Here is a 51,945-nt window from a genome sequence, read left to right as displayed (position 1 = left end):
ATGACTGGGAGGAGTGGCTTCATTTACACTAACATATTCTTCATGTCCCAGCCATGTTTCAGTAAGACAGAATAGATCAATTTGATTATCTGATATCAAATCATTTACCAATATTGCTTTAGAAGACAGAGATCTAATATTTAATAGTCTACATTTGATTCTCCTATTCTGTTCTATCGTTGCAGTGGTTGTTTTAATTCCAATTAGGTTGTTATGTATGGCACCTCGCTGGTTTACGTTTGATTTTACCGATCTCAGTCGGGGGACAGACACCGTAGTTATGGGATTAAGGATGGGAGGCTGCTCCAAAGAAGGCACAGAGGAGCGTGTAGTGCTGTACCTGTGATTACTGATTTTACTGATTCTTACTGGAATGATATAGCTGGTCTGTGGGTTAGCAGAGTTATTTGAAAAGGAGTGAGAGTTTATGGGAGTGTGAGACTGGGAAGTGCGCTTGTACATGTGTTTACGGGGTGCAGACAGTCAATCTAAGGTCTGGGTCTGCACCCAGGTCTTGGTCTGCACGGCCTGCCGTAGATTCTCACATAGCATCTGGCTGCCGCGTCTATTGGGATGAATCCCGTCCCTACTGAACAGGGAGCCACGTTCCCAAATGGATGCTGCATGTATGCTGGAGCCAGGTGTTGAGGGTGAGTAGTCTGCTAAAAAGGCATACTCCGCGACCTCGAGATGGAAGTGGGCCCGAAATAAAAATCTTCTTCCCAGTGCTTTTTAAAGCTTCAATGAGAGTACCAAAGTCTTTCTTTGTGCGCTCACTCTGCTGATAGGACATGTCGTTATGTCCACAATGGACCACGATGCGTTCAATAGAGGTCGGGAGTGAGGGCATCAGGTCCACAGCTTTAGCCAGGATGTCTGCAACTTTGGCTCCAGGAAAGCAGTGTGTGACAGCATTAAAAAACCGTATATCCCAAGTGATGGAGTCACCAATAATTATTGTGGTTGGGGGGAAGAGCGGACGAGGAGTGCGGGGGCGTGAATGGCCGGTGGCAGGAACAAAACAGGCATTATCGGTTTCAGATGGACAAGGAAAAGAAGAGGAATATTGCTTACCATTCGGAGGGGGAGTTTGTTTTAGAGAAACGTTGCCATTTTGCCGGTTCAGGCAAGGGATGCCATCGGACCGACTGATTACCGCATCCCTCAGAAGTTTTCGGCGCGAGGCAGCGGTCCTCTCTCGTGACGACAGCTGGTCATTCGGCTTTGAAGTGGGGCTCGCCCGGGTAACCGCGTCGGCCGTTACCGGGGAAAGATTCGGCTTCGACAGGGCATCGAAGCGACTGGAGAGGCTGAGGACAGGAGGCGATGGAGCCCTACCCGAGGCTCTCTTTCGGCCGCAAACCACTTTAGTCCAGGATGGCCTGATGGTCGGTGTCGAGCAAGAGGATGGATGTGGGCAGGCGGATGGGTCCCAAAGCGCAGTATCCTGGAAATCCGCCGAGAGAGTTGTGATTTGGAGTGATTGATTTTGAGCAACGTCCAGGTAGGCTGTTAACAAGGCATCTTTGGTTTTTAAGTCCTCTGAGAGCCGACGAACTTTTTCCCTAAGGTCAGAAATTTCTTTGTTTGCATTTTCAAGCAACGAGGAAAACCTGTGGAGAAATGGGGACTCGCCAGGTGTGGAGGTAGCCATGGAGCTGGCGTTAGCCTGAAGCTAATGTTTACTACTCGTAGAAAATGTGCGGTCCTCCACGCACAGGTACGTAGATTTGCGTCGATTCTGGCTCTTTATAGAGACTAAAGGCTACCAGGGGGCTAATAAGAAACAAAAAAAACTAAGCAACTAGTACAACATTTTCTCGAAATAATACTGTTTTTCCTCCGTCTGTCTTCTCTCCCTCTACACTCTCACACGGCGTTACCTTCCGGTCACAATCCAAATTGTGCTCTCGCGAGAATCACGCATTCACTGAATGCACACATAAGGATCAATAAACAACTCAAGGTAGTTGGTGGCATACTTACCAGGTAACTGCGAGTGTGGCATGTTCCCTGATATTAATAAATTAAGTTATGTTTTCATTTATATTGCAATGTAAATAATACACTTAACACTTACAGTACACTTAACAGTCCGGTCGCGCCACCATGCCCCCGCACAAATCTCCCGGATTTTGAAAACCAAATGTTGGCAGGTATGAGTTACCCCAGAAAAGGTGACTATGCGCTGGGTACAGAGCACCATGAGCTGCCGGTCCCAGTGAGTGCTGTTGGCCATGTTGCGTCTTTGCTCCTTAGCTTCGCTCGTTGTAAACCAACCAATCAGCGCGCACCTCATAAATATTCATGAGCATACCATAAAAGGGAGAAAACCTCTCGTTTCATTCTAGGGCTATTTCAAAGGGTTGCATTAGGGTGCATAGAACAGCACCCGGGCCATTTTCAGCCCAACCAATGTTACATACCCTATTCGGAGACCTTAAAGAACAGTGTGAAATACCCTACATAATAATTCTATCACCCCTTTAATCAAAGGCCAAATGTAGACTGAAAGAGTAATCAGTTGCTGTAATCATTCTTACTGGCAATACCAAATTAGGCTGTTTTAGCGAAAACACCCCCATCCCCCTTGTGATTTAGTATGGATAAATGCTAGCACCGTGGGAAACCAAGGAACATTAATAGGCCATTTCCCACATTGCCACACAACCCTGCAGTTGAAGAAATGGATGACAAAATACATAGTCCTCTTTTAATGAAAAATGCTGAGTTCAGCTGAAGTTAGTATAAGGCTTTAGCAGTCTGTGTTGTTCAAATCATGTGGGTATTTTACAGAGGTACTTTTTAGTATAAATCTTTTCTTTTTTTTTGCTTCCCCTGATTGTGTTTCCTTGCTGACCTCTGGCAGGGGATTACGAAAGGAAACATTATGAACTTAAAAGACTATAACTTTCGAAGATAACTATTTGTTTTGTCTGACGGCTGAAGCATTTCAGCTGAACATTTTGGCACAGAATGTGGACTCTGGATTCAGGAAGGAGGATCTCTTTAGGATGATAGATATACTGTTTGAATGTATGTTATTCCAAAATGCTACATACAAACATACAAACATATAATGCTTGTTGTGCTGTACACAAAACTACATGATAACAACCCTTTCTGGCTACAACAACAGTTTATTGCCATAAAAAAATGCTTTATTAATTGTCATTTTGCATGCTTGCTGATTCAATACCAAACTTGCCCAAACTTCTGGCTACATTGCTTTTGAAGGTAACGTAACATTTTATAGACTCTATATTGCCCGTAGGTAAGGAAAGCTTCAGGGTCACACACCGCTAGGATCTGCAACCCTGAATAGGGTAAGTGGTTACAGATAATGGATGGACAGCATTTTTAGTAAGACTGCACTCACACCCCAGAAGGTCAGTCACCTCACTGTACAAGATCTTCCTCTTTAAAGGAAAGCTTTCACATGAAAGCTGGGTTGACATTTGAAAAGCACAACTTGAAAGTTGAGATTTTGGGATAGGTCTTAGTTCAAGACTTGTGAAGTGTGCTGACATTTTTAAGGCTGAGCCTGTAGAGTTTCTGAGTGTTCCTCATCTTCTCTTTTTTCATTCCTAATCATTACGTTTTCATGTAGAAAATGAATCGTCTTCACCAGTAATAAAAACATTCCACTGTGAGAGAAAAGTAATAATGAACAGAACACAGCTGAATTTTAAAATAGCAAATTTTCAATGCAAATACAATTTTACAAATGCATTTATTAATAAAGAAAATCATTACCTGCTTGGTCTATTTTTTGGTTTTGTAAATTTGTAGGGAATTGTTATTTGTATAATCGATCCACCAAACGATTTTGTTAATATGATACTATTAACTTCTTAATTTTGGGATTAAGTATTTAATACCTTCCACTGATTTTTCACAAAGTTCTAATTTAGTTTTTGCAAAGAAAGACTTGTGTGATGTATAAGAGTTCTTATCTACCTTTTGACTTTGCATCTGTCTAACAACCGGAAATGCTCTGCAATTTTCTGGAATTTTGCTAATTGTTTTACCCTGTTGAGTTATTTCCTATTTGAAATGGATTAAGCGTTAGTGCAAGGGCAACCTCAGCAGCTGGCATAGCCTTTTAGTGTACTTCCAGAAAACTGCAGGTCATTTGTTTTGCAGTCATACCAGCTGATGAGGAAAGTGCAATCAGAATTTGCGATCGTGTTACACGATTACAGAAAAACATTTTCCAGACCTAAAAAGGTCTTGTTTTGTATGTTTACTGATCGTGTTTGATGTTATCTAAGGAAGCAGGATTACTGAGCTGAGCTGACTTGATAATGGCAACAAGTAAAAACCCTGAAAAACATTTTTTATTTTACATTCCACATTCCAAATTTAGCAGGGTTTTCAACACGCTCTTTTAATTTCATGTAATTTCCACTGAAACAAAACAATATATTTCACAAAACAGAGACATTTAGTGAGTAGTATAGATTGATGGTTTGAATTATTTAATTTTAAGATTTTAGCCTATTACGTAATGATAAAACATTTCCTCAGAGTAGGATGACAAAACACTGGTTGTGGAAATAAAGTCATTATTAGCCATTTCTGTCTGGTAGGCAAATTAAATAAAATATAAATACTGTTTTAATTTAAATGTTTTTATTTGTCTTAAAAGTTCATTGTGGTGTTATTCTATAAAACCAACAATGAATTGATCATACTCTGCATAGCCAAAGCCTGAAATATCTTATTCCTCTGTTGCATTGGGTCCAAAAACTATTCAAAACACACCAATGAGTGCTAGATGACAAGTTCCTTCATTAAACCAATCCAAATTAGACCAAATTTAAGGATAATTAGGATGTGGGAACCTGGGGAAGCCCAGATGTTCCAGGTTACATTAACGATCCCCCTGCAGAGTCAGCAAAGGCGAATCAGAGCAAACACAGGACACTGCAGGGGTGGTCACACCCACATACAACTCTCTGCTGCTAGAAATATTCACTAAAGCACCACGTGCGACTCAGTCCACTGCTGAAAATAGTCCCCATCAAATGTGCTCTTTACTCCTGTTTGAGTAGCACGTAGTAATACAGTAGTAGTAAAAAATGTTTTTTAAAATGTCAGTCTTCATGATGGGAACCAATGGGCTCATATTGTACTAGAGAGACAGACTAACACGTTGTTGATTATGGTCTTTTCATGGGATTTTTTTAGACAATAACAGAAACATCTAATTTGTTGAGCGTACACTTTTTGATGAGTAAAACATTCTTTATGTTTACATATATTACAAATGCTGCCATCTATGGTGAAAATTCAATTAAAATCCTGAAGCCATTCACGAAATCTGTTGCGACGGCAGCTGAGAGCATATGTATACTTTCAATTTAAAAAGCACATTATTTCATCTCTCAAATGTTCCACTCTGACCAGACTTTCAGAGAGAATCTTTCATTTATTGACTTCTCTTTCTCTTCTAACAAATTAGAAGATTTTTGCTTTTCGCAGAATTAGATTAAGCTAATTAGAGACTTCATTGCTGGTGCCAGGTTACTCTCTCTGAGGTTCGGATCTCTTTTGCTCACTAAGTGCAGGGTCTCCACTGCCACTTGCCAGTGCAAAGAGAGTAGTCTGGAGAAGTGTAGCTGATGGGATAGTGACAACCCTGCCACTTGACAGAAATAAAAAGAAACGGACAGAGAGAAAGTGTGTATAATTTGGTGTTATTTAGCAATGATGATAGATGCAATGTAGGAGGAAAGAAGGCTGTACTTTCACCAGAGTAGCTGACTAAAGTGCACTCATCACAGAATGGAAGACAATTCACTACCTTTGCCTTTATACCACATGGCACTCTTGAATGCCTCTCAGTCTGTGAGATGTAATATGTGTAAAACAATCAGGTCTTTGTTCTCTGAAAGCTGTAATCTGTGTGTGTGTGTGTGTGTGTGTGTGTGTGTGTGTGTGTGTGTGTGTGTGTGTGTCAAATGCATACATAAATCCTTCATATGTTAAGGGAATGTTGCAAGCATCCTTGACATTTGCATTGGCCCATGTCAGTACATTTAAACTTAAAGAAATTAGCATCGGGATATCTGTTATAGTCACTTCTTCAGAAAGGGACAAAATAACAATGCTTTTCTACTGCTTACCAAGTGGTCCTTATTGTTTGTCTCGTGTTATCCAATCTTGAGTTGTCTTTCGCCATAGAAAACCTGAGTGACAGTTTTGCTTCTTAAACATCTTAGTAGTGAGTCATTATCTCATGTCCATGACTGCCCTGTTTTGGTTGTTTTCTCTCTCGAAAAGCTGAAATTTACAATTTCTAGATGACAGTTATGCACGGATGAATAAAGAAAACATCCAAGACAAAAAAGAATATTGTTTAAGGTTTGTATTATCTGTTACCAAGGCTAGGATTATCCTTCAAACATGTTATACACAGTCTATGCATATTTGACAAATATATAAACTTCAGGTTACACGTGTATAATAGACCATCATAACTACAGCATGTTTTATATTGTACTTTTATATTCTACTACTTCACAGAAACATGCAACATATTGGCATGACAGGTAGTCAATAATCAAACTACATGCACTCTCCAAAACCTAGTTTAGTAACCCAAGCTGTCTGTCTATGCACTTACATCATATGGAGAGGTCTGCTCTTCTTAACAACAGTAAACAAAGAACTGTGTTGTTTAAAAGAGGTGTCCATTAACCTGCTCAGGTGTAAAAATTCTGCTTTCATTGGCAGAACCAGGTTTGTGAATCTTGTACACATGTACACGCAACTGTAAGGACATTATTCACCATTTAAATACACAACTGTTTGACTTCAGAGATGAGCGAGATTTGGTAACTCTGGTAAGGAACAGCCCCATGCTAGAGATCATTTAAACCCACAAAGACATCTTTAATCACATATTTTCTAAGAGCATATTGGGGTTCAAAACTAGTGGTAATTAACGGAGGATTTGCTGTCAGCAGATCAATACCTCCAGCTTTCACTACAGGACATGCATTAATGGGAATGCATTTGTGAATGTAGATGGGTTTGACTCCATGCCTGCACATTAGTAATTACCAGCACAGAGGAAGTCCTTTGTCACTGTAAAGCACCGAAAAGAGATTGAACCGGTCTTTACCGAAGACATACATGTAAAAAGGGACTGTAATTCCTGTCAGTCCAATTAAATGACACCAAAAACAAACGTTACTTCTCTTTTATTGGGAGGCAGTTTCATTTTCAATCTTCACTCAGACAAACCTATTTGTTTAGAAATACACCTCAATAAAAAAATTAAAAAAAACACACCTGCACCAAATTCATATGTTTATCGCTTGTGGAGAAGTGGCATTTCCTTCATCACTTCGATGCATCTTGCAGTGGGAGGGAACCACCATGCTGCTCTTCATTCGTCTTATTTAAAGTTTGATTTCATCTGTAAAGACTCCCCCCATGTGAACTGCACAGAGGATGTGAAATAGAGTCGAGCAGTCTTCATCATTAAAAGGGTGCAACGAGTCAAAAGATAAAAGAGGACCAATAACAGCCGAGGTGAATGATCAGAATTAAGTTTTGATGACCTCAAGTGAGAGGACAGAAACTAGATTTATTGCTGTAAAATGATGTGCAAGCACACAAATGTGCTGTGCAAGTCTAAACAGCTGAAAGCAATTTCTTCATGTCTCTTTCAGGCTCTAGGTCAACCATGCCAATCCTCCCTCCCTCTCCTTACTTTTTTTCCTCCTTCCTAAATGCGCTTGAGTCCTCTGTCTCTCTCTGGTCAGAGGATGCTGACCCTCTCAGTGAGGCCTTGCACATCTGCATCCTCCCCGCCCTCCTCATCGTCGTCAGAGGCCGGCGCAGGAGGAGGAGGAACAAGGTGAGCGGGGTAAGGCAGAGTATGTTCACGGGCAAACATTTGCCAGCGGCTGTCATCACTCTCATGGGTTATGTAACGGCCACCGAGTTTAGTCTCCAGCTCCCGCAGGTCCAACCATGTCTGATAGTCCTGAGAAACGGAATTTAAGCACAGGGATACAATTTCAGTTTCAGGAACCTTGAAATTAGATTCAAATTAAATGAGCTTTTATGTGTTTATAGCACATCATCCGGTAATCACTTTAGACCTGTGTGTGTGTGTGTGTGTGTGTGTGTGTGTGTGTGTGTGTGTGTGTGTGTGTGTGTATGTGTGTGTGTACTGTGTGTTGTGTGTACTGTGTGTGTGTGTGTGAGTAAGAACTTGAATGACCCTAGACTGGTGTGATTACTTCTGAATAGGGTTGGGCATCGAGAACCAATTAATTTCAAAAATTACGATTCCATCAGAATCGTTTCTTTATTGGAATCGTTTAGAATCGTTTGGAGGATTTGGTTTCAAATTTGATCATAGGTTTCAAATTTAACATGCGCAAGTTTTGGTTTCCATCGTGGCCAGGCGCTTGTTGCGTTGCAGCCGTGGAGCCCAGTAAGCGGCACTCTACTGTGGCTTTGTTTTACGCTGAGAAGCCCAGTAAAACTGCAACCCACCATTGAATCAAAATAAAACTTTCCTCTTATTTGTGAAATAAGCATGTGACCCGTTTCAACTCCACCCCTCAAAGAATCGGAATCGAGAATCGATAAGAACCGGAATCGAGAGGAAGAATCGGAATTGGAATCAGAATCGTTAAAATCCAAACGATGCCCAACCCTACTTCTGAGAAAATGATATAAGACACTTTCATCAGTATTTGTTCCTGCAAACCATCATTGCAGTAAATTCTCAGCCATCATCATTATTAAATGTCGGAAGGATGATTATTGATTCATTCATAGTGTTCATGTTGAAACAAATACAAAGTGCTTCACAATTCAGGATGAAATTAAACAATTGTAACAGGGAGAATGCAAATAAAAAGAATGATGGAATTCATCACTCATAAATAATTTAAAATAAATGTGCCTTTAAATGAGTTTTGAATGAATTTTACAATAATAACACAAGCAGTGAATTTGGCAAACAATGTTACTCGTCTCTCAACTTATATTCAATCTCCTCCTCATCAAATCACCCGCAGCTATCTCATCTGAAACAATGTGTACGCCTGGTCAGAAGCATGCGTGAGGTGCGCACATTGTCATGGCACATTCTTTGTTTATAATACCAGTTTATGTGTGGGGAAACAGCATACGCATGGTTTTTATTCATTGTGCATTTATACATCGGGCCCCTGGTGTTGTATTTGCCATTTTCTGTAAAGGCTACAGATTTTATTGAGAGGTTTGCAAAAGTAAAAAAAAAAAAGGTGAAATTATTCTGCCACTGAATGTTTGGCTCGATGCTGTTTTAAGCCCCCCAACGTCTCCTTCCAGGCAGCGCTGCGACAGTTGACTTCAAGGCACCTAACTGTAACCGTAACCCTAACCATAACCATAACCATTGCCTAATCCTAGTGCCTTCCAGGCAGCGCTGCCTGGAAGGAGACGTTGGGGGGCTTAAAACACAGATAAACGAATTTATGGGCAGTCACCATATCTGGAAAAAGTGCTGCTTTCTGTACTTTGAATTGGGGATTAATAGTTGTTCTGTAAGTGTGATTAAAAAAAAAGTGTCAGACAGACTTTAAACCATGTATTACACAGTGTGCGTGTTAGTGTGTGCATGAAAGTAGTTTCTATATGCTACCTGTAAGTAAACGTGGCTGAGACTCTTGTCCACGCTGTAGCGTTTCCTCATCTTCACTTGCAGCAGATTGTTGATCAAGTCGGTTGCTGGAAACAAAAGAATACAGATCTGTCTATAAAACTAAACTGACTATTTGGAGTAAAAAGAAGTCTCTAAAATATTATGCCTTGGTATTTGAGCTTCATCTGAACAATTTTATCTCTGCATTGTTCTGCTTTGACAGTTCATGCAAACCTTCCTTATATACACTCAGAGAGATGTTGATTCAACTGTATATGGTCATTCTGGAGGATGTAGTTTGTGGTGCTGTTGATCTGTATTGCGTTATACAGAGAGCTGGTTCTGTTACTTAGCCTACCCTCATTAATATAAACTGGGTGGACAAAATTTTAGGAACACCTCTCTATATAACTCGATACAATTCAACAGCACCACAAACTACACCCTCCAAAATGATGACACAGTTGTATCAACATCTCACTAAAACAGCATCAAAAAATACTGAACATTATAACCTTCATGGAGACAAGATGTATTAGACTGTATTAGCTTTAGCTAGGTGTACCTAGTTAAACTGGAAACTCTGTGCAATACTAGATTCGGCAAACAATTCCTCTCGTCTCTCCCCCCCTTAGTGTTTACCATCACTGGAGATCTGTTTCCAGGGGTTGGGAGGGTACATGAAGGCAGCGTTGTGGATCTGGTCGTTGATATCTTCGTCCTCATTAAAGGGGAATGTCCCACTCAGGCTGACATACATAATGACGCCGACTGACCACATGTCCAGTGAGCGGTTGTAGCCCTGGTTCAGCAGAACCTCCGGGGCCAGGTAGGCCGGGGTGCCGACCACCGAGCGACGGAAAGACTTCTCGCCGATGATACGGGCAAAACCAAAGTCACACAACTTCACCTGAGAGAAGGAAACAGTGAGGAACAGTAGGCAGGGAGTCAGGTTGCCATTTGATGAATAAATAGAGAATTGGTGAAATGGCAGAGAGGCATTGCTTTGGCAAGTGCTTTGTAGTACTCATAACAGTGTGAAAACCATAACTGCCGCACAATGAGAATGGGTTTTAGTGTGTGTACTGTGTGTGTATTTGTGTGTTTGTGTATACCTGGGGAAAGGGATCCGCAGAGGCAAGCAGCACATTCTCTGGTTTCAGATCACAGTGAACTATGTTCTTAAAGTGTAGATGTCTCAGAGCTGCAAGAATCTGCATATACGTACAAAAACCACAAAAACAGGATATGAATTTGTATGAAGTTACCACACAGCCCAATACAAATACTTAAAAGACAAGATGACGCATTAATGTCCATATATGTATATAAGACATTGTCAGTAAGTGACACACACACACATACGCAACAACACTCGCATCATTGCATATATCTACTGATACACACCACAAATGCATCTTTGCTGGGGCGCATACACACCTGTGTGATGAGGAACTTAGTGAGCCTCTCAGGCAATCTGCCTTTCTCACTGGACAGAATCATCTCCAGCATGTCACCATGCAGCTTCTCCATCACCACAAACACTTTCTCTGGGGTCTCAAACATACACTCCAGGTTTACAATGCCCAGGTGACGTAAACTCTGAGAGAGGGACCAGAAAAGAAGAGGAGGAGGGAGAAAGGAGATAAAAGATGATATGAAAATTTGGGATTTGTATGAAAAGATGGGCAGGATGAAATAGCAAGCAAAAGAGGACAGAGTGGTAAAAGAGAAGCATACAGAGAGAGTGAGTTTTGAAAGAGCAGATTAAGTGTGAGAGACAGGAACAGAATTAAGTAAACGGAAGAGGAAAAATAGACAGAGGCAGACAGTGTCAGCTTCAATTCTCAAGAAAGGCATATTTATATGATTCAGAGGGGCATCATTTTAAAAAAACATTTAATTTGAAAGGTTGTGAATGTGGCAGTCTTTTCTTTATCTGACAGGCCAAGTGAGTAACTGTAGAGCTGAATGGAAAGTCAGGTCTTTTAGTGACCTGTGAGTCGTAAACACGTTTAGACAGCAAATAGAATAATTGAAGCTCTGTGTCCATCTACTGGTGAACAATGAACTGTGCATTAAAGAATGCATATGTTTCTAAATCATTACACAAACAAAACATGCAATTATTTCCAACAAAAACATACTGTAGGAAAAAAATACATCAAAACTAGGGCTGTCAAAATACCGCATTAATTTCGATTAATTAATCTGAGAAAAAATAACGCGTTAAAAAAAATAACGCAGATTAATCCATTCCATATTGACTTTTGACCCGGAGCCGTTCTAGCACCATTCGACTGTAAAATGAAGGAGGGAGACAAGAATGTGCTGCCTGGATCATTAATTAGAACATTTACTTGTAAAAATCTTCTTCCTGTCAACCTTGGCTACCGAAATGAAACTGGTAAACTACAGCCTCGTGGTGCATTTGAAGTTATTGTAAATGTCCTTTACCATCTGGTGGTTGTTTTTGTCGTTCAATTTACTAGTGAAATAAGTTATTGTTATTGTTATACATTATTATTAAACATTTCATTTTGACCATATGGCCTTAGCAATAAACAAGCTGTTCTTTAATGTCACCAACTGTTGTTTAGTACCCTTTTTTTTTATTTTCTTTTTTTACTTTCTTAAAAAGTATCGGTTCAGACACCATTAATTATGTATGATTAATTTCAATTAATTAATCACAGAGTATGTCATTAATTAGATTACATTTTTTAATCGATTGACAGCCCTAATCAAAACACAACATGACCATTGATTAAATCCTGAACTGACCTAATGAATACATTATTCGGTAACACTTTACTTGAAGGTATCTACATAAGAGTGACATGACACTAGAGCCCGACCGATACCGACCGATACAGATATTCCGATATATCGGATTTATATATATATATATATATATATATATATAAAATAAAAATAAATTAGTTATTTGTAGTTATTTATGAGTCCTCACTAAAATAATATGATAATGCAGTTTAAAAATAATAGTTTGTTTTATTGTCAGAACAGAGGAACATCAAAATATATTAAAGTTCTGATAAATAAATTGTATAAAAATACAAACTTAAGATATGAAACGTAAAGTCCTTTGAACAAAAAGACAATAACAAAAGAAATCAAAGAGTGTTGCCAACAGGGACGTTGTAGAGCACCCTCTGGTGGACAAACTATGCAATGGCAACACTCATAACATGGTTGAAGGGTGTTTTGTCCGTTTTTTATTTTATTTTTTTAATATTCAATTATCAGAATCATTTGTCATTATAAATGATTCTGATGAATGAATATTTAATTTATTTATTATAAATGCCGATACCGATAGTTTGGAAAATGCCAAAATATCAGCCCACCGATATATCGGTCGGGCTCTACACGACACTGTCATGACACAGTATGAAATAAGCGAAGAGTATAAAGTGAATAATGAAGCCTAATATTTTTAAATACTGCAATTGATTGAGAAATTGTGTTCCCAAAAAGGCAATTCAATTATCACTCTGTTAAGTAGAATATTTAATGCAAATATCATGCACAAAATAAGTATTACAAATGACTGTGGACGATCTTAAATCATTTCTTATAAGAAATTTCATATAATGTTGATTCATCACTAGGAACATGGTCTGCAACTGTAGAAGGCAGCTATCCGATAACTCTGACATTTGCAATCTGACCTTGATCGTGCTATTGTTAAACCACACAGCCCAGGCTAATGTTTCCTAAACTGATTGTCTCAGTGCTTTCATACTATTATCCTGTTAAAACACCCATAAGTACTGTGAGTGTGGGGTTTTTCAAAAACTGTCCACACTGAATCATCTGCTTCTAATAAGTCAAAATAGAGGACACTTTTGTATGCACTTCCTTTTAGAAATGGTTCATAAAGGTCCCATATTGTGTTCATTCTCAGGTTCATTGCCTGTATTTGGGGTTTTTAGTGGAACATGTTTACATGCTTTAATATTTAAAAGAAAACATTGTTTTTCTCATACTGTCTGTCTGAATATATCTGTATTCACCCTCTGTCTAAAATGCTTTGTTTTAGTGCCTGTCTCTCTATAGCCCCCCTTCTAAAAAAGCCCAGTCTGCCCTGATTGGTCAGCGTCATCTACGTACGTTCTCAGAGTCTCTGCACCGCCGTTGCAGCCAGGGAATGACTGTATCGGCACTGTAGCAGCACTTTCTACTTAAACATAGTATAGTTTTGACATTACAGCCATATGGAAGCACTGACGTGTGAATGGGTGAATGAGAGGCAAATAACCCTAACCCGGTTAAGGCGCTATATAAATGCAGTCCATGCAGTCCATATTGCACCTGCTTTATAATAAAAAAAGACATGGAAATCTCACTTTTATGTGACCAACATGATTTATGAGGAGATATTTAGATATTAAAATAAATCACAGTCAGCATTTTTCATGTATGTGCCAACATAACTAAGAACATCAATATCCAATAGATAGCATAGCACCGTTTCAGCATATCTATGTCGGACAGCCATTTACAGCTGCAGTGAGACGTATGTGTGCGTTTACCTGCAGTATGGCCACCTCGTTCCTCAGCTGGCTCTCCTGCTTGGTGGGAAAGCGAAGCTTGTCAATGACTTTGACAGCTACGTCCCTCCCAGTCTTCCTGTGCTTCCCTGATGAAGAAATTCAGTTTTAGTAGCAGATGTGGTTGTAAATTATGTCAAAAACATGTGGACATATATTGGGCCCTGTACTTAAAATAACACTCCATTGATGTAACATTGCACTATTATAACATTGTTGGACTCGACTCGGATTGTGTGAAATCGGTTCCCTTTGAAGACACATCTACTCACAAATGTATCAGTATACATGTGAGGTGATGTATTGTCTTGTAACTTTAGACACCATTATTATACAGCACTATAACACTATTCATTTCCTTTACAAAATACAGCAATCTAGAGCTCAATCAGCATCACTGGACATATATCGACATACCTCCATACACAACTCCAAATTGCCCAGATCCCAGCACTTCATCAGCAAAAATCTGGTACACTGTACCAATATCCTGTAGGAAAGCAATTTTTCACACATTCATCAGCATCCTCCATGTATAATTAATTTAAAGATTGAAGAAAATTGCTAAAACTTGACAAAAAGTCATACCACATTCTCTTGGATTTGACTGTTGGACACAGATATGCTGATTGAAGCTTGTCCTAAAAATACAGAACCAGGAACAACATAAAGGTTATACAGTATTGTGAGTTGTTAATTGTGTATCATTTCTTAAACACAACTTGTCAACTACTAATCCCTTATGTGTGTTGTAGGGTATTGACAAAAAATCATGTTTGCTCAACCTCACCTTGAGGTACTAAACTTGTGAAAGAACAGCTTAGCTTACTGGAAGAGTCTGCTCTTTATTTGACCTCCATCAGGGTGTATTTGTGTAAGTTTGTTCACTTTTGGTCTATTGTTTCTTGAGCACCCAGTTGGCTCGTGAGGGAGCAACAGCACACACTTTTTTGGGCATATTAAACTGACATTCCCATCCATAAATCTCAAACTGTAATGTGCCAGTTAGTAAATATATCAAACCAAAAACGCACCACCAGCATTTGCCTGCTCTCTACTTACTGTGAGTTGTGTTCCCCTCAGCTGGTGGTGCGTCCTGAAAGATGACTGGCATGAGGGCCTGGCGAATGGCGCTCTCCCAAGCCTTGGCCACCTCACGCCCAATGCCGCTGTTGGGAGCTACTTGGCTGGGGGAGGGAGGGGTCGGGGGGAGAGTCTGGGGGTTGCTGGGGGACGGAGGGGGGAGAGTGTTGGGGTCTTCCCCTACAAAGTAGCACATAGTGCCTGTGATGAGCTCGAAGCAGTGAGGATTTGTGCCTGGGGGGACGAGAGTGAAGTTGCCAGCAGGGCGCACCTCCAGGATCTCAGACAGAGGGATATCCTGCAAGAGGATGGCCCAGTGAGGTTGCACACTTCAAATACATGACCTGAGATCATAGCTTTTCATGGAGTAAACTATATTTACCTTGTAGTATTTGTTGGTGGTGTTGTTCTGGAAAAGGATGATGCACTTACAGTCCAGACGCCAGTAGTGCCTCTTCCTCTGTTGGGTGTTGGAGTAGGGTGGGATGGGGTTAACGAAGGTAAGGCAGGACATTGAGGGGGGTGGGGGGGTGGACGAGAGAGGACAGAGGGTAAGGGATTGGGTACGCATCGTGGGCAAAGTTAAGGGATCAATATAAATGCATTTCAAGTTCGGCGGTGACGTCCAGAAGAAGAGAAGAGTGGCCAGATGAGAAGAAGGATGAGCAGGAGCACAAGCTGCAAGAAGAGAAGGTGAAAACAGAGAGAAAAGAGAAAGGAGACAAAAGTGAAAGAAAGAAAGAAAGAAAGAAAGAAAGAGAGAAAGAGAGAGAGAGAGAGAGAGAGAGAGAGAGAGAGAGAGAGAAAGAAAGAAAGAAAGGAGCGTGTTAGTGAAGCCAAAAAGGAAAAATCGAAAAACAAGACTAGAGAGGCAGCAATGTTTCTTTGAGGTAAGACAGATATAAAAGAAAAAGGAAACAATAAAGTGCATAAAGTGAAATGATCAAGGTTGAAACTGTTGAGAGAGGAGCTGGTGTACGGAGGAAATGAACAAGGTCCTTTATGTCTCTGAGTGAGTGGAAAGTAAACAAAACAAACTTGCTAAACCATAGAAAAGAAAGTGAAGAAATAAAAAATGGCTTAAATCTGTATGTTCAGCAACGACAAAGATACTTTTCAGGAGAAATGGTTTAGATACCCAAAGAGAGGGAATCAGGGGAATTATGGGTAATGTTTTTACCAGTGTGTCCTTATTGCTGTAGTGAACCACCCATCCTTCCTTGATAGCCGTACTGGATCGACGGGTTGTCTGTCTCACCGACTGCACCACCCTCATTAAAGGGATGTAAACACTAGAAGAAGGACAGAACTCAGTAGGTAAAATGTGTGTTTTATTTTCTGTGTGCACCGTTATAATCTATAACCATTTTTCTCCAAATGTCTTCCTCATACCTCTGGTCTCCGCTGGTTCCATCCTGGTTGTTGTCAGGAGAAAAGGACCCAGGGATGCTGCAGGCCTCGTCTGAGTCATCCATTGAAGACTTGTCAGAGGCGTCGTAGTCACTGCTGTAGTCCATGGGCACCTCAGGGTCAGCACTGGGACTCAACATGTCTGGGGGGGAAGAAGAAGGAGAGAAGGGGTTGAGTGGAACTTGATTTAAAGTGACTGTGTTTAAAATGCTGTGAAAACATACTACTACTTGCTACTGCTATGACTACAACTAAGACCTCTATTAGAGGACTACAGCTTTACATGCATCAAAGTATCAGAGTAGCGGTAATACTTACCGCTGTTACTTCTGTTGTCTGAGAAGATAAAAGCATTACTGCCAGTGAGTTTCAGTCTTGTTAGATAATGTATTATATCATGTATGGTTATTAGAGTAACTTAGTTGTGACAATGGAAACATGCAGATGAGAAATCAATATTCTTTATCAAATCCATGCAGGGTTAACATATTCATAAAGACATAGATTTATATATCCCCTCACCTCCAATGGTCTCCCCGAGGCAGTCATTAGGAACCTTGTACACACAGCGTTTATGGCAGTTAAACTTGCAATCTGAGAGGAATAAAACACACATTCTGATCAGATTACATGTAATCCGATTAGATTTGGCTTTTATTCTGCATCAACCTGGCCGTCCAGAAATAGGTCTCTCTATTTGTCTGTACTCACCTTTGCACTGTAGGCCCTGCCTAAACAGTCCTCGGAGAAGCCTCTTGCAGTACTGGCACACCGTCGGTCGTGTGTACGAGTGGACAGCAAACGTGTGGGGCACCTTCACCTTGCTCATCAGGATCTTGTCCAAATGAACTGGTCGGCCCGTGTAGAAGCGCCGGGCGTCACTCGGGGTCCGTGGCTAACAGAATTGAGAAGAAACAAAGATTATCAATTTAACTGCGTGGGTAAAGAAAATAGTAAGAACACTTTTGGCAGCAAGGTAAATTACCACCAAACTAATTAATTACTAAAGCATACATTTATTAAGAAAATGTCTTATCCTTAATCCTGCAACAATTGATTTTTGTTACTTGGGGGCACAGGAAAAAAGTTATGAACACAACACTGACACATCATTACCTATGGTGAACTTGTTAGCAAACAGCTGCCTACATCCAGAAGTTACAGGGCAACATTATTATTAACTTGGAGCCGTGTTTCTGTCCACCTGACGATTGGAATGAACATTTTACTCTCTTTTAGTTCTGTTTTTGGCCTCTACCAATGCCTAAGAGAAACATCTTACACATTATAGCTGCTAAATGCTTCACTATGTTCACCACATAGTCACTAACTGTGTCTGTCTGGTGTTTGGTGCTGAGAAGGTAGTGTACAGTGTTTTTTTTAGAGCTGCCTTCTGCAGCTTAAGACCACACAGGACAGAAAAACTAGCTGAAACTCTCTATAAAGCTTATAAAGCTAAGGTGAGCTGCAGACTCAAATAATAATTCTGTGGAGGTTGAATAGGAGCGACCTCTGTATGAAAATATAAATTATAGTTGCTTTAAACGTATGTTTCTTCTCTAGCTAAATGGTTTCCTTTCTCTTCTGAAATTAAAGTGGATTTATAGGGGAAATCAATCAGCAATCATATTTTGTTTTTTTTGCCTTAATTGAGCTGAATAGTTTACTTAAAGTGTTTACTCAAATTGCAATGGTTATACCACTTCCAGTGTAATACAGTCATGCAGTCAGTTTTGGTTTGATTCTGCAAAGGTTTGCACCTTATCTGCCTTTGGTAGAAAGAAGTTTCAATGTAAATTGTTCGGACAGGACAGGACATTGTTTCTGGAAAATTGGTAGTGGTTTAACTGCCATCACAAATGTTTTCATCACGTTTCCGTCTCAACCTAAAACTTTTTAAATCTGTGACTAAACTGGGTTGAAGTGGGTTTACCTAATTTGTGACATCAGCTCAAAGCTGTTTGACCTGACTAGAGCGTTGTGTGCATGAATCCACCAATACCATTTGTGTGTGTGAGCGGATGAGGCTGGCGTCCTCTGTGCACGTGGAGGCCGTCCCTACACTGTACACTGACTCAGTGGTGGAGAGACGCAGGGACTGGCTGCTGCTCAGAGAGGTGGTGGACAGACGCCGTTTCCGAGCTCCACTGCAGTTGTTTGGGATGCTGAATGCACAGCGCTTGTGGTAGTTTAGTCCACATCCTGCAGGGGGCGGCATGAATCAAAAAACCAGGGCGGTGAGTGGAAGAGATGGAGCATATTTGGTGAGTGTTACAATTCATTTCTCAGATAAATTTGCAGACCACATCATCTTTTCTTATTCACACTTTATCTCCCAATTTTCCTCACCGTCACACTTGAGCCCTTGTCTGACCAGTCCGAACAGCATCTCTCCACAGTGATCACAGAAGGCTGGGGCCCGGTATGAGTGCACGTTGAGTGCATGAGGCCGAATTTGGAAATCTTCAAACGTGGCTGCAGCTAAAAGATATAACAGGCATACAGCGTGGTCACAGTGGGTGTCAAGATACAATCAGACTACTAACTGGGCAGTATAAAGAATGATTGAATGGGTGAGATAGAAACAGCATGGACAATTTGAAGGGTTTTCTTCCTGACAGGGGAGCATTAGAGATTAAAACAATGAATGAACAGATTAGGCCAGTGCAAGATATTGCCTGTAGTAAAATAAGCAGATAAGGACTGATTACAAGAGTTGTGATGCAGAGTAACAACAGTAATGAAAGGAAGATAGCAGAGGAAAGGAGAAGGAAGGTCATTTAGATTTTAATATGGCTATCTTGTACACTAATGGCACAAGATAGCCATATTTAAAGAGGAGAGAAGAGAAGAGAGTTGGTTACTTACCAGAAAGCACCACCTCCACCAGATCTCCTTCTTGAATGTCACTGGCACCTTTAACCAGTTGCAGGATGTTGTTGGTGGTCGTGTCATGCTTGAACAGCAAAATCTTGTCATAAATGCCATAGAAGCCGCACTCTGGGAACTAGAGAAGATAAAGCATAATGGAAATGTAGGTTAAGAGAATCAACTGCAGAAAAGGCAACATTTTGATTAACAATCTCAGATTTGTTGGAAGACATGTAGTTACATTTCATATAATACAATAAAGGGCTTTATATCAGATATCAACAACAAAAGCTTTATGAGTGCATGTTTGCAGATGTTCCAGTCAAATCAACAGTCCACTGAGCTTGACAAGAAAATGCTGTAGTTCAAATAAAATCACGAGTGAGAAGATATTCAATCAGAACCAACCTGTAACTGCAGAAAATAAGCAAGGCTATGACATGACATTTTCTTTGATTTATTTCACAATGTTTGTATATTAAATTTTTCTTCAAGACCTAAATATTGGCTAATGTACACAGGGTTTTAACTAAATATGTACAAAATAGCATGCAGCTACTATATACTGTTTCCTAGGACCCCATAAAAGATGACAAAATATATATAAAAAGAAAAACATGGTGTTTTGAAGCAACGTGGAGAAACATGAACAGCCCCCATTTCAATAAGTTCTTTTCACACAGAGAACATTGTTATGAATCTAAACGGTGAAAAAAATATACAAAATATAACTAAAATGCAAAAGACAGAGCATTACAGTAAATGACCAGTAATTTAGACCTTGTCTTTGGTAACTGTGCCACACGTAGACAATCTACTCTATCAACTCATCAGTCCTTCTTTAAGTGCAATGCATATTTACGCTATAATATACTCAAAACTACACCAAACATCCTCAACAGTCACTGCTCTGCTGTTTTTTTATTAACAATAACCTGCTACAATATTCACTGTAACATTTGGAAACAGTGCAGTATAAACATGGTTCATGTGCAATGTACAACATGTACATTACAAGAATGTCTATGTGTTATCAAGCATATGCTGTTACTGTATGCCCTCAACTAATTATATCATACCCTGCTATGTAAAGCCACTGGAATATACATCAGCCAACACAAACAACCATACACACAACCACACACTGATATACAAGAACCACTGGCTGAATCCCACAAATCAAGCAACTTCGTCAATGTGGAAAGGGGGACAAAGGAGAAGCTCTATCCTATCTTCATATCAGTCATATACACGTACACACACACACACACATACACACACACACACACACACACACACACACACACACACACACGTTTCCATGAAGCTCTTCCAACGATATGAGAGTGTCACTCAGAAATCAACAGAGCAAAGAAGGCTGTCATAGGGAAACCCTGCTCTCCTGAATAGTTAATACTGGTTCACTTCAGTGGCCACACCACACAGGACACCACTGCCACACACACACACACACACACACAAAGGGAAACAGAGATAGAGAGGGATACTGTAGATAGATAGATAGATAGATATACTCTGAGGTTCAATATGTGTCTTTTAGTAAAAATATGCCAGACACACTGAGTATGACCAGATGGAGAAGGAAGAGAAAGAAAATGTTTTACACACACACACACACACACACACACACACACACACACACACACACACACACACACACACACACACACACACACACACACACACACACACACACACACACACACACACACACACACACACACACTTTTTTCTTGCTTGTTGTTGTTTTCCCCATAGTGGAGATCTGGCCATGGCTCTAACAACTTACAGGAAGGGGAACCCTGGTCTCCACCTTGGAACCACACAATGACACACACCTCCTCCTCACCAACAGACACACCCTCCTTACAAACAGCAACACACACACCCTCTCTTCTCCCCATTTCCCTTCTTTCCTCCTAAATACACACATATGCACACAAGCCTCCCTCAGTTTCCCAACAGGGACTCCACATAACCACATTTGAAATCCGGGCCTGGCTTATACCGCTGCAAAGCTGCACAGCCCCCCATCCCAGCGAGCGGGCTACTGCTACTGACCTCACAGTCAACTACAAGACACCAAAAGCACACTGGTGCCTTTTTTTTCAAAATCTGCAGAAGATCATAACCTGTTTAACAAACATTACATCCAAAGAACAAATCACAGACACAAGGTCAAGCCCAAAACAAACCATAATAACAAGGTAAAGAGGTGTGAAAGTAAATCCATGCAGTGCAACCACTTAAACAATACATGTTTAGCACACCTATTATGCAAAGTTGATTCACAAACATGGCAAAAGAAAACCCAGAAGCATGATTACGCACGGTAGAAGAGGACAGAATTAAATAAAAACAAAAAGATTTTCTTTAAAATTATTTTAAGTTAGTGATTTACCCCCAAACTTTTATCCTTTTTTTTTTTTTTTTTTACAGAATTTTCAATATCTGTGCTTCTCAATACGACAAACTCATATGTTGTTGGTGATTGTAACTCTTTATGTCAATAACACCTTTAATCATGCAACAACTTGGGTTTTAAATATTACAGTCCTACAATTTGGTCCAACATTTGCTTGATCCAACCCACAACTGTGGACACACACTAGACTTAGTGTTTACACTTGGTTTGGTTTTCTAAATAGTCTCTTCATTGGAGATCTCACCATTTGACCATATGTGTATCTTGTTTGATAGTTTTCCAGGCAACGACACATCTGTGGTAACAAGAGCCTTGACCGAGGTGTGACGAGGTGCCCAATCTTTCACAGGAGGGTAGAGCCTGACCATGGCTTGGTGAAAAAAGATTTCATATAATACAGTCAACTCATGTGGAATAGATTGTGTGTGAATGTTAAGCATTATTGTTTGACATTTAGGCTCTGACCTCGTCGCACCCCACAAAGAAGCACCAAGCTCAGCTCAGCAGGGAGTAATGATAATATCTTTCCCCCTTGGGGAACGAAGACTCAGGGCCTATGAGGGATGATGGGGTGGAGGTGCTATACATCAGAATAGCTTTCAGGTCAGCATGAAAAGAGTGAGCAGAGCACTGATGGCTTTAAGAACACCGCCATGATTAAAGGGGCGAGAGAGAGTGACATGTGAGTGAAGCGATGACTCAAGTTGGGCTCTTTGACTACCCACAACTCTGAACAATCCATTAAACACACTGTCAACTGTTTTCAAAGGGGCTATTTCTGTGGTAGTAGTTCCAGTAAAAACGATTTACTGAGGCTTTAGTATAGATTATCCAGAGTAACAGGAACACTGAAGGGAGGCTGCTGTTGAATTTTTGCAATTTTTCAATGCTGTGAGCAACACAAATTCCAATCATCTCCATTGTACAGGGGTGGAGGCAGAGATGGCCAGATAAAACCAAAACTATCTGCATGTCTAGATACCACTAGTGATAGAAGAGAAAATATGTTTTTTGTTTTGTTTTGTTGAACAGACCATTTTACCACGAATAGACGTCCACATAAATGTTTCTGGCTTTGGTCAATTAGACGATGCAGATACTTATAAGAAGAGGCTCCAAACTATACCCAGACCAGACCAAGGACTCCGTCAGGAGTGAATCATGTAATAACTGCATGCATCAGTACCTGGGATTGCCACAAATAAGACCAACTGCTGCCACTTGTAATTACAAAACACCCACAGAGCCCAGATCAGAGGAGACTCCCAAGTCATTTGTAAGCCCCACGCCGCTGTTTGATGCCAGCCTCTCTGCTATTAACCTTACACTGTTACTGTTACTGCTCACTTCTTTTCCTGAGCAACTCAAGAAATAAGACAAGTCATATTATCCTGCGCCTTCTGTCCAAAACATGCACAATGTACCGACCGCAACTGCAGTTGCCACGTCTGTGCAGACCACAAGTCTTTACAGCTCGACTGAAAAAGCACAATATCCCAACTCCCCAAAACCACGGTTACCTCAGAGAAAATTACCATTTTCTGCTTTTCTTGGTTCCCCGTCCCAGTTCTCAGTGAAAGTACAGGGTGGGAAGAGCACAAAAGCTGAACAGTACTGCTGTCTGTATGTCAACATGGTGAAAAATGACATTAGTTGTCTAGTAATTACATTTGTGTACACTGTATATCTGGCTATGAGGGAAGGAGCTATTGTTGCAAGAGATTGTGTGTGTGCATGTGTGTAAAGTCTGCAGACAAAGAGCTGGCAGTAGTATCATACAGCAGTATAGTGTAGTGTGGTTTGCCTGGAGACAGGGCTGAGTCTCTAGCCGGTTTCTTTCGGTTACCAGGGATCAGGTTGCCCTGCATTGCCTGCACTATTCCTGCAGCTCTTCGGGCCAATGAAGCCATTTCAATCAGGAGAGACTCCGTTGCAGATATGCAAACATTTATTAATAAGATATAACCAGTAAGTACAAATAATTATTTGGAGATTAGAGTCCATTGTAAAGGGGTATCTATACAAATCTAATGTTTAGGAAAACCAAACATATCCCCCAATGAGATCTAGACACTGGTGGTGGTGAGAAAATCCGAAGACGTAAAAACGAGCCGTCAACCGGGAGAAGACCGAGAACACCGTCAAAAATGCCTGGAGGTAGAAGGGGAGGAGGCGGGTCGCACTCTCGTCTGAAAATACAACTGACAGAAGCAGGAGAGATTTAAAACATGGTAGTATGCTGTGATTGGTTAGAACGTAAGTGCCCGATTCTTATTGGTATACAGAACCGTAACACCCACTGCCCAGCTAATCAGTTAAAGAGAAGAGAGACAACGTAATAGAAGTCTCCCTGACAGAATTTACGCTGAGCTACATTAAGAGTGAAATGAATTATGGACTACTGTTTTCTTTACCCCAACCACTCCCTCTTATTCTCCCATCACTCTTAATTTCCTCCTCAGTGCCTTGTTTATCAACCTCTCCCCAATATTCTTCTGGGCTGTCCAGCTTTCCTTATCAAAGAGTAGAATCTTACATTTACCAATACAGTATATGTTTTGTGAGCCTCTCTGAAAAGGAACAACATACAAAAGGAGAAAAGGATGCATAAAGAAAAGCATTATGTCATCTTTTCTGATCTAACATTGCCCTCAATGTGGTCCACTCCCTCTCTTGCAAGCTGATGTAATGTTAAGCTCGGCCAGTGGTGCTTGTACTTGCCAATGACTTAACTAACCTTTCTTCAAAGGCTGGATGCTGTGTTCTGTTCAGGACGTGATGAAATGATTTCCATCGGATCAGACTGAGCATAAAGCAAAGGAATCTAGAAATCTACACAGTACAACGAGAGAAAGTCGATTTCAAAGATTCTTTATTTCCATTTGTTTGTCGTACTGAACTATTTCAGTTCCGATCCATAAACTGTGTTTTTGTTCTTCTTTTATTTACTGTACGTGCCTTTTAAAGTTTAATTAATCGTTTCAGTCAAACAAAAACGCCTAATATTAGATGGTTTCCAGCTTCTCAGATGAACATTTTTGGGTTCTGGACTGCCTGGCCAAAACAATTCATTGAGATCACTTTGGGCTGTAGGAAATTGTGATGAGTATTTTTCACAATTTTTTGACATTTTATTGAAACTTATTGCCACATTAATTGATAATAAAAAGAATGAGTTGCTGCCCTGGATTTATTGCACAGTAGTTACAATAGTTGCAGTCAAGATTTATTTTATACATTTACATTATTTTATGGATTATATATCCAAGTCTACTGTACAGTATGTAGAATTTAGATTTATAATTTACATTGTTGTTAGGACTATGAAGGAGTCAAATATGATAGCTTATTACAGAACAATAATTTAACCAATCATTTTTTTGGTGCACTTTGGTTTTACAAATGCATTATATTTACATACTCTTCCCCCATTAAGGAAAATATGACACAACCGAACTTTGATGCACACGTTGGGTCAGTGTATGTTTTGGTCATTCGATTTTCATTTCATAAACAGGTATTAAAAAACAAAAAAACGAATGGTTATTTGATTTTCGTTTTAAAATACAAAATTTGAAATTTAAATAAAAGGCGTTTTTTCCGTTTCATTGTCAAAAGGGGATGTGAAAATTTAAAACATGCTTCGATTTTCATTTTCTATTTCATATAACAAAAAATTTAATCACTAGATAACAGAAATGAAAAAATGCCTATTTTTCATATTCTGAGACCGGATGTTGCATTTTCAAGGCAGTAGCACGTTCTCTTAATACATCCATGAGTAGCACCGGTGTAGCCTACCAGTTTTGCTTTAAACCAGGCTGCAGTTGAGGGAAACTATAGCCTAACTTCCTGAGCGACTGATCATCCGTTTTTTGCACCTCTTTACATAAATATACATAAATATGGCTATGAAATACATAAATGAGGCATACATATATGCATTAGTCATTATAGTTCAATGTCCTATATGTTTTACTTGTATTTATTTCAGGGGACTTTTATTTATTTCCGTCTATTTATTTGCACGTTATTCAAAGGAAGTTTGGTTATCTCACAGACTCTGACTAAAAGCAACTAGCAAGCCTGCCTGACATCAGTGCATCAAAGCATATCACTATCTGCAAAGAAAAGAAAATATGAATAAAACACGAGCGCAGCAGATTTGTCTGATTCCCAGCTTAGCTAGAGTGGGTAACACCAGCTCTGCAGACGGACCAGAGTCAGTCAGCACCGGGGAGCGAACATAGAGCGAACCGGGGACCCAGGTCACAGGTTAGGTTACACCTGCTAGCTAGCTGCAGCGGCAGCAGCGAACATTAAAACATTAGACCCAGCACCGGAGATCTGATCACCATGATCTGATCCCGAACCGCCGGTGACTTTCTGCCAGATCAGCAAGCTTAACGACAACAACAGAAAGTTTGCTGGGACCAGACTTTGGCGCTGTAACGGTAACGTTAATGTAACAGTAGCTGTGAACTGAAAGTCAAGTCCTCAGCTGGTTTGACTCTCTTCTGTCGGGAGAAGTTGTCTGCTGCGGGTAGAGACAGCGAGTCAGAGGAAGGCAGGGAGAGAGGGTAATAAAGAAATGTGACATTATGAAATAAAAGTCCCTCCAAGCATTATCAAGAGTATAGCTAGGTTTTCAAAGTAATTTTAGCCTGGGCTGAAAGCAACACTGACAGTGGTAGCCTTTACTGCCGCTGTTGCATTGGAAATGACAACATCCGGTCTCTGAATATGAAAAAACAGGCCTTTTTTCGTTTCTATTTTTGAGTGGTTTTATTTTTTGTTATAAGAAATAGAAAATGAAAATAAAAACATATTTTAAAATTTCTCCCATCCGCTTTTGACCATGAAAAGGAAATAAAACGCCTTGTATTTCAATTTCAAATTTTATATTTTAAAACGAAAATCAAACAAAAAGTGACAGTTGTACTCACTCGGTGTGTACACTACACACACAAAAACATTGTTCATCATATCATATCAGCGTGATGTCATGGAACAAGGCTTTTGTGAGTGAAATCTGAGCTCAAAAACACTGTATTCAAACACGCACACACACACACACACACACACACACACACACACACACACACACGCATGATGCCACAGTGTTGGCTGCCATTTCCTATCCTCTGCGCTCATATTCTGTTGGTTTGTTTACCACCTCTTCGACCACCTCTGGTCATATGATGCAGGTCAAAAGAACAGAGGTAGCGATTGAGATCTTTTGCATGAAGTGCAGCAAGTGCAGACAAAGTGGCAAAACATTCACATTTTAGAAGCATTAGATTGACTTCTTGTCATGATTAAGTGCTCTGAGAAGTGAATGAATTGTAATTTTACTCAAGGACAAGCAAGACAAAACTTAGAAATTTAACTGAAAGGACATGCAAGGAAAGGAACAGCAGGAGGGGCATGCAGGGTTTCTCTCAATGCCACAGCAACAGGTTAGCATCCCCTTACACAAGCACTGATGCTTACAACACAAGCACCAGAACCGCTGTCCAGTTGAGTCGGTCGAGTCACTTAGACCTTGAGGGCCTGTCAAACGGCTGTGGAGCACGGCTTCCAAATACAGACCCTCTTTATATATAAAGACGCTGCATGTGTGAAGAACACAAAGACTTTTATGTCGTGCTGAGAAAGCCGCTTGCTTCTACTTTTCATCCTCCCCATCACTTCCCCTCCAGCAGCTCAGCATGAGCCACCTTTGACCACCAAGCCGCACAAAACACACAAGCACACACACTCAGGCACACAATCTCACTCATAATCAGACTGATGCAACAGCTTCAGTGCCATTTAACCAAAGCTGGAGCAGTTTATAGACATGCAGCAAATTTAAGTAGCTACTCATCAATAAAGTAAAGATCAGGCCTGTATTTTGTCTGATGAAATTATTCTTATAAAAAGGGTATTTATGCAACCTTACAGATGTTATTTGCTCCGTATAGTTTTAATTCTTGTAAGGAAGCAAAATGGCTCAAATAAAAGCAACTTGTACAACCTGTAATGATGTGAATTCACACAGGGAGCATGATACTTGGGATGTAACGTATACTCTACCAACTGATCTGTCAGCTATTAGAGGGGGTTGCTGGTGGTTTCTTTGACATGAACTTCATTGACATGTTTTTCCCCAGATAAAAGGTAAACTACTCAATGTCCATGACCTAACAAAAAAAGGACTTGTCTTACTGCCTTGGGCCAGGAGCCTTCACTGCTATATTGTTCTCAGTACCATTCTACACACCATATACAGCATTGTTTTTAGTTATTTATTTAGTAGGTAGAAGTAGTGCCAGTGGCATAAGTAAATGTTGTTTTTGTAGAGTTGTCATTACTAGCAATACTACAGGTATTACTGTTCCCTCCACAACACAGGAAACTGAAACCTTAAGAATCAAAGTTGTAAAGTAACATGCCTATAAACACACACACACGTTTCTATGAAGATATGAGAGATGAGAGATCAGGAGGCTGTCATAGGGAAACACCTGCTGAGTGATAAGAATACAAAGAACAACAAAAAACTATTTATTAGGTTTAAGAGCCATCCAACCAGTTAAAGACTTCCCATGACATGGTCAGCATTGAATGTATAAAGAACTGTAGTAATGAAACTTGAAACTGTTCTTTGCCGTTGTTGCTTTATTTTTTTAATAGTGTATTGAAGAACGCCTAGGGGACTGAGATGATACAGAATGACAGGAGCTGGATTTGTGTATACATAGTGCAGTATGTTACAGATCAGGCCAAACTCCAATGATGACAACGCATGATGAATTGAGAATCTGCATGGATAAAATACAAAATGTGCTGTATGTGACTCAGCTCTGTAAACAGTGTGACCTCTATAGCCCTACATGGTCCTCCATGCTGATGTGTTTCTGCAACAGAAGCTGGCTATCACAACAGGAACTTGATCCAGACATTTTATAGTCAAGAGGAAACATGCTGCATCCCTCCAAACAACAGACATTGTTTAAACATCCACGTTTTACTGTCTAACAAAGCATACAGCCTCCTCGTGTTCACACTCACATTCTCTAGAATCATGCTGGACGGTTGTGATGCACCTGTACTGTGTGTGTGTGTGTGTGTGTGTGTGTGTGTGTGTGTGTGTGTGTGTGTGTGTGTGTGTGTGTGTGTGTGTGTGTGTGTGTGTCATAACTACCACCATCCTTGTTAACATGTCAGGCACGGGACACAGAAAGAACCACCCCACCTTTTCTGAAAGTGATGAAGTGTTTAATGAGGGGTTGCCGTGGCAACTTGCATTTAAAGACATCAACGCTCTGCCCTCATTAGCTCTCACAACTTGGCACAACGCAGGAATTTTTCCCTTTGTGCTGACACTGTTAGCAATGGAACAAACGTGGCGATGGCCCGGCGCTTTATTTTTAACCCCAGTGAGGTCACATGCTGACGAAGAGATGGAGCAAACAAAATGCCCTCCCTGTGCCCTCAGTCACTTGTAGAGTCATGCTGGCTTTAAGAAAACAAAAACAAGAACATGTTGTCTTTAGAACACTCACAGCAGTGAGTGACAGCTCTGTGCCAGGAGGACAAGAAAATAAATAAGACCCGTGACGTCTGGGCTTGGCATACACAAAGATGGAAAACCCAATGAGGGTGAATTAACACAGAAAGTGTGTACACAAGGATGGACAACTGAAAAGGTGAGTGACGTGGTGCAGTTCCCCATGCTCTCATGATAACGTCATGATCTAACGTCATGCTGCCTGCAACACAAATACCCCTGTCATCAGAGGTGGATGATCTGAGGCTTCCTGTTTCTTTCTGTTCATCACCGTCAACTCTCCTCACATAGACACAAACACACACTCAATACACAGACGTAACCACACAGGAGAGAACGTGTGTGAATACATACACAAGTGGCAAGAGGTTCAAAGCTAGTTGAGAGCTTGTGCAGCAGAATATCAATCAATGGAAATAATGAGAATCCATTCAGCATGATCATGATCTTTGCAAAGAGACATTAAACACCACATGCAGAAGCTCTTCCTGGATTAAACATGTTTCCTGTTGAAACCTGATACTGGGGAAGAACATAAGTGTAAACTTATGGGACATATATTGGGGAGGTAAGAGTAGTTTTATTTATTGGATGAGGATAAAAATTGGGCGTGCAGGTCGGTGTGCCTGTGAAAGCCCAATGATTTTCTTACAGTAAGCATGGCAGAGAGATAACGTAAAGCGTTTGCATTGTACATTGGTCGGTGTGTAAAGGTATAGTTTCTCATGTTCTTAATAATGTTCTTATGTTTTCCCCTGACTCAGATGTTCTGTGTGTATATAGTCAGGTTTACATTCCTGACCTGCTGGTTTCTACATACCAGAGATAACTGTAAACCTGCGAGACTGGAGGAGGGAGTGTACACACAACACAAAATGTAACAGTGTATTCATAAATATGCATACACAAATGCATCACCACTCACACACACAAACATGCATACCTAATAATTTTACAGTGGAAAAAAAAAAATCAAGCACATGACCCAAAGAAATACAAACAACACACATACACACACACACACGCGCGCACACACACACACACACACACACACACACACACAGCGTCTCACTATCTTTGTGAGGACCCGTCATTGACATAATGTATTCCCTAGCCCCTTACCCTAACCTTAACCATCACAATTGAATGCCTAACCGTAACCCTTACCCTAACCATAACCTAATTCTAACCCTAATCCTACAACCAAGTCTTAACCCCACAAAGCTGTCGGGACCCCACAAGTATACTGTATTCCCAGTTTTTGAACCCCACAAATGTAGTTAAACAAGAACACACACACACACACACACACACACACACACACACACACACACACACACACACACGGCCGTGGCAAATTTGACATGTTTTCTGAATAGCACAAAGTACCTTGAGTCCAGGATGCATAAAAATAAGTGGTCAAAGGTTCAAATGGAAAAGAAATGGCGGGGTGGTGAAATGTTATTTATGCTATGAGAGCAGATAGATCAATTTCAGATCAGAGTACATGACAGTGAAAAGACAATCAATCATACAGTTGATTGAAATGGACAAAGTTCATAGAAAAGAGTGTGCGTGCGTGCGTGCGTGCACATAGCCAGAAAGTGGAAGAGGCTTAGTCTCAAGCAGGAGCACAGGGACAAAGCGTCTCATTCTGCTCCAGGCATCAAGGAGGACGGGGAGGTAACATGAGAGCCATGACCAGGCATAAGAGAGGGGTCTGGGGATAAAGGAGACACGCACTGCTATTCTGAACCAGCCTTTGTTGCTAGCAGCTCCTGTCTCCATCAGCCCCCATCCATCCTCCTCCACCTCTCTGTCTTTCCTTGGCTCGCTTCTGAGCAGGTAAGCCGATAGGAACCTTGGATTCAATCCACTCTTTGCATTGAACAAGTCACTGATTCATGACAAGAGGGAAAGACAGAAAACAGGCCTTCATAAGAGAAGAGACGGCAAGTCTGGGTGACGAGTGAAGAAGGGCATAAAGATGGTTGGAAACAAAGTTATTAAGCCAAGAAAGTTAGAGAATCGACAGGAAATTATGAGGGACACAGCCCAAGTATTAAAAAAAAAAAGAAGCAGATATTAGGAGTGTTGCAATCCAAATATTGTATAAATCTTCAGTTATCCGCTAAAAAGAAAGTGAAAATCCATAAGCTACTGTTTCAGAAACAGTGAAGAAGTTACAACAAGACACAATACAAGAACTCCATTACTGCCTTGCAATGTGCAATGTTATGGCACATACTGAAGTTATATTTGGTAATTTTAATTTGGCATATTTAGAGCTATGGTGTGTTTAGCTGTTTTGCTGCTGGAGCAATACAGGATATAAAAGAAAAAGTAAAAGCAGGTCCCTCATTATCATAATTTATTTCCATCATTCATTTCCATCACATGTTCTCTTTATCAGTTCACCAACTCTATCACGGTTGTTGAGCAGAAAAACATTTATCTTAAATGTTTGTCTTTGTAAAGTGTAACTTCTAAAAGCACATATTTGCAAACAACATACTTAGAAGCAAAGAACTTGTGTAAGAAAATTTAAGATCAGATAAAGTCAGTACTCCTTCAGGGCCATACGCTGGATAGAGTGAATGTTACAGACTAGCTTGGCCAGTTGTTACATGTCGCCGCAGAACTGACAGAAATGAATGTTTTTATTCACAGTGACAATCATGTTGAAATAGGAGGAAAAGAGGGCAGCCTAACTTCTCTGCATGACTGCTCAGGAATTATACTGTGACGATCCAGTCTCCCAAGCATTTGCCTCTGTATTGAGTCATATCACAGCAGAAAAATTCCCTGTGTTGGTAATGGTGCCTTCAGATCTAATGGAACACCAACAACAATGATCAAATTAGTTATAATTATAGAAACTGAGAAAGACTTATAAAAACACAGAGGCCTGTGGTGACATCCTGCTACGGTTACATTAGGGGTGCATGATATATCAACTCAATATCGTTATCGCAAATCACGTTGCGCAATATTATATTGAAAGGGGTTGCAATATTTTGTTTATTTTGTGGCGCGCTGAGTTGGCTGTGTGGCTTACTTGTGTTTGATTTAGAGCCCACTTAAAACACTATAATGATCATGTTTCATTGGCCAGTTGCCGTGCCACTTGCACATGTTCGTACACGTCAGCGCACGGGTCCACTACATGACAAACCCTATGTAGCGCACCACGTGTGTGCATATTTCGAGAGAGTGACAGCGTCAGTGAAGAAATAGATAGAGACAACAAAACGGAACGAATCAGAGAAGCAGAAGACAAGTTGTGTCCTGTTCTCTTTAATTATTTTATACTGTACAACCAGTCAAACATGTCCTGTTCTGTACATATGGTCCTTATTCATCTGTTCATGTTGTACCAGTCCAATATGACAGTCAGTTGAAATAAACCTTGTGTTGTAAGAACACTTGTTTTATTTGTTATGAATCTATTTTGATGCGTTTTTCCCCCATAACTTTTGTAATTTTACATACGTTTAAAAATATCGAAATTAATATCTATATCGCAATATTCATAATCGATATAGCAATATCACATTTTGTCAACCCTAGGTTACATATTACGAGACTTTATTCCAGATATAAAAGAGATACTTTTTTCGGCACACCACCTCTTTGATTCGCTCTGCCCTTCATCCCTTTACTGCCAAGGTTAATAATCATCTACTACTTGATGGATTAACAAATGTACTTTAACGAGATTAAACCACAAACGCTTGAGGAGAACTTTCTCCATGTGCCAAGAGTGGCATGAACACACAAACACCACAATAGGCACATTGCTGCACTCTGAGTCATCCCCCTTTTCTTTATGCCCGTTCCCCTCTTCTCTCCACATGCATTCTTTCTCTCCCTCTTTTTACTTATCTGCTCTTTCCTATGTGTGGCATGGCTTTAGATCCTAATTGAAAGAGGGGGGGGGGGGAGCTGGAGGCTATACACTGAACTCAGTCATATGAAAAGCGTGTGGTTACATTTATGGAGCTGAGTTGCGGTCACTTCAAACTCCTGAAAATTATAATTGTAAATCCATCATCGCAAACCATACTGTATCTTGTCTTTTGCACTGTACAAATACTGTATGCATACAGACAATTGCACCATCTTTTTAGTATTCTGCATAACTGCAACCACAGCTACATCAGACCTGCCAACCTTGAAGAAATTTTATGAGTACAAGCCCCCCAGCGCGCGCACCAATCACCGACAGCCCATCGCCAATATACGCTCCACCGTTGCACACTCAATGAGAAACCTAACCTAAAGCAACTACTAAAAGCACAAGATTGAAGCCTGACAGAGACACAATTATAGGCTAATAAATAACATGGGTCAGAGATTTTCAGATACGCTTTTAAAAATTTGCCATGGGTGACATTGCATTATGTCAGTTGCCATCACATCACATAAATAGCCTAACTGTTACCTTTATCTTACGTTAATCAGCACCTGGCCTTTCTAAAACCTAGTTTTCTAGCCATTCCACCACTTTTCTAACTGCCCCCAACTAATGGGAAGGATGGCAGGTGTGATAGGCTAGCCTATTGACACCAGTGTTGGGAAAGTTAATTCCAAAATGTAATACATTATAGATTACTAGTTACTGTCATTTGAGAGTAATTAGTTATATTACAATATTACTGTCTCTGAATTGTAATGCTTACACTACTTTTGCGTTACTTTTGAGTTACTTTTACCAAAATAAAAGCAGAAGTATTCTTGGCAGGTAGCTTGTGAATTTCACCACGGGGTCAACAAAGTCTCATCTTTATCCACTTTAATACATAATAATTTATTCATATGATTTTGTATTATTAATCTGACGCTGCAAAGTAACTAAAGCTAAAAAACAAATAGTTAAGTAAAACGTACAATAGCCTACTTAACTCAGTCTGAATTGTGGTGGACTAGAAGTAGCCTAATAAGTAGGATTAAATGAAAAATACCCAATTAAAATTGAATCAAAGTAGCCGACGGTAGACTGTTTTTACTTTCCACCGCTGATAAAATGTAATATGACGTGTAGCAAGACTAAACATTAATTCCCGACATGTCAGTGGCTTGGGCACATTGCTGTCGCCACTGACAGGACACAGATGTTGTCAGTTACCATCTCTGGTTCTGGTTCTGACCACGGAATAGTGAAGGGACAGCTCGCCGCTCAACGCAACAACTCAAAAAACAACTCCGAAAATGAATGTCCGTGTCGCAAATGTATCCATCTCTGCAGTCATTTCAACCACTGAATTGTAACGTGTTACTCCCATCACTGATGGACACTCTGAACGTTTTTTTCTTACCATCCATTTATTTTTAATATCATTATGTTTTGGGGGGTGGGGAGCATTTGTTTATGTGACTGTGTTCGTTACCTGTTGCCCCTTGGTGACTGATGTCGATGTCTGTCTTGCACACGGTGCAGAACGCGTGATGAGGTTCTATATACTGTCTATGTGAGGTAGCCTGGACATGTGGAGGCAAGGCCATCTCTCCCGTTCCAAAACTTTTTTCAGTACAAAGCATTTGGCTAGGAGGGGTAGGTGGGCGGAGGGTTAAAATGCAGCGCTCTGATTGGCCGAAAGCTTTTCACTCCACTTACACGCTGTGGCTCAGCGGCAGAATCAACGTCATAGATGTAGATTGCATAGAAACTGAAACCGGCGAAATGAGAGATGCAACAAAATGCGTACCTAGAGAGCAGCGAATCGTACAAGCGTACTTAAGGGTCAAAATGACTGAGCATTAAAGCAAGAGACAGATTTTGTTACCACAGGACAGAGTCAGGCTAAATGCTTCTCCCCGTTTCTAGTCCTTGTGCTAAGCTAAGCCATGCATCTTCCGGTTCTGGCTTGATATTTAATGGACAAAATATGAGAGTGGTGTCAAATGTCTCATCTAACTCTTAGCAATTGCAATTCAAGTTCAAGAAAACTAGACTTCTACACCTCCTCTTGGCTCTGTATCTATGCCTTAGATAATCTAGGCCATGATGCAAGACTTTGTCCAATCAGGTCATTTCAGAGAGAGAGAGAGAGAGAGAGAGAGAGAGAGAGAGAGAGAGAGAGAGAGAGAGAGAGAGAGAGAGACTATTGGCTGTTCTGCACATGAATTGCCTGAGCGACAAAGAGGGGAGAAGGAGAGCTGCAGGAAAAGGGCTCACGGCATGAAACGGGGCTGAGAGTATTAATAGTAGTAATTGAGTTCATTAATTATTCTTATGTTGTATGTAAATGAATTGTGATTATTACATAAAATACAACACAGAATTAAAGTCATTATGGTGAATATTCAACCCCATGTTGAGAACTAAAGGCCTAACTGATGGAGACATTACTTTTCCAGTCCACCTGACTGACCAGTCTTCAATATTGATGTCATGTGTTTATCTACTGAGGTAAGACTGTGGTTTTGCCCATTTCCCATCATAACTGAGCATCCCCTGAATGCAGACACACACAGGCACCTCACCATGTGTCTGGGGCCACACTGCACACTGCCCCAGACAAACCCAACCCACACTGTTAACCATCACACTGAGCCCATTGTCTGCCGTCTTCCCAAGAACTCTTACACACACACACACACACACACACACACACACACACACACACACACACACACACACACACACACACACACACACAGCAAATTGTTTCGGGACCTGTATCGATGTAGCTCTGTAGCTTTGTTATCTTTTCTGTGCTTCAATATCTGCCTCACTTTAAATTATTGTTCTCTGCTGTTTAATGGCAGTCACTGTGTGCGTGCGTACGTATGTGTGTTTATCCATCCTTGATCTCCAGCGCTCCCCCTCCTCTCAAAGAACCCTGTGTTGGGCAGTTTCTCTGACATGAGAAGAAATTCTCTCTAACTGGTACAAACTCTCCACATGCCACCAAATGCTGCTCAGCTCTGCTCTGCGGCCCCCAATTGGATTACGGCACAAAACCGTTTTTACCGATGCTAATCGGCAGATTAGTATCATAAGGTCTCATTTGCTAAGCGCAGGAGAAGGAATGCAGGGGTCCGAGAGGCCGAATGGGCCCTTGAAACACATGAATGACAAAAAATGTTTGGTCAGGTCGGCCTTTAAGGATAATTCTGCTTTATTACAACTTTGGTCTCATTTTACTAGTTTTGGCCATCATTTCTACTGGTTATGAAAACATTGTACAAAAAACGGCGACATCACTACAATGGAATCTAATTAGGCAAGACACACAAGTTGTGTCGAAAATGTCCATAACCATCCCTCATTGCACAGAAAAACAGTGTTTACTGCTTGGTCCACAAAACTACGCCAAGTACGGTACATCAAAGGTCTAATCGAGCCAAATAAATTGTATTTATCTAGCCCAAAATCACAAATTTGCCTAAAAGCAAGTGCAGTCCGTTAAATCCCTGCAACCACCTGAAGGCAGCAGGACAGATATGTTGATAAATCTGCAGCCTGATTGGAGATGTGCCACAGCACAGCAGCTGTCCACTGTGTTTACCTTGATTAAATAATGTGCAAATTATACCAGGCTGCTACAGAAAAACTCCATGCAATAAAACTGAAATACGGATTGATGCGGTCATATAAACGGCTTCATCAACATCTTTTGTTATTTATTTCTATCATCATTGAACAAGTTTAAATGAAACGACACACCATCTGCCTCTGGCTGCAGATGTCTGGTGCTGTGTGTGCCGCTCTTCTTGCCATTCCGCACCAGACAACGACATGGTTTTCCATTTGTTGAGCTGCATCACTGTGATTGGCACAGCTGTTTTAGAGCAATGAGACCAGCGATGTGACTGGCTGAGAATCACCTCACCATACCCTCTGATCTATAATTCTCTTCACCAAGCCCTTTTGCTCTTTGCTCTGCTGCACATAGATGAACCAAAATGACAGGTGCACATTGTATTCGTCATGTGCTTGTGCTATTCAAATAGGGCCCTTAGACTCTTAGTGTGACTAAGGAAAAACTGCAAAAGAAATACACAAGTTAATGGTGAACAGGAAGTCAGTTTAAACTGTGATGTTGATGGTGTTTACAACAGCCGTTTTAGTAATAATTACTGTTTGCCTTCTTTATTCTCTTCCAAATAAGTTTGACCAAACAAGGGGTTTGTTTCTAACCTGTATAATGATTGTTTTTTGCTTGTTCAGACTTTCTTTCTTTTTGGAGATATTGTTGTGAATAGAATAAGTGAGTAGAATGTTACCAGTAAAAACAATGGCCACAACTACCAACATAAGACCTAAGACTAGATCATTTCAAGATCACAATCTCAGCTTGTGCTCCAGATTCAAACCCTTTAAATCTCCATCTACCATCCCACCACCACCGCCTTTCACTCACTCTGATACACATCCCTGTAACTGGGCTCCAGCCAACAGTGCATGCTTTGAATAATCAAATGTCCTTGTGCGGACTAAGCTTCCCCTGCAGCTCGCCGCCAACAACCCGGAGACACCAGGCACGGTTAGTCACGCAAAGCTGTTCCTCTACCATGCAAATAGTAGCAAAGAGAGAGACACACACAGTACTAATACATGTTGCTGTGGGTCTACCCTTTTGAAATGGACACCATTTCATTTATAGCAGTAAGATTTTAGTAACCTTTGTGAGGTTTGAAGCATTTGGCTAAAGCTGCTGCATTTGGTCAGCGGCTGTGTTATCTTCACTCAATCATCAAATGACATGCTGCCTGATAAAGGCGTGGTTTGTTCTTTCACTTGTATATCCACTTGCTGGTGTCTTGCTAATTGACTAGCATTCATTCATTGACCAACAAAGGTTTGGACTGATAAGCAGAGTGTATTTGCCCAGTGGCTCTGACACATACAGGAGGCTTTTTAATAATCCAAGCAGCAAGACAAAACCCCCCATGACATTAGATCAGTACAGTGGACGAAATTAAGGCAGCGTCCTCACCTACAGCAGTGCTGAACACAGAACTGTGTTGATTTCATACAAACAATACGACCTTGTCACACTGGGCCTTTGTCTGGAAAATCAGGGTCAACTGTTACGTTACTTTACAATGTGTGTGTGTGTGTGTGTGTGTGTGTGTGTGTGTGTGTGTGTGTGTCTGTAGAATACATGTGCAGGAGAGTGAGGTAAACAGGAGGTGGTGTGTATGATCCCATTCCCAGGGCCAAACTGCTTCTCCAGGGAGAGAGATAAAGAAACAGACCCTTCCAAAACGGAGGTGGAAACAATGGCCAGGGCAGGGGCTCTCAGCCACAGCTGTGTGTGTGTGTGTGTGTGTGTGTGTGTGTGTGTGTGTGTGTGTGTGTGTGTGTGTGTGTGTGTGTAGTTGCTGATATTTCTTTGTGTTTTTAACCATCTAACTAAAGAACAAAAGAAACATCTATACTCATTTATTTACACCAGTAAATAGAGTCAGAGAGTTTCTCATTACAAAAAAATTAGTGCTGTCAGTTAAACGCGTTATTAACGGCGTTAACGCAAACCCATTTTAACGACATACATTTTTTTATCGCGAGATTACCGTTCTTTTTGGCCTAGCAAACGTTGTAGTTTTTTTCACATGCTGTTGCTACAACTAGTAACGTTACAAAAACTACAACACCACACCGGATCTAGCTAGACCGGAAACAAAACAACAGGCACGCTGCACACACTTGTTTGGGCTTGCGAGCCGGCCAAAGAGTAGTAGGCGTTACGTTTTGAGTGGATGGCAAGCGCGAGAATGCAGCCCAACTCGACCTGCTGCTAAGTGCTGCAAACGCTGTCTCATTAACCAGTGAGTAATAAAAATTATTTAGAAGTTACTGCACACTATATTGACTATGTATATCAGCATTCGGTTTTAGGACTGTGTTGTTTGTATCGTTTGACTGTTTTTGTCATTTGGGACATTGTCCACCCCCTTTTCAGTCCAGGAGAATTGTTACATTCCTTATTACAAAAACGTAAAGGTTACAAATGTCCTGCTGTGACATCCGGTTTTTGGACCATTTTGTTTGTACTGTATAAGCAAAGTGTTAGTGTTACATCTCAGTTAGGTTAGGTACTTGTAGGAATTGTGCAATAATGACAGATTCACACATTTTTCTTTTGTTTACAGTAAATAAATAAACAATTACAAATCTTAAATTCAAGTTCATAAAGTAATCCCAATTAAGATACACTGGTAAGAATGGCTTTCTGAAATGCAAAATAATAGAATTTTATTCATGTGATTCATGTGAAAACATGCGATTAATCGTGATTAACTATAGAAATTTGGCGATTAATCGCGATTAAAAAAATTAATTGTTTGACAGCCCTAAAAAACACGAATGAAAGTAGAAGTGCAAGTTGAAGACTGAACGTTCATTCATTTCTACAGTATAAATTAGTTCTCATCAGTGTGATTCCTGCGCATCCACTGCTGGATTCGACACAGGTTGCTGGCTGCTAAATGTGTCATCACAGATTAATCTGCGGACGTGTTGAACAATCCAGTAATGTGACCCACAGCGAACACTGACAGGACTCAGCAGGTTCTCACACACTGACGCACATATGTAGTAACACACCAACTGACGTGAAGTAACACACCCACTGACTGAGGTTGTTAGTTAGTCTTGAAAGAGCAGAGCTGACACACCTTTTGGCACTAGGTGAAGAGGTGAAATAAAAAAGCCAGACATGACCGTACAGTATGTTAACTGTATCATTCTGTAGCTCCTTGTGTTAAGGCCTGGCATTACCTGTCACCAATGTCTAATATTTACCGAAAAACAGGGATCATTCTAGCTGAGGTAGAGTGGAAGTACAGGATTTTTGACTCATAACTTCCTAGAAAGTCTATGTCCTCCAAACCTGTATATGTCCTGCCTTGTACAGCCAGACAAGAGTGTGAATTTCACTATATTACAGTAACTTACTTGAAGTGTGGTCAAGATGGCAAAACAACCTACAGAAAAGGTGAGACTGACAGGGAGGGCAGTGGCACTTGGTGGATGAGTGCAAAAAAAAAAAAAGGAAAGCGGATGAATGGGAGGTGAGATGCGAGGAGGAAGAGAACACTGAGCGTGAGAGGAAGTTGGCGATAAGACAAGCAGAAGGGACCAGAGATGAGCAGATAAGGAGAGGAAGTGCAGGATCTAAAAGGGAAGGTAGAGAGGGTAAGGCACGAGAGGGGGAAAGAGGAGAGGAGAGGATTATGTTAGCTAAAATCATTAAAACATCAAAGTCTAATCTTTAAGCTATAGAATAAGAAAACTGTAGCTCGGGGGCAGGTGAAATGAGAAAAAGAAATAGCGACTGGGAAAAGAAGGGGATCAGTGAGGCCTGTCCAACAAAAGAGCAAATACATCAGAGCTGCATCATGGTTGAATGGAGACAGACCTCTGGTTTCCAGGCCACACTATTAGTTCTTGTTCCATCAGGAGGAGGGGGTTGAGGCAGCTGAGGTAGGCCGGCTAAATGGGATTTTGGCAAGCACTGTTGCCAGGTATACAGCCAAGCTAGGTTTGAGAAAGGTGTGAGAAGTGTGGGGTCTAGATACTGTTTGTGACTGAAGGTGGATTTAGATTTTTGGCCTGAGAGACTGGGCCTAATGCTCAGATCAGGGGACTATAGACCTGTAGGATGGCCATTAACATTGGTGTTGGAAGTTGAAGCCAGGGGAGCGTGTGTTCCTCCTCAGAGAAGTGTATGGAAAAACGTGTCAATGGAACACAAGTAGGGAGCCTGTGAATAAACAGAACCGGTGACTCACCCTTTCTGGGATGGGAGAGATGACCGTGGGAGGGGGTGTGGGGTACCACACTGCCTTCAATACCCTTTTAAACACACCAATGTAGGCATTCATGCGTGCACACACAGTCCAACTCATGTGTCGCAATCAGTTAGCCAGACCAGGACAAGCTGTCTATTGTCCAAATCTCACACCTAAAGCTGTAGCTCCTAGCAGGGCAGGAATTCTGTATGCAGGGGATTTTGGGGATTGCTGAGTGTGGGAATGAAGGTACTTTTTCGGATTTTTTTTTTCTCTTGATTGATTTTCAAAAAAAATCAAGTAAAGTAAAACTCAGGAAAGGACAAGGAATTAAAATTGCTCTGGACACAACTACCTAGGGATTGCATTAGTTTTACCAAAAGCAAGACTGAAATACCAGCCATTTCTTACACTGAAATTTTGAACAATAGACATTACAGACACTAGACGTTTAGTAGTTTATGTTATACTTTAATTCATCCCTGAGGGGAAATTCATGCTCTAGTCTGCATTTGACCCATCGTTACCATTTAGGAGCAGTGAACAGCTATCGTTGACTGAGGTCAGAGCAACGATATCCTAATACGTATCTTTTTGGATGGAAAGAAACACAGGGAGAATGTGCACACTCCACACAGAAAGAATGCTTAAATACATGTGTTATTGTTGATTAAATCAACCTATGTACTTTCAAATAACTGTTGATCCTTTTAACATTCAGTTTCTTTTCATTTTCCCTTTGAAAAGGTGCCCTGCTACACAAAACCGTTTTTACTTGCATTTTTTGAAATATGTTAGGTCCATATGTGTTTGTGTTATGTTGTGAATGTGGAAATGAACTGCTACCTCCTCTGTCAGCTCTAGCCACTGAAAAGAAATAAGCGGAGAAATCAGGCCAATTACAAAAGATGCTGGTCAGTCTGACGTGGTGTTGCCTGAGCTCATTACTATTCATGAGCTTGCCCAGTTGCGCTGGGTAAAGGATGCTGATAGCCAGGCTCTCATTGGCTAGCTGTTAGCCAATTAGAGTCAAGCAGCTTAGCTCGTTGAATATTAACAAAGAATTTCTAATACGGGAAGAAGTTCCACTCTCTCGTTACTTCCGGCTTCTGAACTGGTTGCAGTTCCACCAGAGTTCCATATAGGGGGCGCTCACAGGCCAGTGCAGAATGAATGGGACTCTATGGAGCTATACCCCTCAAAATCCACTTTTCTCAGGATATAATTTTTTGTCTAGTAATTTGAATGTTGCATTCGAAAGGGGAGGCTAAGAAAATACACACTGCTGGGTGTATGACTTTTTAAAGTGGCTTTTTTGTTCTAAAAAGCCTTTTAAAATGTCAATGACGTTATACACATATACGGCCAGAGATACTGCTTTACGGCAAGCTCTGAGTCGCTTCCTTTGTTCTCTCGAGGCATCGACACCACAGCTGACAGGTTAGGCTCTCCCTGTTAATACACGTGCTAGAAAGAGGTTTAATAATGTTTTAAAGACCACGCCGAAATATTCACTCTGACATTCTGGTTCTGCTTCGGATGCCGTCAAGCGGGGTCTCCGATAGTAATCAGTCCTTCACTGACCAATCAGCATTCATTAGCAGAATGCTAGCGAGTTATGGGCAACAATGACTCAACCTGTAAGAAATCAAAAGGACACAAGTACTCGTTCATTCAACTTTTGACCTATAATCCATGTTGAACTTGCAAAAACTACAATCAAATCTCAGATTTCTCAACGACAATCAGGCGAAAGAGAGAAATTTAGCCGTCTAGCTCCATAGAGACCAATTCATTTAGCACTGGACCGCAATCACCTCCAGTGGAACTCTGGCGGAACTGCAACCAAATTCGGTACAATGGGGCTGAATAGGGAGTGGAAAGGCTTTCCGTAGACCGGCTTTGATATTAATGAGAACTGGAACAAATCGAGCTGAGTCTTCCTGCAGGCTTTCTATACCACGCTAGAATGGCTTGAAACAAGGTAACCAAGGCATTTTTTCCACAAAGAAATGTTACAGAGTCCATGGTAGAACTTCAGACATTATCACAAAGTAATGAAATACGTGCGGCAGGGCACCTTTAACTGTCTTTCAAGTTGGGAAAATCATCTTTTCCCACATTGTCCGATTGTATCATTCTTTATCATCTTGTTCCAGTTTTTTATTAAAGCTATACTATACTCTTTAAGGCTGCACCTGTTCATCAAATAAAACAAATTTGTAGTATATAGCCTCACATATTTAAGATCGTTAAAACTTTTGCAAATTCTCTTGAATTTAAAATAGGGTTCTGTGAGTTTAGTCAGTGAATTGAACAGTGTCCTGACTGGCCTGTCTTTAAGAGGAGAATATGCTGAAAAAGGAAGACGTGAGGAAAAACCAAACCATAACAGAAAGCCAATTTGTCTTTTTTTGCTGACAAGGGAGTACTTTTCTAAATTAGATGCTGTGGAGCAAGAGCCACAAACTGGTACCCAACATTGATATAGAACTCTGCAGAGGAATCAACATTCCTTTCTGTGTCTAAAAACACCGAAAAAGTTTTGTCTAGATGGGTGTTACCATGTTAGAAGCACTGAGGGATTGTGACCATTATACACAGTCTTAATGTTGCCTAGGTTGTTTATTAATTGCCCTTAGTGCCACTTAACTGCATGTTAGACCGACCTTTCTACTTCCTGCCTTACATCACACACACACACACACACACACACACACACACACACACACACACACACACACACACACACACACACACACACACACACACACACACACACACACACACACACACACACACACACACACACACACACACACACACACAATCCCAAACTTCATTATACTGTACATTCAAAATCCCGTAATGTGCCATTTACATAGTTGGAAGCAGGACAAAAGCAGTGACACCCTCATCTGAATTGTGTTAAAATTACAGCCAGCTGATTGGTTTAAGCATTTGGAGTGACATAGGTGTTGCTGCCCTTCTTGGTTCATAGATAAGAGCCGTTTCTTTCACCATTGTTTTTCAGGAGGTGTAATGAAGTTCATTTCTTTCTTGCATATTTTCAAACTGATCCACCAACAACACGTATTAAAAGAAGTTTTAATCTAAATGTAGAGGCACCTACACACTGTCTCCTTGTCACATTTCTTTCAAAAGCTTTCCATCTGTGTTTTGGCCTCATGTGATTCTGATGTACAACAACTTGTGAATCACAAAGGTAACTGGCTGGTTCATAAATGTTCATAAACCTGTAGTTCTTTATCTGGAACTTTGAACTTTAGGACAGCTCTAAAAAAGCAAGGCAAAGTAAAATAAAGGCATACATAAAGTCTCACTGAATATGAAAAAGACAAACCTAAGTGCCTCAAAACCCCAACAACAACAACAACCTCTCTTGCATTACACAGGAGAGTTTTGGTTTGTCAGAGAAAAAGAGGAAGAGAAGAAGATGAAGCCGAAAGTGAACTGGACAGGCCGAGAGTTGCAGCTGATGTTTACATTTTGATGACTGTAAGCAACACCTCCAACCATATCTGTTCTAATCATGTAGAAACAGTTGGAAAACCACACTACAGCCACTGATCTCAGTCTCTGTACAGAGATCCAGCATCAGTACAGCTGAATTATCTTACTAAATGAAACCAAGTACATGCCAGAGAACCACTTATATGAGAGGGGAAAACAAAGACTGTTGTGCCCAAGAACAGATTAGCAGAGAATGTAAGCTGAATAGAGAAAGCTACCAGTATGTCTTGGAAGATTTGGGATTGTGGGGAGTTTTGCTAAGCTGCTATGAGCAAGCTGTGGAAATCCACTACTCTAAACACCTACCAGCCTAATTGGCAGATAAACACATGGCCTGCTCAAACTACCACGCCAATGTAGGATAATGTTATCTCCTGCATTTGAATGGTGAAAATCTGACTTAGTGCTGGTAGTTTTCAAGTACTGTAAAGACAATTGTTCCTGTTGCAAAGAGGATGTCACTACTTCTCCCCGCCCCCCAACCCAGCTCATTTTTGTTTTGAACTTTTCTTTTTTAGTTTAATAAAGAAGATATATTTGTTTGAAGTTATTATTCCTACAGGTCTTTTACTCATCCTATACTACCTCCTGAGAAACTCACATCAAGTCTCAACAGTTTGTGCTGGAAAAACCAGCGCCCTCCTCGTGTTTTATACAGTGAACTGTAAAACTGTAAAACACAAACGCAGTAGAGAGGCTGCAAAGCTTTTGAAAGATAGCCATGTTTGTTTTTGAAATGTACACTAATGTTTCAAAGTGAATTTTGATAATTATATTTTAATAAAGTTAAAATGCAGAACGCCACATTTTATATACAGCTGCAAAATTTTGAGTGGTTATAAAATATAATTCTGCTGCCGATTTAATTTTTTTAATATATATATATATATATATATATATATATATATATATATATATATTATGAATGTAGAAAAAAAGCCAAGTTGCAGAAGACTTAAGACAATAATATGCACACACACTAAAGTAAAATCCGGGCAGTAAATGTTTGTGCTTGAAACTTGGCCTTGTCCTTCAACCAGGTTAGAAGACATTTGACATCCTGGGCAATACAAAGATATAACTTAAAAGTGATCACTGACTCGTAAAATAAATAAAGAATTCAATATAGTGTTCAGCAAAGAGACGAAAGTTGGCCTGGTGTGATCGGTTCATTAGGCATGAAATGCAAAATCGCTGGTGTTGGTACTAAGGAGAAGTGAAAGAGACTTTTACCCATCACAATTCACAAAGAAAGGTCACAGGCGTGGAGCAAAGTGGGATTAGGCTATATCAAATGAAGATCCCATTAGATCTGCATTTGCTCATGGCTCCTCAGTTAACTGTCTGTTTAACTGATGGGAAGTTAAGGTGCTTCTCAACATTTGGATATTGACTTCCTTTTGTTTAACTGCATGTTGAGGCATGCAGTAAGGTAAGAATTCATAAGTGCTGTGATTATTGACCTATATTTCCTGTTTCATGTTCAGCACATGCATGAACAGCCAGATGAAAACTGTCTCAAACACTGAGGCATCAAACATTGCTCTACTAGTCTGCGGTGCTGGATGTGGCATTACAAAGCCTAATTGAACACAGTGTTCTCCTCCAACTGTGTGAGGGGAAAAAAATGCTAATTGCTGTAATTAGAGTTGAGCAAAATTGTGACATTCAGCACATTTTCTCAGTCTGTCACAGCTGTCTGTTAAAATACTGTGTCTGATATGTCTACATGTTTCAACCCTTTCATTTACCCATGAGAATGGCAGAGTGCATAAAAAGGTTTTTGGGTTAGGGTTAGTGAAAGATAAAAAAAGAATGCAAACTGTTCATCTGACAAGATAAGATGAACAGATAAGATAAAACAGATAGGAAAGTGTGGCATGAGAGCCTCGTACATAAACAGCTATCCACCTGGAGAAAGAATACACTCAGTTTAACCTGACAAGCCACTCTTCCCACTTTGCACATATGAGCCCACACACATACATACAGTAATTCCTACCTACCTTGGTGTCAACAATGGAGCAGGCAATTTGTTTCACATAGGCCAGGTCAGCACTCTGGGGCATCAGGACAGATTCTCTGGTCAGGCCTATCTGGATGATGAAGGACACCCCTGCTGGAGTTGGAGGCAGTGAGGGTATCACAGCCCCGCCAGGACCCTGCATGAGTACCAGGTCCATCATAGGAAAAGCAGCGGGCATAGAGGGCATGGCTATGGGCATCCCCTGCTGCATCACAGCTGAGCCTGGTGGTGAGGAGCCCCCAGGAGGAAAGAAGACCTGGGCCATGCCCCCTGAGGACATACAAGGGCTAGCGTTAGCCATTTAGAGTCCTGTTTGTTAGCTGCCTGTAGCTCTCAACATACACACTCACAAACACACGGCCAGGTGCAGTCTACAGTTCTCAGAAAACCCACAATCATTGAAAGTGGAGGAGTGAGGGGTACACACACACACACACACACACACACACACACACACACACACACACACACACACACACACACACACACACACAAACACAAAGCAGAGTCCTGGTTCCTCTGTGTCCTGTGTCCTGTGTCCACCCCCTCCCAGTGGATCAAGGAAGAAACCCTTATCCAGGAAGTTGTGTTTTTTTTCCCTCCTTTCTGCCACTTCTTTCGTGCTCTTTCGCCTTCTGACTCCTGTTATTGTCCCAGCATGACAAGCAAGCATGAGCAATGTGTGTGTGAAAGACTCATGAACTCATCCACCTTCTTCCCTCCTTCCCCTCTCTCGTCCGAAGAAGTTGCTCTGCAGGGGGAGAAAGTCCAAACTTGATTGTGAAACTCCAGGCTGTGGGAGAGAACAAACATAAACAATGGCAAACTTTCTTGTGCCTCTTCTCCAGGCTGAGTTACAAAATGGCCTCCTTAAACAGGAAACTGTGAGAATGCAGGAGAGTAAGAGACTGCACTCCTTTTACGAGTCTTGCCCTGTTTCAGTTTCAGCCCCAGTTCAGTCTTTTTTGTGAAAAAGCACACACAGAGAAAGAACTAGAGAGAGAGCCGTCTGAAGGTACCTCCCTCTCTCCCTCCCTCCTGCCCTCTCATCTGTGATCTTGCCACAGCCAGGGAGGAAGTAAAATGACTGACACAGCCTGAAGCCAATAGCCTCTCAGACAGTCCCGCCCTTTGACTCCCTGGTTTCTCCCTCCTCCCTTTTCCTCTTTCTGTCTCTCTTCCTTGCTTTGGGCTTTTTGGTCATGTTTGCTCCCTCCCAGCAAAGATCCTCTTACACTGCCTGAGGGGGCAGCTCCACGCTCAAAAACCCTCCCATCTCTTCTTCATTCTCCCTGTTACTGCATTAGCCTTTTCTGTCCCTCAATAAAATTCTATTTTGTGCCTTATTTTCCCATTATAACACCTTTTCTCTTTGCATTCTTAGTAGACACAGACGCAGAATCATACCTATTGCCAATTTGTTTTCATGCAAAGTTGACCACAAGTTTAAGTAAAATGGGGAACTTTCATGGCAGTGTGGGGGGGGGGGGGTACTTTAAACACACCATGATACACAATATGCTTAGAAATTAGGCTGGGTTACCACAATCATCAGCATGACTGTGCCTCTGCACCACTAATCTTATCTTAGATTGAAAGCATACAGATGAAAAATAATGACTTTTTTACCTTTGGTAATTAACACCTCCCTACATTGTAATGCAACAACTCCCTAACCATATTAAGTTTGTCATCTTACCTTCACATCATGCTTCTCTCTGTGAAGCCATCTCACAATTTTCTATTCAATACAACTAATTAACCACAGGCAACTGCACTCTGCTGATGTGACAAGAAACCTTAATAACTCATCAGCTGCAAATAGCATTTGCTAGGATCTACTTTCCACCACAAGAGGGCAATGTTTGGTAGAGATGGATATTGAAAAATTAATTCCTAAATAGAGATGAGGCATAGGGCTGCTGTGTTGCTTTTTCACCTGGAGATTTGGCTTCATATTACAACTGCACATATAACCACAGTTGAAATATGTGTGTAGGCTGAAAGACAAATCTTACTTACCCAGGTGCTGGAATTATACAGCATTTGCAATGTGAAAATTTCACGATGTAGTGGAGAAAAGGCTCTAAAATATAGAGATAACCTACATTTTGAGTGCAGTCAGCCACTGGGTAGCACAGTTAAAGCTGGAAGGTTGGATGATGTAATCCATTAATCTTGGTAAGTAGCTGACACAGTGCCTAAACTGAGATGGGGCAAACTAAAGATAGACTCTCTCAAAACCAAGTTAAAGAAATTCTTCTTTGCTAGTTTCGGTTATTAAAGGGGTGGTTCAGAATTTTGGACATAGGAACTCATTTCTAAGTTAGCCAGTGTGTTATTTATCGGTGGAGACCGTTTTGAACACTTTTCATCGAGTCCTTCCAGTTGCAGAGTTCGCTGGTGCTAGGCTAGCGCAAGTCAACAGTATCTGCTAGCCTGCCACTAAAAACAGTCTTACCCACTCCACAGTACACCCAAGGCAAATAAATTATAACACCAGACTATCGATGTAAATGTCTGTGTTGATATAATAATGTTAAAAATAAAACTACCCTTGCATCGCATTGCAATAGTTATACTTTGTTCCCTGTAGCTGGTAGCGTAGGCTACAGCAGCGGCGGAGTGATATTTCGTAGGCTACTGAGAAAGCCGTTTTCCATGACAATCACACAAGTTTATTCACCTGCTGCTGCAATTTGTCAAAACTGTCCAAGCTTACATTACTTTTCTGTCAGCAATTACCTAAAGTTAGCGGTTAGCCCAGCCAGGTATCTACCAAGAGTGTAACTATACCATTAGCTAACGTCACTCTCCACAATGCATTGCACTGTAATGTTATCTCCACTAACGTTGTCAGTCTCAATCTATCAGTAGCAGCTAGGCTAACACAGAAAGGGGCTAGCTTTATTAGTTAGAGTAGCCTACCACAAGTTATTACCTGTTCATCAGTAGCTGTTGGTGCATCTGGAAAGACAGATGGAACCACATTCATTGTCAGTGACTTGTGGTCCTTTAGATTGTGGGGTTTTTCAAAGTCGTCTGGTCTAAAATGATCACTACACATTTGCCACTTGAGTAGTCTCGGCCTTGATATCCAAGCCAGCAGTAAGAAGCCACAGTTGGTTCCTTTCTGGATCTCCCAATGGAAATTTGTGGAAATTTTGTGGTGCCCATCTGTTTGGTTTATTTTTACAATTTCTAAATACACACTGAATCACCATGTTGCCTAGTCCTTAGTTTCCAATCCAATGCTTAAATACCAATGTACTAGGCTACTACTAGGTGTCCCGACTGTAGTGTGCTTCTCTGTTTACTCGGCGCAGTACTGCTAACTGGAGCAAAGTAAAATTCCGCTGCTGCTGTGAAACTAGTCCTTCAAAATGTAATGTGATCATTGAGATGCAAGGGTAGTTTTATTTCCAACATTATTCTATCAACACAGACATTTACATTGACAGTCTGGTGTTATAATTTATTTGCCTTGGGTGCACTGTGGAGTTTTTAGTGGCAGGCTAGCAGATACTGTTGACTTGCGCTAGCCTAGCACCAGCAAACTCTGCAACTGGAAGGACTGGATGAAAAGTGTTGAAAATGGTTTCCACTGATAAATAACACACTGGCTAACTTGGAAATGAGGTCCTATGTCCAAAATTCTGAACCACCCCTTTAAATGGGATTTTGGACGGCTGTATTTAAAGGGGAACTCAATCAATTTTACAAATCAAGATTTGTTTACTCATCAATGAGGAGGATTACTCAGCTCTGAAAACAGCTGTAGGATGTTCATTCTTGACTTTGAAAACAGTAGTCTGACAAAAACAAACAAAAGTATGTTTTAGGAATTTTAACAAGGTAATAGAATTTTTTTTTGTAGGAAAACCATATCAACGGTTGGAGTTTGACAGATGTGGACATTTTTAGGTACGGAGGGTCTTATGAAAGACTCTATCAAGGTGTATTATGGGCAAGTATATAAGGAGTGGCATCTAGCCTTTTTAGAACTTGACACATATTAGGACTAAAAGGAAATTCCAGTCTTTGATACACCAATTTTAACCATCCTTTTTAAACTTAAGTTTTAAGTTTCTTAAATGTTCCTCAACTAAATGCCATCCATCCTTTATCCAGGTAGTCTCACGTTGTGGAGTAGGGCCTAGCTAGTCCACCCAACATTCTGGTATGGGAGAAAAACGTGCTCTGGTTTATTGGCATTTCTTTAAACCAATCACAATTGTCTTGGGCGGGGCTTACCGCCGGACGGAGCCATGGTGCCGCTGCAAAAAAGCCTCAGGAAGGAACTTATTGTAGTGGAATGTGTACGTTTAAAAGTTGTTTTAGTCGTGCAACACAAAACTCAGATTGGACAGATTCTAGCTAGCTGTCTGAGATCTGAGGAGCAGTTAACCCTCAGTTAAGTCCTCATAAATTGACCGGAGATTAAAATTCCAACACAAATAAAGCGGAAGGTAACAGACATCCAGCCGAAAAGAATGACATCCGACAGAATTTCCGGCGGCAACGGAGTAATCCTGGAAGTGGAACGTCGTGGATATAGACTATCCATCAGGGTACGTCTACAGTGTATATTTTAAGACATGTAAAGGATGATACTTCCATGTGTCCAGTTATTTTGGCAAGTTTTGTATCCCTTATTAGAAGGCAAGAAAGACAACACAACTCTGAATTCACTGTACAAAATCTTCATTTTTTGTTTTTTCTTCCTTAATGACGTACAACAGGGGACCCGTAAACAAAAAGAGAAAGTCATTTGATACAAGCTAGAATGCAGTTCAAAAATATATAATAAAACAAAATTAATAAAAAGCAGGTCTCTTATCCCTTGTAGTTAGAGGAAATAGTTTGAATACAGCTTAATATGATGTACAAAATATCACACAGTGATAAATTGCTAATAAAAAAATAAAAACACAAAGAAATGAGAGTCCTTTACCTTGGCCTCTGACTGATAACAGATTTTTTTTTTTTTTTTAAACTTATTTTCTTCATTTTTCATGTTTTTTAATTATTTTTCTTTTTTCT

The 51,945-nt window shown here is 40.7% G+C and overlaps 1 protein-coding gene across 3 annotated transcripts; it reads right to left on the bottom strand.

Annotated features, from left to right (window-relative positions):
- Window positions 1-7,195: 7,195 nt before the first annotated feature.
- prkd2 (protein kinase D2) lies at window positions 7,196-47,954 on the bottom strand. 3 transcript variants are annotated; one of them, XM_078246167.1, is made up of 20 exons: window positions 47,614-47,953; window positions 46,883-47,172; window positions 19,594-19,732; window positions 19,075-19,206; window positions 18,728-18,927; window positions 17,437-17,620; window positions 17,248-17,319; window positions 17,044-17,061; window positions 16,708-16,867; window positions 16,496-16,607; window positions 15,698-15,775; window positions 15,295-15,613; window positions 14,821-14,873; window positions 14,650-14,722; window positions 14,215-14,321; window positions 11,099-11,260; window positions 10,774-10,872; window positions 10,301-10,568; window positions 9,659-9,744; window positions 7,196-8,002 (listed from the first exon to the last, which is right to left on the bottom strand). In XM_078246167.1, exons 2-20 carry the CDS (start codon window positions 47,165-47,167, stop codon window positions 7,775-7,777), a joined length of 2,775 nt encoding a protein of 924 aa, XP_078102293.1. In that variant the 5' UTR covers window positions 47,168-47,172; window positions 47,614-47,953; the 3' UTR covers window positions 7,196-7,774. The 3 variants fall into 3 exon arrangements, with proteins under 3 accessions (XP_078102293.1, XP_078102291.1, XP_078102292.1); XM_078246165.1 differs by having other exon boundaries at window positions 46,883-47,953; XM_078246166.1 differs by lacking the exon at window positions 17,044-17,061 and having other exon boundaries at window positions 46,883-47,954.
- Window positions 47,955-51,945: the final 3,991 nt, after the last annotated feature.

The sequence above is a fragment of the Sander vitreus genome, chromosome 3 (assembly GCF_031162955.1).
Source record: "Sander vitreus isolate 19-12246 chromosome 3, sanVit1, whole genome shotgun sequence".
Taxonomy (NCBI): domain Eukaryota; kingdom Metazoa; phylum Chordata; class Actinopteri; order Perciformes; family Percidae; genus Sander; species Sander vitreus.
The sequence above is the reverse complement of the archived record's forward strand: the minus strand, read 5'-3'. Positions and strand labels throughout refer to the sequence as shown.

Coding starts and splice junctions, on each gene's coding strand:
- prkd2 (XM_078246165.1), bottom strand. CDS start 47,203: ATGGCTAACGCTAGCCCTTGTATGTCCTCAGGGGGCATGGCCCAGGTC. Junction 19,733..46,882: donor GCTCCATTGTTGACACCAAG/GTAGGTAGGAAT, acceptor TATCTTCTCTAG/TTCCCAGAGTGCGGCTTCTA. Junction 17,320..17,436: donor GCAGGGCCTACAGTGCAAAG/GTGAGTACAGAC, acceptor TATTCCTCTCAG/ATTGCAAGTTTAACTGCCAT.